The 70,994-nt window shown below is 48.2% G+C and overlaps 4 protein-coding genes and 2 pseudogenes across 4 annotated transcripts; 3 read left to right on the top strand and 3 right to left on the bottom strand.

Annotated features, from left to right (window-relative positions):
- The first annotated feature begins 29,827 nt into the window (after positions 1 to 29,827).
- Positions 29,828 to 30,573, top strand: LOC136474731 (uncharacterized). Its single transcript, XM_066472290.1, has 2 exons — positions 29,828 to 30,030; positions 30,221 to 30,573. The coding sequence occupies exons 1-2, from the start codon at positions 29,923 to 29,925 to the stop codon at positions 30,446 to 30,448; spliced, it is 336 nt and encodes a 111-aa protein (XP_066328387.1). The 5' UTR covers positions 29,828 to 29,922; the 3' UTR covers positions 30,449 to 30,573.
- Positions 30,574 to 38,845: 8,272 nt separating this feature from the next.
- LOC136474730 (protein NRT1/ PTR FAMILY 5.8-like) lies at positions 38,846 to 40,888 on the top strand (annotated as a pseudogene).
- A 112-nt stretch (positions 40,889 to 41,000) lies between these two features.
- LOC136474729 (uncharacterized) lies at positions 41,001 to 41,767 on the bottom strand (annotated as a pseudogene).
- Positions 41,768 to 46,325: 4,558 nt separating this feature from the next.
- Positions 46,326 to 47,806, bottom strand: LOC136474728 (metalloendoproteinase 2-MMP-like). The gene has a single exon (XM_066472289.1). It carries the CDS (start codon positions 47,558 to 47,560, stop codon positions 46,469 to 46,471), a length of 1,092 nt encoding a protein of 363 aa, XP_066328386.1. The 5' UTR covers positions 47,561 to 47,806; the 3' UTR covers positions 46,326 to 46,468.
- A 2,988-nt stretch (positions 47,807 to 50,794) lies between these two features.
- On the top strand, positions 50,795 to 52,543 carry LOC136474727 (protein JINGUBANG-like). Its single transcript, XM_066472287.1, has one exon. It carries the CDS (start codon positions 50,982 to 50,984, stop codon positions 52,440 to 52,442), a length of 1,461 nt encoding a protein of 486 aa, XP_066328384.1. The 5' UTR covers positions 50,795 to 50,981; the 3' UTR covers positions 52,443 to 52,543.
- A 4,758-nt stretch (positions 52,544 to 57,301) lies between these two features.
- On the bottom strand, positions 57,302 to 70,299 carry LOC136470547 (uncharacterized). Its single transcript, XM_066468356.1, has 3 exons — positions 70,176 to 70,299; positions 57,931 to 58,325; positions 57,302 to 57,844 (listed from the first exon to the last, which is right to left on the bottom strand). The coding sequence occupies exons 1-3, from the start codon at positions 70,297 to 70,299 to the stop codon at positions 57,302 to 57,304; spliced, it is 1,062 nt and encodes a 353-aa protein (XP_066324453.1).
- Between the last annotated feature and the right edge of the window lie 695 nt (positions 70,300 to 70,994).

The raw sequence follows: 70,994 nt of genomic DNA, 5'->3' as shown, positions 1-70,994 counted from the left end.
TACAAGCATCAACTGTCAATATAATGATCTTGAGCCTTGATCTATAGGCACCACGTTACAATAATAAATAACAATTACCATGCTTCCTAGAAATTTTTTGCTGTTCTGACCTGTCATTAATTGTCTTGGAATAAACACATTATACCAAGAACAGGACATGAATGGTCGCAGCTAGTACGCACTAAAGGGGGAGAACCGCTACACATTCATGGACCAAAGAGAAGAAGTAACCATATTATTGTTTGAACTTTGAAAGGTTGTTATGGCTTAGAACATAACACACACTGCACCTATAACCAAGCTTTACTTCCCTTCAATACCAACAAAGAAAATACCTAACAGAGACATGCATGTGGGGATATAGCACATGAATCCTTTGGCCCCCGCGTCGCTCTCCCTAAGGGCCTCGGGCGGCGCCGTCGCACTCGCCTCCGGGCCCCTCCCTCCGATCTCCCCGGCTCGGCCGCCGCCGGAGCTCGACGCCGGAGTTCTGGTGGAGGGCAAGGACGGCAGTGGCCGGGTGTTTCTCTCTGTTGGTGTTTCGAACAAGCACCGGCAAGTAAATTTATATTGATGCGTGTTAGGGCCGGATGGTGCGCTAAAGGACATAAGATTTATACTGGTTCGGGCTGAATGTCCCTACGTCCAGTCTGTTGTAGCTCGTGTTATTAGCACCGAAAATGGTTCGTAGTAGGGGGTACAAACGGTCGAGAGAGGGACTGGTCCCAAGTCTCTGATGGAAGGATTGAAAGGATGCCAAGAGCCTGGTAGCAGCTTGGTTGTGTGTGATGTGTGTTGTGTTGCCAAAAGTCGGTCCCTTTGTTGGAGGAAGTACCTCCCCTTTTATAGATGAAGGGGACGATTTTACAAGTGGGAGGGAAAGGGTGCATATGCTACCAAGCCTTGTTGTTCACGTCTACCCAGCCTTGTTGTCCATTCCGGCGGATACCAGATAATGGTAAGCGCCTACAATACTGTCGATGCCACTGTAGAATGTCAGGATGGCTACAGAGTACTGTCCGGCGCAGGGTATAGACTCTAGTATAGTGGTTTTGACTTATGAGCCTTGCCCAGCCTTGCTCCACACGCCTTCTGGTTCTTATGAATCCTCGTCGGAGGGACGTGGGGTTGGAGTCTGAAGTAGCGCTGTGGGCAAGGCCTTCTGATCAGAGAGGGCGTCCAGAGGCCGAAGCGAGTGCTCCGATCTGGTGGGCTCGAGGGATCGAGGAGCAGGCGCCGCTCCCTTGAGACCATAGCGCGGTGACAGCACATCCATCATTGGTGAAGGGCGTGAGCCCTTTCCTGGACCGTAGTGGTTGTCGTATGCCTACGTCGGGTTCCGTGTCTGAGGACTGAAGGCGGCGCCTATAACTCTATAGGGCGAAGAGCACGCGCCCGCAACACTATTCAAGCTCTGCCACGCCTGGAAGGGTCTAAAGCACCCATCCCATCGTTCCCTGGCAGTACTTTTCCTACCAGGGCACAGGGTATGGTCCTCGAAGCCGCGGTTGACCCAAACGTCTTGTCCTACCCTGTACCTATCATCATGAGGGAGCGGGGAGAGGTTGTTAGGCGAGACAAAACCAGTCTTCAGACATCGGGTGAGGCGAGGTCCATCCTCGGACATCGGGCGAGACTGAGCCCAGCCCTCGGGGGTCGGGCGAGGCAGAGTCTAGCCCTTAGCCCTCGGGCGAGGTGGAGCTGGCCCAAGGACGTCGGGCAAGGCGGAGTCTAGCCCTTAGCCCTCGGGTGAGGCAGAGATGGCCCAAGGGCGTCGGGCGAGGCGGAGCTGGCCCATGGGCGTTAGGCGAGACAGAGTCTAGCCCTTAGCCCTCGGGCGAGGTGGAGTTGGCCCAAGGGCGTCGAGCGAGGCAGAACCAAACTCCCGTCATTCGGGCAAGAAACGTAGCGGCGCCCTTGTCCGTTTGGGAGTTTTTAACGTTTGATGGTTGTCGGTTCCACCTTCTGGGGTACCTCGGTATTAGGTCCCCGATAGTAGTCCCCGAGCCCCCGGGTGATTAAGACAGAATCGCTTGGGGGTGTTTTTGATTTCGTTGGAGTTAATTTGCCAGAGGGTGCACGCGAGCGCACCCGATGGGTGTAGCCCCTGAGCCCCCGGGTGATTCGAGTAGAGTCGCCCGGGGGGTGTTTTCGATTTTGTTGGAGTTAATTTGCCAGAGGGTGCGCACGAGCGCACCCGATGGGTGTAGCCCCCGAGCCCCCGGGTGATTCGAGTAGAGTTGCCCGGGGGTAGTATCGGACCCTTCGCGGGTAAGGCTGAAAGACTTGGTTTTTCGTCAACTGGATATTTTTAAGGGAATCATGGTATTCCGTTCGTGGGAATTTTATTTAGTGTCGGCCTGGCTGAGACCCAACTACAGATCGAGGCCCTAATGATGCTTGTGTCCTTGAGTCCCGATAGTTTGTGGGGCCTATCCCTCATTGGGACGACCCTTTGGCTCTGGGACCCTAGGTGGGTCGAAGGGAAAAGCTCTGTGACCCGTGTCCCCTCGATGGAGAGAGAGTCCTGGTCCGCCTGGGGAAGGCGAACCGTTCGGCGCGATTTTTTTTAGGAAGGGATAGGGATCATGTGTGCGTATACTGCGAGGTGACATGGCGGTGCGTGTGGCAGGCTCGGAGATCGAGGCGGACAGTTGCCCTTCTCGCATTCGTCGCCCCTATAAAACCACGGGGTTTGCCCCTAGGGTTCCGTATTTTGCCTCCTCGCCTTCGTGTCCTCAGCCTCCACCGTCAATCGCCTACGCCTCTTGCACCCGTACTGCTTTCGCCGTCAAACTCACTGTTGCCTTCTTTCCCGTGCTGCTCTTGCCATCGCAATGGACCTAGGGTACAAATCCAACATCTCTCCGCAGCGCTTAGAGGGCCTCGTCCGCCGAGGCCTCCTTCGCCCGTTGATCGCCACCGAGGAGTTGCAGCTGCCTGGTGAAGAGGAGGAACTGGAGCCACCCGAAGGGTACGTCGTTTCTTTCGCCCACTTCCATGAGCGAGGATTTGCCACGCCCACCCATCAGTTCCTTCGGGAACTGATGGACTACTACCAGGTGGAGCTTCAACATCTTACCCCCAACGGGATCCAGCACATTACGGCGTTTGTTGCCCTGTGTGAGGGGTTCTTAGGGATCAGTCCCCACTTTGACCTATGGTGGTATCTCTTCACCATCAATCTCGTGAAGAGTTGGGTCAGGAAGCAAGATCTACACGCGCCAGTGGGGTACGCCAGTATCCACCTCCGCAACACCCGGGCGGGGGCGTATCCGCTAATGCGTCTGGCCACCTCCAACAAGGGATGGCATTCATAGTGGTTCTATGTCAAAAATGATGTCACTGCTCCCTTTCCAGCCTTCACTAGGCGCTAAATCTTAGCGGCCCCAGAGTCGTGGGGGTGGGGCGTTCAGGCCAAGGACAAGAAGCATCTCAACGGCCTTCTCGCTGCCCTCCGAACTATGAAGGAGAGGGGCGTGAAGGGGTCGGGGATTATTGGTGCCTACCACGCGAGGAGGGTTGCGCTGCTGATGGCGCACGCACTTCCCCTGTATCAGATAGTGCCTGAAGCGTCGTTCGAAGGGATGGCGCTCACCGACGAAGCGCTCCCTCCTTCCGAGGTGGCGCAGTGCATTAAGGAGGCGATGGAGCCCACAAAGGATTCCGTTGGCGCCATCCTTGACTTTGTGTACCCAGTGTCGGGGCATCCCCCAATGCGGCTGGAGCTGGGGTTCGTTGACTTTGTAACTTTTCTTTTCCCTTGCTCCTCTTTTTGCTTGAAATTTTAGATCCCCTAATGCTAACAGTGGGATAGTGGGATCAACCGGGAGGACTATTCTTCAAGGACAGCCCGGCTCCACTGCCGAAGGACCCAACCCGAGCGGCAGCAAATTGTGCCCTGGCTAGTTGGGACAAGAAGATGAGGGAGGTCATGAAGAAGAAGGCGATACGAAAGCAGCAAGCTCACGATCGAGGAGAGGAGACTAGTAGTGATGACGACGACGACGATGACGACGACGATGATGAGGTGCCAATGTGGATTGGGATGACATGGTGAATGAGGACTTGCTGTCCATGCAGGGACCCCTTCCATTCCGCATGGAGGGAAGTGAGTCCATGGGGACAGTGGAGCCAGGCCTGCCTCTAGGTCTGGTAGGAGCCGGAGGATCCGCCGTCACCCGTGGGGTGCCGGCAGAGGATCGGTGGATGGGAGGGGATGGATCCGAGGCCATCCCCGAGGTACTAGAGGAGGGGGCGGTTCCAACACCATGCCCCATGAGCTGATGCAGGGGGACGGCTCTGGCGCCGCGCCCCATGAGCCGATGGAGGGGAGCGGCTCTAGCGCCGCGCCCCCAGAGACAAGAGAGACGAGCCTCCCTACCTCGGAGTAGGGGGTAGGCTTGAAATGGTCCCGCCCACATGAGTTGGAGCAGGGGTCCAGGGGTTCATCCCTGAAACGTACCCGTCGACCGAAAGCGTCAGAGTACGTCACCAATTCCCCTTGTTTTCTTCCTTTGTTTTTCTGTTCCGACCTTATGCCTTTTTTTTGTTTTGCAGATTCTTGCAATGGGGCCACCCTTTGGGGCCGGCACCCAAGAAGAGCCTTGCCCTTCAGGAGGGATGGATGGCGCTACTTGATGTCGCCCCTATTTTGGGCAGGAGCGGTGCTGACGTTGGGGCCTCGTTGGCTGGTCCGGCGGCGTCCACGGTGGCGCCCGTGCCCTTGGTGGTTGTCGAGTACGCGGCCACGACTACAACGAGCCGGGAGTAGCCAGAGGCAATCGCGATGGCATCCGAAGGGGTGGTGCTTTCCATGCCCCTGGTGACCCAAGTGATGGCGCCTGTTGTGGGCCGGGCGGAGTTGGATGCAATCGCGGTGGCGTCCGACGAAGCAGCGCAGTTCGCGCCACCGGAGGCCTAGACGGAGGTGGCCGCGACCGCGATAAGCCCAGCGGGGTCGGACACTGCCATAGTGGCATCCAAGGGGGTGGCGCAATCCGCACCACCTGCGATCCAGGCCGTGGTGCCCGGGGTAGGCCGGATGGAGGAGGACACGGCCGAAAGGTCTCTAAGCATCATGGTGGTGGTGGGAAGGACCAGAAGGGAGCCACCTTTGGCCTTGTTGTCAGGAGGCAGCTGCTCCCCCATACGGGGCGAGCCACCAATCCCATGGATGGCCACTCAGGACCCAGCATCGATTCTTTTTTCGCTTGACGATGCTGCCGAGAGCTTGGAGCGGGAGAATCTTGACGTTGGGTTCTCAGCGATGATGGGTGCCCTAAGGGAGGCTAGTGGTGCCTTTCACGAAATCCACGTTCCTTCTAGCCGGGTATCTGCTTGATCTTCTTGCTTGTTTTCTTCCTTCTTCACATATTTTTGTGTTTTCGTGTCTTCTGATTTTGGTCCTCCTTTTAGAATATTGTTGCTCGTAGCCAGGACAAGTCCCGGTTCCTTCATGAGCAAAAGGCAAAATGGGACCGCCTTACCGAGGAGGCCAGACTACGAGGAGATGTGGGCGCGCAACTCGCTGCCGCCCAGTAGTGGGAGGCCGAGGCACGCCAGGACGTGGAGGAGGCTCATGGGATGTTTAAGGACCTATCAGCGAGGGTGAAGCTGGACGAGGAGGATGCTACTAGGCTTCGAAAGGAATGGGACGAGCTGCTACAAAAGGACGCCGCGGCTAGTGAGTAGGCCAGTGAGCTTCTGGTGGAGCCGGAGGTGGAGCGAGACCTCAAACTGAAGGCTGAGGAGAGGTCCACGGCGTTGCAGCAGAGGGTGGACCGGGACACCGAGATGATCACCTAGTTGTGCAAGGAGCGGGACGAGCTACGCTGGACCAAGGAGGGACTTCACTCGGAGCACAGTGTAGCTCGTGAGGATCGCGACCGAGCCATCCGAGAGCGCGACGAGGCGCGTGGGGTGGCCGACTCCCTTCGGGTGGATCTTGGAGTTGTGGTGAACCGAAGGTTGGAGGTTGAGAGCGTTGTTGCTAGGCTGGAGAAGGAGCTTACCGAAGTGCGAGGGATCCTCCGGGTCGAGAGCAACGAGCATGACCTTCTGCAAGCTAGTGTCGGTGTGGTCATCGACACCCTGAGGGTGGCAAAGCCAGAAGGATCCAGCTCACTTGCAGCTCATGCCGCAGGAATCATGGTGTACGTAGGCCAACTTGAGGAGGACGCCTTTCATGCTGGGATCACCCAAGCCTTTGCTGTTGTCTGTTCCCATTATGATCAGGAGATTAACCTAGAGGTAATGAGCCATTGCTTCGCGCCTATCTATGATGACGATGAGCTAGATGAGATGGAAAAGGCAGTGACTCCCCCTATGCGGAACCTAGTGGACAAGCTGAAACAAGAGGTTCTCCCTTCATGAAAGTAGTTAGCTTGATAAACACTTATTTGTAATATGTGAACAAGTGTTAGTACTTGTGTGTCCTGGAGACGGTTTTGTAATTTTCATTTCGTTTGTTTGATTTTACCTTCTTCTCTCTATAATGTTTTTTTTGAAAAAAGAAAGGAGGTACCCACACCTTTATCAGCCCCCGAGTGAGATCCGACCCCTTGCGGTTGCTGGGGTCAGATGTGACTGGAGACCAGAGCGAGGGAGGCGAACTTTTGTTTTGTATTTAATCGTACCCCTTGCCTAGGACCTTGATGATCGTTGTGTGACCATGTGTTCGGTCTTATTGCTGGTCTAGCCTTCCTCGAGCCCCCATGCATGGTGGGGATTTGGTTAAGGGTTGGTTCATTCATGGTCATCGTCGAGCTTCCTAACGGGGATGTTTGGATGAAATCCGATTCTGTTTGCTTCGCGGCAGGGTCGGCGAAGGCCTTGGGTGGCGTTCCGTTACTCCTTGGCCTGCCTTCCAATAGATTCCCCCTTAATGCGGTTTCTATGGGCTCGGCTAGAGGCTGGATTGAACAAGAAAGTTGAGATGACCCTATTTGCCTTAATGTGGGTCGGGCAAAGGCCGTTGAGGCTCATCTGTGTTTTCTCCCCTGGCTCTTGTTTGACGTGATGCGAACATGGACCCTTCGCCGGTCAGCCTCGGTCTCTCAATCTTGGATTAAGCGGCTTGAACCCCCGAGCCCTTTAGGGTCTGCTAGGGGTCGGCCGTGTTTTTGTGTGCTACCCCATCCTCGGTTTCTACGACCGGAGGGGCTAAGTTAATGACACTTGCCTTGATGGCTCAAGTGTCACGCTCAATGAGCTCGCTAACAGGTATATTCGTGTGGAATCTGGATCCATCATTTGCTGATGGGGTCGGCAGAGCCCTCATGTGGCATTCCACTAGTTCTTAACCCACCTCCGGGCAGATGCCTGAGCCATTTGCTGGGCTCAGGTGGCCCGTTGGCCTCTCCTCAATGGAGATTCTGTGGATCTGACTCGAGGTTAGAATCAAACGAGAAATGTCAAAATGTCCCTGTCCGTTTCTGAACGGGGTCGGGCGAGGCCACTAGGGCTCATTTTAGTTTTTCTCTCCTGGCTCTGTTTGACACGAGGTGGCCTCAAGCCCTTCATGGGCCGGCCTTTAAACCCGGTCAGGCGTCGCTCATATTGAATGAGGTGGCTACCACTTCGTGACGCGACACGAAGCATCGAGATGCAAGAATTTACATATGCAGCGTTTGGATGTATGGATTTAGCATATAGTTTAATCGAAATGAAAGCGGGGGTTGGTAACATTACCTTGGTAGTATGAGTCGTGGGAAGCTCCTACCAGACATGTCCATGCCAGGTTCGGGTCTAACATTGGCGACGAGGTCGGTGTAACCTGCATAAGTATTGCTATTTTTGTTTTCATCTCTTAGCGGCAATCTGAGCCGTTCGATTGATTTTTAAGCGATCTGTCAGCTTCCCCCCTAAAAGGGGGCTCTGCAGACGGACCCCTCCAAACTCCTTTCGAGAAGGTGGGAGCTAAGGCTAGTAATGTGAGGAACCATGAATGCGATTATGCTGGTGGACAAAAAACACCGTAGCCATCAGGACATAGGGTCTGGAGGTTCGTCCAGTTGTATTCACCATTTTATTCCCACACGCCATGCTTCCAGTTTCTCAAAGGTAAGGAGGGGTTGGGCTAAGAGGGTGTTTAAACAAACAGGCACCCTCGGCAGCCCCCGAGCGATGTCCATGCCCCTACCGTTGCTGGGGTCGGAGGCTCGGTAAAGAATTTAACACTCAAAGTAAGTAAATAGGGGTGCTTATCTTTCAATTGGTCATTCGTTCGTTGTTTTGCCTGGGCCACCCGATCGACCTAGGAGGCCTATTGGGCTCCCCCTGGGGGGAGGTTCCATCATTGGGTCATTCCGTGGTCCTGCCTAGGGAAACGAAGAGTTGCCTACAGGTAAGCGTGCCCTGGTTCTTGTGCCCAGGGCGCATTAGTGGCGGGCCATGCTCGGGTGACGGTCTAACTTACTAGGCGACGTCCTATCATTTCTGGCGCGTCCTCTTAGATTTCTGTCAGCATTGATTTTGCATTTGTATTGAATAGGAGAAGGCAGAGAGTTTTTTGTCCGTCAGCATTGATTTCGCATTTGTATTGAATAGGAGAAGGCAGAGAGTTTTTCGTCCAAACCTTTCACCTTTCCTTAGCTGCTAAGCCCCCTCTTTAAATAGGGGGGGAAGAGCTCTCGTCCCACCTCTCCGCCAACCTCAGAGCCACCACCTCTTCTCCTTGCTTTTCACCGAATGCATCGGCTCTTAAGTAAGAGAGGGTAATGCGAGGGAGAGAAGAGCTCACAGATCTACTTGTGAATCCAAAGCGTGATGTTGAGCTGGAGGTTATCCAACGTAGATGAGATGGCATGGTTTGCCTGTGCTAAGGAGAGGTCACTGCTGCCAAAGGAGGAAGGGCATCGGAGGGTGCTGAGCATTGTTGATTTTGCCATCATTGGTTGCGGCCTTCCTTCAGCGGGAGGCGCTTGCTGCCCTAATGCTGTTGTCAGGGTTGTGGCCGATGACGATGGCGTAGTCCCTGGGCGTCCCGACGGAGGCATCGTTGTCAGGGTTGCGGTCGATGACGATGGCGTAGTTCTTGGGTGTCCCGGCGGAGGTGCCATTGTCGGGGTTGTGGTCGATGACGATGGCGTAGTCCCTGGGAGTCCCGGTGGAGGCGCTATTGTCGCCGGCATGGTGCTCGTCGTTGCAGATGATGGTGCCTTTGAGGATCCTATGAAGCGCTAGGACGTCACCGACGAGGAGCAGTGTGCGGCGGTGAAAGGTCCTTGTTTAGTTTTGGTAATTGAGTGACAACCTAGGTGGACTAATTGTATTTATGTGAGATACACAGGTGATTAGTCCACAGGTACATGTGTGTGAGCAACATATGCCATGAAGGTGAAAATGGCTTGGAGATGTTGCAAAGCTCACACATGTGATGATGAAGGAGCTTATTGCACATGAGACATGACATTAAGTCATGTGATCAAGGTGGAGAAGATCAAAACAAGACTTGGCTTGATGGACCGGTTGCAAGTGTGAAGGGCAAGTCGAAGGCTTTGGAGTGATGGACCGCGTGGCGGTGAAGCTTGAGCAAGACTTGGCGTCGATGGACGATGGCAACAGTGAAGAGCAAGTAAAGTCAAGATCGATGAACCAATATGATCATGTGATGATATGAAGTGGATCATATCATTGTTGATCGTGTTGGTGCATGTGTTGCATCGACATTGGAGGAGATGGAATGGAATGCGCAAGGCAAAGGTATAACCAAGGGCATTTCATTTCACCGGTCATAGGTGTGTAGAGAAGTTTATGACCAGGTTTAGGATAGATGGCCGTACTATCAAGAGGGGCAAACTTGTTTGCATATCGGTCATCTAGTTCCACTCGAGTGATCTAACTTTGCATTGTCGCTAGGATCGAGTGGCGTGGCAAGTTGAGTGGCTAACATCCTTTGGGAAATGATTGTGAAAATGCTAACACACATACACATGGTGGTGTACACTTGGTGGTGTTGGCACATTTACAAAGGCGGTGGTGTTTGCAGGGGTGAGATGGGTTTGGGTCCCTCTCTCCCTCCCGCCGAGCTTGCTCGCCAGGATTCGGCGCTTTCGGGAAAATGGAATACCTATTTTCTATTGCGCCGGATGCAAATTCTTGTGGTTAGCACACTTGAGCAAGGGTGAAGAGAATGGAGAAGATGCTGGCGTCGGTCAACTGACCGGACGCTGGATCTGAATGCACCGGACGCTGGCAGGCTACGTCTGGTCAGGCTGACATACGGTGACGCGGTAACTGGAGTGTGACCGGACGCTGGCTGCGTCCGATCGTGTTCGACCGGACGCATCCAGTCATGCTCGGGAGCTTACTGGAAACGACCGGACACTGGGGGTTCAGCATCCGGTCAGTTGAAGCTGGAGCATTTGGTCAGGTCAAGTGACCGTTGGAATTGGGACACGTGGTCGTCTACGAGCGACCGGACGCTGAGGTCAAGCGTCCGGTCAACTCGACCGGAGCGTCCGGTCAGCCCGACCGTTGCCCAGTGAAGGGGTAACGGCTAGTTTAGCCCTTGGGGCTATAAATAGAAGTGGCCCTTGGCCATGGCTGGTGCTGAGCACCTTGGGGGACTTTGTGTCCATGCTTGAGAGTGCTTGGGAGCCCTCCATCACACATATACTTGATAGTGATCATTCGATTGTGTGAGTGAGCGATTCTAGTGCGATTGCATCGTGAGGTTGCATTGAGTGGCACTAGGTGATCGAGTTGCAAGCCGGTGGTGCTTGTTACTCTTAGAGGTTGCCACCTCCTAGACGGCTTGGTGGTGGTCTCCGTCGAAGCCCGCAAGAAGCTTGTGCGGCGCTCTGGAGAAGTGCTTGTGAGGGGCATTGTGGTCGCCCCACGGGAGCCGCAAAGAGCAACTCTAGTAAAGCGTGTCATTGAGCTACCCTCACTCAAGGGGTAGGTTCTTGCGGCGCCCGACGTGCGGGCTTAGCGGGTGATGCTAATTAGCCGCCGAACCACCAAGTGAGCGGTCGACACAACGGGGACTAGCATGTTGGCAAACACGTGAACCTCGGGAGAAAAATCATCGTGTCAACCTTGTTCTTCCCGTTGGTTTGCATCCCCATTACACAAGCTTGCAATTACTTTTATACATATTAAGCTTGTGTAGTTGCTCTTGTAATTAGATAGCTTGTGTAGCTTGCTAATTACCTTCTTGCTTGTGTAGCATAGAAGTAGCTCCCTTGCGTGGCTAATTTGGTTTTAGTAACCTTGTTAGTCACATTGCTTAGTTTGTGTAACTAAGTATTTGCGCTCTCTAATTAGGCATTGGTTGCCTTGTTATTGAGCATTGCTAGTGAGCTTAGTTAGCTTTGTGCTTTTGCTTACTAGCATGTGTAGGAGCTCCCTTGTTGTTCAAAGTACTAGTAGCATAGGTTTGTGTGACCTTGCTCCTAGAATTGTTTAGGAGAGCTCTAGCTAGCCCGGCACCTTAGTTGCATAATTGTTATCTTTGCAAGGTGCTAGTGAACATATATAGTGGGGTATAGTCTTGGCTAGACCGATAGTTTTAATTCCGCATTTGTATCGGTTAGCCGACATGATTAATTTTAGAAAAGACTATTCACCCCCCTCTAGTCCGCCATCTCGACCCTTCAGGCGGCCATAGTAGACGAACTGGGCCGTGTACGTGCCTCGACGCTGCCGATGGAGAGCTTGGCGTGGCTACCACAGTAGTACTTGTAGCAAAGCTAAGCAGAGATTTGTAAGTGGCGAACTTGTGCAAAAATGAATGAATTTTCCATCTTTGGTTGTGGCAAATAGCTTTTTAGCTTCCTCTTTTTGTGGAAGAGGTTTCGATGCCCTCCGACCCTTCCCATGGCTCAAGTTGCAAAAAACTAGGAGTGCAGGTGAATTAGTTCTGATTACGCTGGTGAGCAAAGAGCTCATAGCCACTGGGGTGTGGGTCTCCCACAGTCCTACCAGTTGTACTCAGAACTTGTTCCTAAAATCTTAGTCCTTAGGACTTGTTATGAGAAGAACGGAGAACTTAGAGAAAGTTTGCTAAGATAACATAGAAAGTGTTTGCAAGATAAGCGTACTTGTATTATTTGTATCACCCCCGAGTGAGGTCTGGCCCCTCATGATTTGTAGGGGTCGGATGTCACTAAAGATTGGGGATTTGTAAAGACAAAAACTAATAAGAAAAACATGTGTTTATTTAAGGGTAAAAACGACGTAGCTGCTCAATGTTCTAGACGTTGGTGAAGACCTCGCCATTGATGGTTTTCAACTTGTAGGCGCCTAGGCGGAGTACCTCCGTGACAACGTACGACCCCTCCCAAGGCGGGGAGAGCTTGTGGCGGTCCTTATTGCTCTGCACGAGGCGGAGGACAAGGTCCCCGACGTTGAAGGCTTGGTCCCGCACCCATCGGTTGTGGTACCATCGTAACGCCTACTGGTACTTAGCCGAATGGAGGAGGGCGATGTCACAAGCTTCGTCTAGCTGGTCCATGGCATCCTGGTGGGATGCCTCGGCCCCCTATTCATCGTAAGCTCTGATTCTTAGTGCCCCATAGTCAAGGTTTGTTGGGAGAACAGCCTCAGAACCATAGACCATGAAGAAAGGTGTGTAGCCGGTGGCCCAGCTAGGAGTTGTCCTTAGGCTCCAGAGCACCGCTGGGAGCTCGGCGAGCCAGCATGCGCCAAACTTGTTCAATCAATTGAAGATCCTAGGTTTAAGGCCTTGCAGAAGCATGCCATTTGCACGCTCCACCTGCTCGTTCGTTCGAGGGTGCGCGACGGCTGCCCAATCGATCCAGATGTGTTGTTCATTATAGAATCAAATGAATTTCCTACCGGTGAACTGCGTGTCATTGTCTATGATGATGGAGTTTGGTACTCCAAAGCGATGGATGATGTCGAGGAAGAACAGCACAGCTTGCTCGGATTTGATCATGGAGATCAGTCGAGCTTCGATCCATTTCATAAACTTGTCTATGGTGACAAGTAGGTGGGTGAAGCCCCCGGGTGCCTTTTTGAGTGGCCTAACCAGGTCGAGCCCCCAGACCATGAAGGGCCATGTGATGGGGATCATCTAGAGCACCTGGGCCAGGAGGTGAATCTACCGAGCGTAGTACTGACACCCTTCGTAGGTGTGTACAATTTGCTCGGTGTCGGCTACTGCGGTGGGCCAGTAGAAGCCCTGTCAGAATGTGTTTCCAACCAAGGTCCTCGGCGCGGCATGGTGACCGCAGACCCCACCGTGGATGTCGCTCAGCAGAAGTCTTCCCTGTTCGCTGGGGATGCAGAGCTGCAGGATCCTGATATGGCTCCGTTTGTAGAGTTTGCCTTCTACAAGACCGAGGCCTTGTGTTGATCACTAGCAAAGACACCCGTCGGCACTGGCTCTTGGATGGATGCTGCTTTCACAAGCATGTTGGCTGCTTCATTGAGGCGCCTTGGGATGTGATTGAGTTTGAGGCCATCAAATCTATCCTCCAGCTGTTAGACTTCTTGGCAGTACGTCGCCATCTTGGCGCCGTGGTAGCTTGACTCCTTCTTGACCTGGTCGATGACCAGCTAGGAGTCGCCCCTGATGTCGAGGCATCTGATGCCTAGCTCGATGGCGATTCGTAGGCCATTGATGAGTGCTTCGTATTTGGCGATATTGTTTGATGAGGGGAAATGGAGCCAAACCATGTACCTCATGTGGACCCTAAGGGGTGATACAAAGACTAATCCCATGCCACCCCCCTTTTTCATCAGCGATCCATCGAAGTACATCGTCTAGTACTCTTGATCGACGACTGCTGCTGGCATCTAGACCTCGGTCCATTCCACGATGAAGTCAGACAGCACCTGGGATTTGATTGCCATTCCGGGGGCATAAGTAATGCCTTGATCCATCAGCTCGAGTGCCCACTTTGTGGTCCTTCCTGTGGCATCCTGGCTATGGACGACCTCGCCGAGGGGGAACGATGTTACGACTGTCACAGGGTGTGACTCAAAGTAGTGGCGTAGCTTTCTCTTGGTGATGAGGACGGTGTAGAGGAGTTTCTGGATTTGGGAGTAGCGGGTTTTGGAGTCAGATAGTACCTCGCTGATGAAATATACAGAGCACTACACCTTGAAGGCGTGCCCCTCTTCTTCCAGCTCTACTACTAAGGCGGCGCTGACCACCTGCGTGGTGGCCGCTATGTACAATAGGAGAGATTCTCCGTTGCTCGGAGGAATCAGGACCGGGGGTTTTGTTAGAAGTAGTTTGACCATGTCAAGCGCCTCCTGGGCCTCGGCTGTCCACTCGAAGCGGTCGGCTTTATTCAAAAGTCGATAAAGGGGGAGTCCTCGTTCGCCGAGGCGCGAAATGAATCGACTAAGGGTAGTGAGGCACCCTATGATCCATTGTACCCCCTATATGTTCTGGATCGGGCCCATCCTTGTGATGGCTAAGATTTTCTCCGGGTTGGCTTTGATGCCGTGCTCGGAGACAATGAAGCCGAGCAGCATGCCCCTCGGGACCCCAAAAACACACTTTTCGGGATTGAGTTTGATGCCATTTGCTCAAAGTCTCACAAAGGTTTGTTCAAGATCGGCAACAAGGTGTTCAACTCATTTGGACTTAACTACGATGTCATCAACGTAGGCCTCAACGGTCCGCCCGATGAGGTCCCTGAAGTAGTTGAGCATACAGCGCTGGTAAGTTGCCCTAGCGTTCTTCAGACCGAACAACATTGAAATGTAGCAGAACGATCCGAAGGGGGTGATAAAAGACGTCGCGAGCTGGTCGGACTCTTTCATCATGATCTGGTGGTAGCCGGAGTATGCGTCAAGGAAGCAGAGGGTTTCGCACCCTGAGGTAGAATCAACTATTTGGTCTATGCATGGCAAAGGAAACGAGTCCTTTGGGAACGCCTTGTTGAGGCTCGTGTAGTCAACACACATCCTCCATTTCTCGCTCTTCTTTTGCACAAGAACAGGATTTGCTAACCACTCTGGGTGGTGTACTTCCCTGATGAACCCAGCTGCCAATAGTTTTGCTATCTCTTCACCGATGGCCCTGCGCTTTTCCTCATTGAAGCGGCGCAGGCATTGTTTCACCGGCTTGGAGCCTAGGTGGATTTTTAAGGTATGCTCGGTGACCTCCCTCGGGATGCCTAACATATCCAAGGGTTTCCACACAAAGATGTCTTTGTTATCGCGGAGGAAGTCGACGAGCGCTCTTTCCTATTCGGAGGAGAGCACGATTCTGATGCGGACCTTTTTGCCCTCAGAGCTGCTGGGGTCCACGAGGACCTCTTTGGACCCTTCCATTGATTCGAATGACCCGGTTGATTTCTTGGCGTCAGGTGTTTTTTCGGTAACCTCCACCCTGAGGGTGGCGAGTTCCTTAGAGGCGACGACTGCGGCGATGTGGCCGTAGCATTCGACTTCGCACTCGTAAGCATGCTGAAAGGAGGTGCCGATGGTGATGACCCTGTGGGGACCCAGCATCTTTAGCTTAAGGTATGTATAGTTGGGGACGGCCATAAACTTCGCGTAGCATGGACGTCCCAGGATGGCGTGGAAGGTTCTAAGGAACCCTACCACGTCGAAGGTGAGGGTCTCAGTCCTGTAATTGGACTGATCCCCAAAAGTGATGGGTAGATCGATCTACCCTAGTGGTACGGCCTGTCTACGAGGCACTACGCCATGGAAAGGCACCCAGATGGGGCGGAGGTTCGTTCGATCGATGCCCATCTCGTCAAGCATCTTGGCATACATGATGTTGAGGCCGCTACCTCCATCCATTAGTACTTTGGTGAGTCGCTTTGGGCCGACAATCTGATCGACAACAAGTGGGTACCTTCCCGAGTGTGGGACAACATCCGGATGGTCGGTCTGGTCGAAGGTTATGGCGGATTTTGACCATCGGAGGAAGGCAGACGTGGTCGGTCCGGCCATATAGACCTCACGGCGTGCGACCTTCTGGCGGCGCTTAGAGTCATAGGCCATTGATCCTCCAAAGATCATGAGGGCACCATTCGGAGTTGGAAAGGCATCGTCCTTCTCCTCGGTGTCGTCTATGGTGGGGGTAGGTTCCTTATCCTGCTCCCCTTTGTTGAGGCCTGCGGACAAGTATTTGCGTATGAGGCCACAATCCTTGTATAGATGCTTGGCCGGGAAAGCATGGTTTGGGCATGGCCCCTTGAGTATTGTCTCAAAGTGGTTCGGAGTGCCCTCCGTGGGCTTCCGGCCACCCTTGCGGTCGGCAGCGGGCACGAGCGAGTTGTCGCGCCGTTGAGGATGTGTCAGCCGAAGGCCTAGGGGCCTGGCAGGCCGGGGCTTGGGATCCGGTCCTCGCCGCTGTCGTAGCGTCCACCGCATCAAGGATGATGGCCACGGTAGGCTCCTTTCCTCATGTCGTTGTGGGTGCACCTGCGGGCGTCGATGGTGTTGTGCACGTCACAGTTGTGGCCGAGACATTGGTGTACCGAGACAGCGGTGTGCTGCCTGCCGCCTGGCGATGTCTGGTGAACGGACGCATCCTTGGTGGGGCGCACTAAGGGCATGCGCTAGCTGGCGTCGGGCTCATGTCGCTGAGACAACGAGCTTTCCGCCTGCTGCGCCGCCGCACGCTCAAGCAACGTGCGAATTTCTTAGTGGGCCCGGTGATCCTTGGACGCCGCGGCCTCTAGAAGGCCATGAAACAAGGCCGTCATAGCGGCGATGTTTTGGCTCACCTGAGCGAAGTGAGGGAGGGTCCTATCGTCGGTGAGGATCCTCTGATGTACAGTACGGGCCCACCGTCTTCGTGGCGTTCAATCTCACGATTGATGTCCGCGTACTCCCGGATGAGCCCTTGTCCGGCCTCATCGATCTTCAGCTTCTAGGCTCTTAGCTGCTCCATCCTCAAGTGAGATGGGGCCGCTACCTCCCCCCCCTGGTCCTGCCGTCAGGGTTGCTTGTTGGGGTAGCCTCCTCCCCGGAGACGCTTTCAACATGCGCCTCGGGGGTTTGCGCCATGAAGCATTCCCAAGAAGGGTGATGACTCCCCCTGCTGGAGTCAGAGCTAGAGGACGATCCTGGCTCCTCCGTGAGGAGCTTGTGGAGAGTCTCTGTATCATGTTCAATTGCCCCCACAAACTCGCTATCCGTGGGAGGCTGAGCCATGCGTAGTGCCAGAAGGTGGCTAGGGGTCACCACAGCGTTGCGGAGACCAAATGGAAACGCTGTCGGGGCGCTCTGCATGTGACATTCCAAAGAGAGGGTGATGTAGCGTGGGGCCTCCCTAGAAGACCGGGGTCCAAGGGAGATGCCGGGCTGGCCCTCAAGCCTCCAGTGGCTGAAGTTGACGGAAGGGAGAGACTGGACGGCCGTGTGGGCCAGCGCCAGCTCTCCTCCCAGTGTGATGATGAAATCTAGGTCACCGAAATGCACGTGTGCGCCCAGGACCCAGCGGATTTCATGGTTGGCCATCCGAGGCCTGATTTGGAATGCATAAAGTCCCCTACCTAGCACGCCAACTGTCGGTGTTTCAAACAAGCACCGGCAAGTACATTTATATTGATGCGCGTTAGGCCTAGATGGTGCGCCAAAGGACACAAGATTTATACTGGTTCGGGCTGAATGTCCCTATGTCCAGTCTGTTGCTGCTCGTGTTATTAGCACCGAAAATGGTTCATAGTAGGGGGTACAAACGGTCGAGAGAGGGACAGGTCCCAAGTCTCTGATGGAAGGGTCGAAAGGATGCCAAGAGCCTGGTAGTAGCTTAGATGTGTGTGTTGTGTGTTGTGTTGCCAAAAGTCGGTCCCTTTGTTGCAGGAAGTACCTCCCCTTTTATAGATGAAGGGGATGATTTTACAAGTGAGAGGGAAAGGGTGCGTATGCTACTGAGCCTTGTTGTTCATGTCTACCCAGCCTTGTTGTCCATTCCGGTGGATACCAGATAATGGTAAGCGCCTACAATACTGTCGATGCCACTATAGAATGCTAGGATGGCTACAGAGTACTACCCCACGCAGGGTATGGACTCTGGTATAGTGATTTTCACTTATGAGCCTTGCCCAACCTTGCTCCACACACCTTTTGGTTCTTATGAATCCCCGTCGGAGGGACGTGGGGTCAGAGTCTGAAGTAGTGCTGTGGGCAAGGCCTTCCAATCGGAGAGGGCATCCGGAGGCCGAAGCGAGTGCTTTGATCTGGTGGGCTCAAGGGATCGAGGAGCGGGCGCCTCTCCCTTGAGACCAAAGCACAGCGACAGCACATCCGTCATTGGTGAAGGGCGCGAGCCCTTTCCTAGACCATAGTGGTTGTCGTATGCCTACATTGGGTTCCATGTCTGAGGACTAAAGGCGGCGCCTATAACTATGTAGGGCGAAGAGCACGTGCCCGCAACACTATTTAGGCTCTACCACGCCTGGAAGGGTCTAAAGCACCCATCCCGTCGTTCCCTGGTAGTACTTTTCCTGTCGGGGCGCAGGGTATGGTCCTCGAAGCCGCGGTTGACCCAAACATCTTGTCCTACCCTGTACCTATCATCATGAGGGAGCAGGGAGAGGTTGTCAGGCGAGATGAAACCAGTCTTCGGACATTGGGCGAGGCGAGGTCCGTCCTCGGACGTTGGGCGAGGTGGAGCCTAGCTTTTATCCATTGGGCGAGACCGAGCCCAGCCCTCGGGGGTCGGGCGAGGCGGAGCTGGCCCAAGGGCATCGGGCGAGGCAGAGTCTGGCCCTTAGCCCTCGGGCGAGGCGGAGCTGGCCCAAGGGCGTCGGGTGAGGCAGAGCTAGCCCAAGGGCATCGGGCGAGGCGGAGTCTAGCCCTTAGCCCTCGGGTGAGGCGGAGCTGGCCCAAGGGCATCGGGCGAGGCGGAGCTGGCCCAAGGGCGTCGAGCGAGGCAGAGTCTAGCCCTTAGCCCTCGGGCGAGGCAGAGCTGGCGCAAGGGCATCGGGTGAGGCGGAGTCTTGCCCTTAGCCCTCGGGCGAGGCGGAATCGAACTCCTGTCATTCGAGCAAGAAACGCAGTGGCGCCCTTGTCCGTTCAGGAGTTTTTAACGTTCGATGGTTATCGGTTCCACCTTCTAGGCACCCCAGTATTAGGTCCCCAACACTCTCCTTCCTCCCTCTCCCTCTCCCTTTCCCGTTGGAGATCCTGCGCCATCGTCGTGCATCTCTTGGTGGTGGCTGGCGGCTCGGATCCTGCCTCTCTACGGGTGAATCTGAGTTCCCACCCGCTAGATCCAGCTCTGGCCTCCTCCGACGGGCCTCTGGCCCTCTCCTCTCCTATCGATTTCGATCGGGAGCAACCGGTCTTGGTGGGGCGCATTCTGGTTCGGGGCTCTGGTGGGCCGTGGCTGGCGCTCTCCCTAGCCCAGATCGGCTCTCACCTACCCGGATCTGCTCTCCCGCGAGGCTCCTCGGCATGCTCTTCTAGGGGGCTAGGCCGGCGGCTCTCCCAGTTGTGCCAGTAGCCTCCACCAGCGTCGGGGGCGGTGGCTCAGTCCGCGGCGCCCTTTGGGCCTAGTGGGTTTGGGAATGGGTTTCCAGGCCACTGCGTCCAGATCAGGCGTCCCCCTAGTCGGATCCGCTCTGCCCGCGCGTGGTGGATGGTGGCGGCTACGGCAGAGTGGTGGGGCAGCCTACGTGCTCCGGTCGTCCGGATCTATGACACATGGGGGTGGTAGTGGTGCAGCACTCGTCGACGGCACCGTGGTGGCGTGGCCGGCCCTGGCTTTGCAGGGCGTGCCCCGACAACGCCATGGTGGCGTCGGCCGGCGATGGCCTGGTGTTGGCATGCCCATGGTTCCTTGGTGGTGCGGCTGGCGGTGCCAAGCGGGGGTGGTTGTTGCATCTCCGCCATCCCTGATGCTGTCTCTGGCGGTCCCTGGGCCCGATCGTCTCCGGTGGAGACAAGGGCGACCTAACGGCGGCAGTTCAACGCGGAGGCTGTTGGAGGCTCCGTGTGGCGTGGTTGAGGCGAGACTGGCTTGGCGGGGGTTGGGACGTTGGTGGGCTGGGCGACTGGGGCTTCTTCTGATCTCGGCCCTCTTCTCCCTGTCAGCTGCCTTTCCCCTTCCTCGGGTTGGTTTTCCATGGCGGAGCTGGCCGGTTCTGCTTGCTTCTGGCCGGCTTTGCCGGTTCTGGCGGGAGGCGGAGTCTCGATGGGCTTCTCTCGGCACTTTCTCCTGACCGGAGTCCCTTGGGGCGGCGGTCGGGTGGGGTTGCTGCTGAGCCATCGCCACACCCTACCTCCCTAGTAGGGTTTGGTCTCCGGCGGCGATGATATGGAGGTTGCATGAGGTCAGGACGAAAGCTTGGACGTGCCCTCCTTGGAGGCATCCTTTTCTTCCTCTCCTCCTACGTGCTGGATTTTGCAGGTGAAAACCTTCCCTCAACGGGCTAGCTTGTCGATGCTCTTGGCGTCATTTCCTTCTTGAAGGCTTTGCTAGGCGACCCAGTTCCGCTGTGGAATGACGCTTCCCCAAGGTTGCCGAGGCTCGGTGCTCCAAGAGTGATGGTGCTCGGTGCTCTAAATTGTTTTTTCCTAGTTGAGGTTCTTCGACCAAGTTGTTGATAGTTGAGTACTTGATTTTAGTTGGGTCGATTCGACCAAGTTGTAAGTGGTGGCGTGAGTTGTGACAGTTGTGCCAAAGTTGTGTAGGATGAGTGGGGCACTCTCCTCAGTTGTATGGTTTTTCTGGTCTAGTTTCCATTCAAAAAACTGGGCTGACACTTGCCTTTTTTCTTTCTTCGTCTAATAGAAATCGCGGCAAAGCTTTTGCCGTCCTTTCTAAAAAAACATGCATGTGAACTGTCTAATTTGACTTACACTGGATATTTTTTAGTGTTCAATTAGACTTCCTTAACAACAGAGTATGCAGAGAATTATTGCTTTTTTCCCCACCTGGTTGACGACAAGCATACTAAGCTCTGTAGCCATCTCTCCGAACAATGAGTCTGCTATTGGTCCACAATTATCAGCATTTTGGATCAAGTCTCATATAAAATGGAGCATGCGGCACTTTCTGCAGAGCAAGTCCGAATTAGGACGTTGGACCATCCATCACAAAAAAAAACCTATGAATTCTAAATAAAGCTGAGGGCACTACAATAAATACCAAATCTATAAAATTGACAGGAATTTATGTGTAACGTATAGATGAACCAAACTCGAAACGAAGCATAAGAAATTTAAAGAGTTGTTCTAGGCATTGGACACATGTAGTTTTGAAGGTCATGAAATTCTCTTCCTTTGTACGTGGACATGAAGAGCATGCACTAAATATAATTATGCATATGCATGTGCAGAGGAATTTTTATGAAATAACAGAGTGAATTATGGCTTTATTGTAAATGGAGAACCTACATGAATAAAATATATTAAAGGGACCTGCATACCTCCCGATACTCAGACTGAAATTTAGACAGTTCGGATCGATTTGCAATTATGTTTGCCTCCACGCTTCGTGGCTTCTTTTTTAAGCAGAGAAGGGCTCAGCACATACAACCTTAATAATAATATAGCTGACACCTTTGAAGAAATTGTCACCTGAAAGTGATTGAGTTTCAGTAAACTGTGACATAGTCACACATGCCTATATATGGTGCAACAGGAAATGGTATTACCATATACAGCAAAACAATGTGTTCCTGCTTTCAGCTTATCTACTTCACAAGGTTTCACCAAGTAGTTTAGTAGTTTGGAGCATCATTAGAATAAGAACCGAGAACTTGTAGCCATTTGCGTTATCAAAATGGAGACACCAAGGAATTCAAACGAATGATCAGCTTAGATAAGGCATGTGCAACCTATTGTCACTATTTGGTACGCTTTTTTATATTGACCGAAGTCATGACCTTCTTTTGAAATTCAGTAGAGTTGTTGATTGTTAGACACAGACATATGCTTTTAGGATCAATGTATTGGAAGGTTTTTTTTTTCTCTGTATAGAAGAAAGAATACAAGATCGTTCAAGGAGACTTGGTGTATATAGCTATCATTACTACAAATACGTTCCATACTCAAACCAATAGTGATAGAATGTACCTTATCTAGCCACTTTCCTGAGGCATAAAGTACGTCCTGCACAAGGTCGTTTCTTTTCAGCAGCAAGAGTCTTGACAGGCACAATGTTGTAGGATAGTTTAGCAACTCCATGTAGATCCATATAGCATTTAAAATAATAAAACCAGAATGGTAAATAAAAAAATAACCATAAGAGTACAATTAACTTTGTTTGATAGCATTAGTTGGCACCAACACCATGACTATATTTGCTAGGGAAATACTGCAGGTATATGAGCAACTACTTTACCTCATCTATATAACCTCAAAGAGCTGAATAATTTATCGTCGTAGAAACTAACCTAATCAAGCCTGCGATTACGTCAATGAAGGTAAAAATCTGTTTTCAACTATAAAGAAGTTAACAGAAATAATTATTTAGGCTCAATAATAACTTCTTTCCGGTGCGAAGCTAAGGACACATTTGTAGGACATAACCATAGCATCTTTTTTTAAGCAAATCTAAGCAACTAAATAGCTAGTGTGAAGTTGTGTCATATAGTACTGCAATCTGACACTTAAAACCTACATGATCACAAGATCTTATGAACAGAATACATTGGGTTCATGTGCTTCAGTGTTCTCCTGCCTTGCCAACATGCCATCAATATATATAAAAAAGGACAGGATGAATGAGCAGGAAATAGAAATCAGCAATATTTGTAAAACGAAGTGTACATATGCTTTTGCAAGAGAATTAAAGTTTGAATCTGAGTTCCCCTTTTTTCACAGCAAGAAACTAAAGCTAATCCTTGTTCATTGTTGACAAAACAATAAAGTTCATCGTACGGATTCACACTTAGGGAATAAAGTTCCTCCCTTTAGCTCATAGGCTGAAAAATCGAAACAAAAGGAAAGAGGTGATATTAGCAGTGACCTAATCTCTCCGAAAGCAGAGGAACAGTGCAAACTAGAAGTCGTGTCGCCTATTTTTACTGTATTGCTTCATTGCGTCATCCACCTATGCTTATAAATATTATTTGGAAATGGAAAGTAACTAAGTAAATTGACAAACCAGCAAGGCAATTCGTAAAGAGTGATCAACAAAAATCAAGTTGCAATCCAGTAATGCAAGCTGCCACTCGAAGTAAAAACAACTAACTAAGGTGAGGTAGGTGGCTAAAATGTAGAGCAGATCTTTGGGAACTATGCTGTAACACATTGACTAAACAATCTGACACAAGTAAACTGATATAGAGAGGATGGAACTTGTCATAAAAATATAACTATAAAAGGGCTATGGCATATATAGATAAAGATTAAGCCATCTTTGCTTGTAGTTTATATTGTTTCAGTTTAACTATAAATAGCCTCTCAAAATGTGATACTTTACCTTGATCTAAGAAACGCATGACGGGAGGGGGGAGGGGGGAAGGGGGAGCAGCAGTATTAGTATGGGTTACCAGGAGATAATTTTTTTTAAAGAAAATCAAACAAGGGGAAGGGAGAGCAGCATAAAGATGCATTCCTGAAACATGATGTCTAGGTTGTGCACTGATATGTTAAAAGATGGCAAAGCAAGCCAGAATGGGCAGTTCCTGTACATAATTAAAGATATTAATGCATACATGTGCTAGCAGTACCATGGAAACACTGACTTGAGTGTCGTCCTCCAAAATAGGTATAATACAGTCCATATATAGCAGTTTCAGGATACGTAGGACCATCGATATGTATGAAAGAAGACAACATCTTAACATCAATGTTTGATTGTGTTTCAAAAAACCCAGTGTTCATGCAAAACAAGGATTGGAATATTATGAAACTGGCATGGGATGCCAGGCAAGCACTGGTATCTCACCCTAAAAAATACCAAACCGAACCCTATCAATCCTCATTGTATTAGAGTGCAAGTGGCATAAGCTGCTTCCTGTGAGGAAACTAAGTAAGATAAAAAGTAAGTCCTTATTGACCAGTCATACTAATTTCATTGGACCAAAATATGCAAGTCAGCATAATGACTATTTATTTTCTGAGCGCCCAGCAAGGATCAATCACAGGCAGCGCCAAAAAAATGTAAATGATAGATCATAATAAAATGCGGAGCACAGGAGGAGAGGCGAACCTGCGGGACGAAGCTGCGTCGGGGTGGCAGCCACGGCGGCGGCCACCAGCGGGGGCCAGCTCATAGACGTGCGCCACCGTCCAGCCCGTGCACCGGCCATCGTGGAGGTCTGCTCGCGCTGCTGACCTGCCCGTGCGACCGTGGGGACGACCGGCGACGGAGGGGCCAAACCCTAGGCCGCCTTTCGCGCCGCTGCGACCCGCTACCTTGTGTCGCGAGGAGGAAGGGGCGTGGCGGTGGTGGTGGAGGAGGAGGAGGAGGGAGGACGCCATCGCACGGAGGGCCGGCCACTGCCGAGGCCGCCTTGCGCCGTCGTCGATCGCGTCGCGACTCGGGAGCGAGGGAGGGAGCGTACAGGAGACTAGGGAGGGGATGAGAAGTTTCCTGAAGAAGAATCAGGAGCTGGAGTATATATTTGTTCCACCGGATTCGCATGACAAGTCGCAGAAGCTAGCAAAATAAACCCAGAGCGACGAGGAGCCGGCAGAAGCAAATTCCAACAGAAGCGGCTACAAGCAATCTAGACCACACGATGGAGGATCGGACGGCTGGAAACAATTCAGGTGACGTGGATGGCCTGAGCATCGGCTAAACTAACCTGCTTTGATATATAGAGATTCACATGACAAGTCGCAGAAGCTATATCAAAATGAACCCAGAGCGACGAGGAGCCGGCAGAAGCAGATTTCAACAGAAAGCGAAGCGGCTACAAGCAATCTGGGCCACACGATGGAGAATCGGACGGCTGAAAACAATTCGGGTGATGTGGATGACCTGAGCATTGGCTAAACTAACCTGCTTTGATATATAGGAATGAGCTGATATAGTAAGGACATCGACATGAGCTTTCCTCCGATCCAGTTTGGTGCACTCGCCATGCCTAACAGCTGCACCAGTTTTTTTATAGCATTTCTGTTTTTTTCGGAGTACATGCAAAAGCAATCGTCCTGTTCGCTGGTTGGTTTCTGGACTGATTTAAGCTGGTTGGTATTGGTTTGTTGTGAGAGAAAAATACTATTGACTGACTGGTTTGGGCTGGCTGACACCAACTAAAGAACGTACTGAATCTCTCCCGGGCCAAACTACTACATGGGCGCAATCCCGCCTACAACCCGAATTACGAGACGTCAAGGGGGCCAAGCGTGCGGTTCACGGTTGCGTCACGCGGAGTCGCGGAGGCCCGATGCGGGACGCCGCCACGCCTGTTCTGCCGAATTTTTTATATTTTAGCCCTTTTTTGAAAGTTTCTCACAAATAGACCCCTGGCGGAAAGAATTCAGAAAATGGACCCTTAGCTCGGCGTCATTGATGCTGACGCCGAGCTAGGCGCCAGCGTCTCTGGTGCCGAGCTCCTGGGCACGGTGGATGACATGCTAGGGAGCTCGACGCCAGTCACTCTGGCACCGAGCTCGGCGCCGTTATTACTGGCGCCAAGCCTCTGGTCAAAGAGGACGAGCCGTGGGCCCGCCCGCTGCGTCTCCGGTAGCTCTCTCTTTTCAATTCCATCTCTCTTGGTTACTTCTTCTTTATTACGCGTACTGGCAGCTAGTATAAAATACGAGTACACACGTGTCATGGTATCTATGTTAGTTGATCAGTAGGAAACTATTAAACTATTAAACGCGTACTGGCCCATACCCTGCACTGTGGCTCCCAACGCAACTGTTCATTTGTTCTCAACAGTGGCTCCCATACCCTGCACTGGTGCTTTTTTGAACTCTTTTTTAGTGAACGTTCATGGTAAGCTGGTGTCCCTCCAGCTACTTTGCTTTCAATATAAGCAGGGCCAAAGTGTTTTGTTCTAAAAAAAGGTCCGTCCATGCATCCAGGTTTTCTGTTTCTCCTCCACACTGCCACGCTCTCGTAGCTCACTGACAGGAACAGTGCTGCCCTGTGACAAAAGAGCAGTGAGAATGTCCCTCTCCTAGTCTCCTCTCCACCCGCTCGGCTTCGGCCGTTCTGATGGGAAAAGAAGAAGAAGAAGAAGTGCCATGTGACCTGGAGCCCTGGACTTTTGCTTTCTGCCAATGCCAGCAGCTGCATCACCACCATGGGCATGGCAGATGAACTGGCCCCCATCCGATTAGACCTCCCTATCCGTTTCCCCATGGGACGGCTCCACCCTGCGCATTTTATGCAAAACCACACTTGTCTCGTCACTTCATCTTAACCTCATTGTTGGTTGGTGCACGATCAGAACGAACATCTCGTATTATTTCTGCTAAACTTATTGTTCCTCTATTCTACACACAATTAGTATTTTCTACCACTACGTGGGCCGTGGACTGCGACCCTTGTATATCTGGCCATCAGTTGGTTGGCTAGTTGTTCACATCATCGGCATAAATAAACAAGAGACATAGGCCTCGTTCGCTTCACTGAAAAAATAAGTCGAAACATTGTTCCAGCTGATTCGTTGTGAGAGAAAAACACTGTTCCAGCTAAAAAAATAAGCTGAAAAGTATGGATTACAAGAGAAACGGACAGGGCCATACATATGCTGGCGCACATGCTGGCGCACGGGGTTGTATTATCCGCCAGCCGGCTAATTATTGACAACCAAAAAAAAGTCATAAAACCGATACGGATGAACATTTGAACAAATAGATCATCATCATTAGTAGTACAACTAACACCAGAGAGGTTGTGGGCAAGAAGACAGGAGGAGAGGAATAACTCCAACAACGGCCACGCACAACACAACAAACACCAAATACCAAGCACGGCAATAAAACCGCATGGTGTACTCCAACAGTTGGGAGCTTTGTTTGGCACGCACCTACCAAAAGGCCGGATGCGATCCATCGAAGACCTAAGGAAGGAGGCCTGGTGTCACCATCGACACACTTGCTCAGTCACAGGTCAGGTCGGCCGCGGATAGAATTTCTGCAACTACCAAAATATGTACTCCTACAGTGCAAGCAAGCATGCTTCACACTATACATATACAGTAGTATAATCACAGGGACGTTTAGTGGTATTGGAAAATACAGAGTGATGTGAAAGCCTTCGAATTAGTGATCGGTCATGCATGTTAATTCATTTGTTTGTCGCCTACCAACAACATGATGAGTAGTACTTGACACGAAGCCTTAGAAGAAAACACTTTGGCCCTGCTTATATTGAAAGCAAAGTAGCTGCGGGACACCAGCTTACCGTGAACGTTCAGTAAAAAAGAGTTCAAAAGAGCACCACAGTGCAGGGTATGGGAGCCACTGTTGAGAACAAATGAACAGTTGCGTTGGGAGCCACAGTGCAGGGTATGGGCCAGTACACGTTTAATAGTTTAATAGTTTTATACTGATCAACTACCATAGATACCATGACGCGTGTGTACTCGTATTTTATACTAGCTGCCAGTACGCGTAATAAAGAAGTAACCAAGAGAGATGGAATTGAAAAGAAAGAGCTACTGGAGACGGCAGCGGGCGGGCCCACGTCCTCTTTGACCAGAGGCTTGGCGCCAGTAATAACGGCTACTCTGGCGCCGAGCTCTCTGGCATGTCATCCACCGTGCTCAGGAGCTCGGCGCTAGAGACGCTGGCGCCTAGCTTGGCGCCAGCATCAATGGCGCCGAGCTAAGAGTCCATTTTCTGAATTCTTTCCGCCAGGAGTCTATTATGAGAAACTTTCAAAAAAAAAAAAAAAGACCAAAATATAAAAAGTTCGGCCTGTTCTGGAGTCCGGTCATGACCGTGCGTCTGTGTCAACTGTCAAGAGGTTTGCTGCATCTCATCATAAAAAAAAAGTTTTGCTGCAGGACTCAAAGTGGGGCGCGTAACCTGTGGGGTTTCAGGGTTTGTCCCTGCGTGGCAGCGAGCCAGCGACCCAGCCCCATCGAGGCATCGAGGCAACGGATCCGGGAGCCAAAATCGGAAGCAAAGAAAGGTGAGGCGGGATCTAGCGCGGGGGCAAGCCGGTGATCTCAGGTGGCTGCTCCTTGTTAGCGACGAACAGCTGCACATGTATCAGCTGTGCTAGTACCCCGAATGTCGGGCTAGCATGCCCCCGCCCGAGTCTATATTTCGCGCGCCCAGACGACGCCCGCACTGCCAAACTGCACGCACAGACCGCGCACGCTTTCTCTCTTTCGCACGTGCATTGCAACATGTGCAACATTCGATTTACTTTTGCAACATCTAGATAAAGCACTCGCAACATATGTCCGAAACAGCTAAAACACTTACAACATATATCTGAAACACTTGCAAACGCACCATAAAAAACTTAAAAGCACATGTGTAGCCACTGCAAACATATGCAAACATCAAGATGAAACACTTGCAATATACGTATAAAATCACTTGAAACTCTTGCATAACATCCCGATCTAGTTTTGCAACATCCAAATAAAACACTTGCAACATACGTCTGAAACAGATGAAACATTTAGAACATAAACATACGTGTATAGCCCATAGCGACATGTGTAACATCATGATCTGCTTTTGCAACATCCTTATAAAACACTTGCAATTGCAACATACCTCTAAAACATCTGGAACATTTGAAATATACACTTGCAACATGCATCGTATCTCGGTGCGGCCTCCTTTGCCATCTGCATCGGGGCACCGCAGCCGTAGCAGGAGGCGAGACCGGGGGGCTTTCACGTCAGGGCCCGACGCTTCTCCTTGCGCAGCGGCCTCAGTGGCTAGCTGGTGGCCGAGGGAGCGGTCACCATGCGTGGCCGTGGCGGTGCTCGCGTCGTCAGGCGAAGCGGGCCGCAGAGCATAAGTAGCGGCAGGAAAGTAATGGGGCGGCAGGAAGGAGTAGCGCGGGATAACCGTCGATGACGGAGCGTGCTGCAGAGTAGGAGTGGCAGGGCGGCCGACGGAGCAGGAGCAAGCAGGATCACCGTCAACGTGCGGAGCAGCCAAGGCGCTGGACGAGCTCTTCCCGGCCGTTGAAAAGGCACCGTCCAGGCAGCCGCGAAGACGCAAGGCCACCTAGGCCACAAAGTTGTGTCGATATTGGTTGTTTCCTTTTATGTAATATCGAAACAATGAGCTCTTTTGCTAGGATGGTCCAACTTTGGCTGTGTTAGGTCGACCTCTTTCGGAGCTCGATAGAAACGCGTTGTATGTTTTCTTTAAACTCTTCTCCTTAATACAATGATACGCAAATCTTTTGCGTATTCGAGAAAAGAAAAAAAACATGCAGAGCAGGTCCCTTATCTCCTTCTCCTTTCCTTATCCAACCGGCGCAACGGAAGACAGATGCGGATACCCTAATAAAAAACTAGCGGACGCAAAGTAGAGGTTTATGGAGCTCGTATGCAAACCCACAAAGCAACGTTCAGACTGACGAATGCCCTACTAGCATTTCCGCACATTTATAGGCAATGACGGCATTTTTTTTATTAATTCAACCAACGAGAATAAAAGTTTGCAGCAGCAGAGGGGATCGGACTCGTATCCAAGAGGGGTCAAAATGCCTTTGTGAGCCCAGGTAATGTAACCCAGGCCGCAAGAAGCAGCGGCGGCCCGGCGGTGAACGTAACCCACTGTGAGGACGTCTTCACGTCTGACGCCGGCGGCGGCACGTGTGCCCAGTTCCAGAATCCAGACTCCACGTCTCAGCCACCTCTTGGAGCTCCTCTCAGCCGTACACATCCCCCCAAGCGGGTAGGCACACGAATCACAATAGGCGGCCGCCTGGAGCGGCCTCGCATGCGTCCTCGGGTACGTGGCCAGGCGCTCCGGCGCCACGTCGAGGGAGGGGATCGACCTGCTCGGACGACCCCCTGCCTTTACGCGTCACGACTTCTTATAAGGGCTAAAGGGCAGACGGCGGCTCCAGATCAGAACAAACGGCCGTCTCTATCAGATTGCTTCGAGCTTGAGCATTGGAGCATCATCGTAGGCGAGATGAAGAGGTTGCTTGCTCATCGCCAGTTCGGTTGCCCTTCCAGGAGTTTGGTGGCCAGATCCCCTGCCCTGCCTGCACTTTGCAACAATGTTATTCCCGGCTACAGGGTGAGTTCACCAATCCTGTCACTGCTGCTACTCCCCAATGTTCTTTGAATTTTAAGCAAGCACAAGGCGTGAATCCTGATGTACAAATGTTTTAGACAACAGTTCATTCCAATCAAAATGATTGATCGAATGATTTTGGTATACTCCTAACCTATGTTCAGAATCTTCTGTTTTCCTGTGAAATTGACAGTATTATTCAGCCGAGAAACACGATGACACCACACTAGGTGAAATCGGGAATAAGGCAAGATCAACAGCCGAAGAGTTCCTGAGGGTGGCAAAGGAGAAGACTGACGATGTTACCGAGAGCGCAAAGGAAACGCTGCACGAGACGAAGGAAGCGGTGGTCGGGGAGTCGGATGACGAGAAGGAGAAGTTCAAAAGGAGGGTGGAGGAAGGGAGGTACCATCAGAAATAAGTGGCTTGTGTTCTCTTGACTGTGTATGCAGTCATGGCTTGTTACTATACTCATCATAGGCCTTGTAGTCTGTAAAAGTTCAGTCTTTGCATCCAGACATGTCGTGTCGTGTCCAATTTTCACCTCCAATAATGTGACCGTCAGCACTGGACAAGTTATCTCCTGTAGGATAAATAAGATTTGCTTTTGTGCTTCAATGATCTTTCGTACTACTACATGCCATCTCTCACTGAATAAAAGTTTTGCCTTTTAAAAAAGTGTTCCTTTTGTCACTTTGGAATGGTGAAGCAACTTGGGTATGATTATGAAGCCATTCTGTTGGAAATCCGATGTGTCATGTGTAAGGGATAGCAAAAATAGTCTAATCAGTGCAGATAGAAATGTTCATATTAGCTTTCAGCAGTTCACGGGAAAGGCAATCTCAATGCTCATACAGGAAAATGGGATTCGATTTGGTGAACTCCACATCAGAAAGTACCTCCAGGACGTTTAGTTAGTGTGCAGATGCGTCTAGTTTGCTAATCTTTTGTCTCATATGAAGTGCTTAAATGATTGAGCACTACTGCATTGTAAAATTTATATCACTAGCAGTTAATGGCTTATGATGATAAGATGTTGTTTAGGTTTCAATTGTCAAGCTGATCTCCACAAGCATTGTTATGAATAAAAGTAGAACCTTTCACATATTACATCAGGTGCTCTTTTGGCTTTCTGCCGCGTCCTGTTTTTGTTGGATTTCGTTTTGGTCATATTCATCAGATCCGGATGTATTGCATAGGAATAGAATAGGTGTTCGGAATTTACAGAGAGAAAGGGGTGATAGGTAGCAGACCATCAAAAGCCGTAGTGGTCGAAGCACCGGTCGGGGTCTCATTGGCGGACGCCATCTGCGCGCCGGCAGCGACGTTCGGTGGAGAGGGAGGAGTCGGCGCTGTGGCGTCCTCGGCGGCGGCGTGTGCGTCGGGGTGACGTTGCCGGCGTCGGTGGTGCTTCCCGTCGCTGGCAGCGCCTCTTCTCAAGATCGGGTTTAGGGTTAGGATGTCGGTGGGGTGACTGGCGGCGCGGTGAACCTCGTACTGCAAGCCCCGGCCCCCACCTTTTCTTTATAGCGCTGTGCGACGGGGGCCCACCAACCATGTAGGGTTGAGCGCCCCCGATCAGGGCGCGAGAACAAGGCCCAAAAGGCCGTTGGGCCTAACTGGTGGGAGATCAAACCTAACATTCTCTCCCTTGATCTCTCATCTATTCTTCGTTCCTTAATTTCATACTCAAAACTTTCAATTCATATTTTTCTTGCTTCCATCCTATTTCATCACAGATTAGTGCATAGAACTGTCCCATCGTCACAGCAATTAGTGTCGTTAGACTAACAGCCACAATACACTTCTCTGTTTTGAAATGTAAACTTTCTTTGGGCCCTTCGTATGTTCGGGAATCATAGGCTTTCCCTTAAACCCATGCTGGCTACGTGTTCTCTGAACACGTTGGGTGGTAAGCCCTTTGTGAGCGGATCCGCGAGCATTTTCTCTGTACTTATATGCTCAAGATTTATTCCATTTATTATATGATCCCGAACTTTATCTTTCACAACATAGTACTTTATGTCAATGTGTTTGGCAGCACCACTTGACCTATTGTTGTGAGCGTACTGTACCGCTGGATTGTTATCACAATACAATCTCAGTGGTTCATTTATATCATCAATCACTTTTAATCCGGGTATGAATTTTTTCAGCCAATCCACCTGCCCCGTTGCCTCATAGCATGCTACAAACTCGGCATATATTGTCAAGGATGTAGTTACGGTTTGTTTGGAGCTTTTCCACGATATAGCCCCTCCTGCGAGAGTAAATACATATCCTGACGTGGATTTTCTTTCATCTCCTGCATAATCAGAATCTGAATACCCCTCTATCTGCAGGGAGACAGATCTTCTATACGTAAGCATGAGGCCTTTCGTACCCTACAAATAACACAGGACTTTCTTCACTAATTTCCAATGTTCAATTCCTGGATTCTTTTGATATCTGCCAAGTAACCCGATAACAAAAGCTAAGTCAGGGCGTGTACACACTTGAACATATTGTAAACTTCCAACAGCTGAAGCATACGGTACCGCTTTCATTCGGTCAATTTCATATTGGTTCTTGGGACACCGATGTTCCCCAAATCTATCGCCCTTGACTATAGGAGCAGGTGAAGAACTGCACGCATGCATACTAAATTTCTTCAGGACCTTTTCTATGTATGCCTTTTGCGATAATCCTAGAACCCCTTTTCTCCTGTCTCGGTGAATCTCTATTCCCAAAACGAATGAGGCCTCACCGAGATCTTTCATATCAAAGTTTGAGGACAAAAATTTCTTCGTTTCCATTAGTAGATTGATATCACTACTAGCGAGCAAGATATTATCCACATACAAAATTAGGAATATGTACTTTCCATTCTTGAACTTTGCATAAACGCAATTGTCCTCAACATTTTTTTCAAACCCAAAACCTTTTATCGTTCTATCAAACTTCAAATACCACTGTCTTGAAGCTTGCTTCAATCCGTAGATTGATTTCTTTAGGCGGCATCCCATATTTTCCTTTCCTTTTACGACAAAACCTTTCGGTTGTGCCATATAAACATTTTCTTCCAAATCCCCATTTAGAAAAGTTGTCTTTACATCTATTTGATGTAACTCCAAATCATAGTGGGCTACAAGTGCCATTATAATTCTGAAGGAATCTTTACATGAGACTGGAGAAAACGTCTCATTGTAATCAATCCCTTCTCTTTGCGTGAAGCCTTTCGCCACAAGTCACGCTTTAAATCTTTCTATATTCCCTTGGGAGTCATATTTCATTTTGTAGACCCATTTACAGCCTACTGTTTTGGCTCCTTTAGGAATATTTTCTAAGTCCCAAACTTTATTGGTACTCATTGATTTCAATTCATCTTCCATGGCCTTAAGCCACTTTGATGAGTGGTCGCTTCTCATGGCTTCTTCAAATGAGGTGAGATCATCCCCCATCTGACATTCTTCTGTTTCATAAATTTCATAGTCATCAGTAATAGCTGATCTTCTTATTCTTTGAGACCTTCTAGGTGCCTCCGGCACTTGTTCCACATTTGGCTGTTGTTGTTCTTCCTCATGTGCAACATTTGGTTCTATAGGTTCTTCAAGGATAGGTTCCTCAAGGACAGGTTACTCATATTCATTCATTGTCGCCATGGGAGAACTTGCAACAGGTGTTGGCACTACAGTGTCCTGCACTGTCGGTGCAACAGCAGCAGGTAGCGTAAAGAATGGTTGTTCAACCATCGGAGTGGGTACATGTACCCGCTTCTCCTGTAGGCTGATTTCTCGTGCTACCACGCTCCCCCTAATCATGTTATCCTCCAGGAACACAGCGTGTCTTGTTTCTACAATCTTCGTATGTCTATCAGGACAATAGAAGCGATATCCTTTCGATCTTTCTGGATAACCAATAAAATGGCAGCTGACTGTCTTGGAGTCTAACTTTCCTATGTTTGGGTTAAACACTTTTGCCTCAGCTGGACAGCCCCACACACGCAAATGGTTAAGTGAGGGTTCCCTTCCTGTCCATAATTCATACGGTGTTTTAGGCACCAATTTACTTGGTACTCGATTAAGTATGTGAATGTCGGTTTTCAGTTCCTCCATCCATAAACTAATCGGTAATGTGGAGTAACTCATCATGCTTCTTACCATATCCATTAAGGTACGGTTACGTCTTTCAGCCACTCCATTCTACTGAGGCTCCCCCGGTGTAGAGTACTGAGCAACTATGCCATTTTCCTGTAGGAACCTTGCAAATGGTCCAGGAATTTGGCCATATGGAGTATGTCGCCCATAGTACTCTCCACCTCGGTCTGATCGTACTATCTTAATTTTCTTATTGTGCTGATTTTTAACTTCAGCTTTAAATATTTTGAATTTATCCAATGCTTCTGATCTTTCTTTAATTGAATAAATATTGCCATAACGAGAGTAGTCGTCTGTAAATGTTATAAACGAGTCATAACCATCCACACTTTTCACAGGAAAAGGACCACATATGTCTGTGTGGATTATTTCTAAAATTCCTGTGCTTCGTTTGACATCTTTCTTAATTTTCTTGACATACTTTCCTTTGATGCAATCAATACATTGTTCTAAATCTAAAAATTCTAAGTGCGGGAGAATTGATTCCTTAACCAATCGTTCCATTCTCCCCCTCGAAATATGGCCCAAGCGACAATGCTATAATTTCGAAGAGACAGTATCAATTCTCTTCCGCTTCTTAGTTATATCCGCAGATGGGGAATCATTCACATTCTCATCACATACATTATTCGCATTCTCAGCAAGAGATAATAAATAAAGCTTGTCTTGTCGAAAGGCAAGACCAACACATTTATTATTAACCAGTATCTTACACTTGCCATCACCAAAATGGCAATCAATTCCATCATCATCAAGTTTCGAAACACTTATCAAATTTCTACGCAAAGAGAAAATATAAAGTACTTCTTTAAGTCTAAGTACAAAACCATTATTCAATTCTAAAGAAAAAACTCCAATGGCTTCAACATTGGCTTGCACTCTATTTGCAACTTTAATCGTTCTTTCTCCTCTTTGCAAGGTTCTCGTCCCACTTAACCCTTGTAAGGAATTTGCAACATGAGTAGTTGCTCCTGAATCAACCCACCAAGTGGATTTGTCATAACATAAATACAGAGATTCATCTACAAATGTAATAAATTCATCACCTTTCTTTAGCAGAGATTTCAGGAAGTCTGGACAATCCCTCTTGTAGTGTCCCTTCTTGAAGCAGTGCTTGCACTCATCCTTTTCAGCTCCATCATACTGCTGATTCTCAGAATCCTGGGGTTTCTTTCCCTGTGAATTGGAGGAAGAGGCCTTATCCCACTTAGGTTTCCCTTGTGGTTTAGAATTCTTGCCATTAAAGTTCTTTCTTTTGTTATCCTTCATAAAATGAGCGGATTCACCTTGTGAGGACTTTATTCTCTCCTCTTCTTGAGCACACATTGAGATGAGTCTTTCTATGCCCCATCTTTCAGGCTGCATATTATAATTCACAGTAAAGGTGTCATATTCTTTTGGCAAAGAAGCAAAAATCAAATGAATCAGGAAATCCTCCTCCTTCAAATTCATTTCTTTTAGCTTAGATGCCGTAGTGTTCATCTTCAAAATGTGCTCTCTTATGCTACCACCAGTAAATTTCTCATTCACAAGCTTCTTAATCAGTGAACTTGCTGTGGCCTTGGTAAACCCAGTAAACTGACTCTTGATTTTCTCAAGATATTCTTTGGCAGTAGCACATTCAGGGATTGAGCCCCTTATCTGTTTTTCTATGGTGGCTTTGGCTACCAACAGGCACTTATGGTTGAAGAGAGTCCATTGCCTATGTTCAAGGTCATATTTTATTCTTATTTTAGCATGATCACGCTTTCGAGCAGCGAAATTAGCGTCAGATTCATTGTCACCTCTCACCAGGTCCTCTGGCTCAGTAGGATACGGTGAGGTGATGGCAAAATCGACCTCTCCCAACGCAAGTTCCAATTCATACTTTTCCCGCCACACACGGTGATTGGTTCCGTTGAGTGTCGGGATGTTGGCAATGTTCACAATGCATTTGCCTCCTGAAATCACACCAGAGTAAGTAAGAACATTTATACATAAAATTTCATGCTTTAACTCAACGTTGGTCAAATTAAAACTTATAATTCATCCATGCAAACATTTTACATCACCGTTGGGCAGAAGTAAAATTAATGCACAATTTCTTATGGATCAAAAATTATATATTGTTATTAACAACGTTGGTCAGAAAATAACAATATCATAATCGCATCAAAATTATCAGAAATTCATTTCTCTTAAAATTAAATTATCACGTTGGTTCAAATTTAATCAAAGAGAACAATAATTATCATGCACAGCGGAAACATTAATAATCTTTTCATATTATTATTTTCCAGAAGCACTAAAAAATTCACTATTTTCTGAGCAAAATATCGTTGGATAAAATTTGCACAGAAAAATTATATCAAAATCATTCAAATTCATCAAAAAATATGCATTAAAATTGCTCCTGGAAAATAATAAGAAAAAGAAAAAAAATTCTTCTTCTTTCATTTCAGCCCAGCGCGGCCCAGCTCGCCCAGCAGCGCGGCCCGGCCAGCAGCGCGCGCTGCAGCGGCCCAAGACGGCCCAGCGTCCGCGCGCTCGCGCTGTCCCACGCGTTGCCCCCGCGCCCAGGCCGCAACCTAGGCCTGGGCCGGAAATTCGGCCCTTGCGCGCTCTCCCACCTGGGCCGGCGACGGCCCGAGCAGATCTGTGCCGTTGGTTCTGATCGGACGATCGCGCGTTCGTTTCGCTCGGATTAAAACCCGACGCCGCGCGGGGGGCCTAAAACCCTAGCTCATTCGGCTCCTGCCCTTTCTCTCTCTTTGCTCTTTCTCTCTTCTCAGCCGCAGCGATGACCGCAGCCACCGAGCAGCAGCGAGCGAGGAAGGCAGAGCGGGCAGCCATGGCGAGCCTTGGCGCCGTCACCGGCCCCCTCGCCAGCGCGCGTGCTCCCCAATGGGTGAGCACGCCGCCGTCGAGCGGCCTGGCCGCGGCGCTTCCTTGGCCGAGCCCGGCGAGCCAGCGCCCCCGGCTCAGCTTCTTCTCCCGCGCCGGCGAAAGGTTCATCCGACGCACCCTAACCCTAGCCCCACTTTCCCCTTTCTAATTTGAGTTGTTCTTTTCGGGTTTATCCGAATGGGGAAACTAGGGTTAGGGTTAGGGTTCGTTCTTGCCGATTCGGTTTTCTTTGCTTTCGATTTCTTTCTTTTCGTTCATCCGAATGGAAAACTGGAGTTAGGGTTAGGGTTTCGACCCTTCTTTCTTTCTTCTTCCCCTTCTTCCCTCTTTCGGATTTGTGTCTAGGGTTCTCGGAATCCGACCCTCCCTTTTTCCCTTCTTCCGATTTGATTTTGGGGAATTAGGGTTAGGTCTTAGGGTTTTCTTTCTATTTTCTTTTCCCGATCCGCATCAGATCGGTCGGTTTCATTTCCCCGATCTGATTTCTTGTCGAACCGTGGCTCCGGTACCATTGTTGGATTTCGTTTTGGTCATATTCATCAGATCGGGATGTATTGCATAGGAATAGAATAGGTGTTCGGGATTTACAGAGAGACAGAGAGAAAGGGGTGATAGGTAGCAGACCATCAAAAGCCGTAGTGGTCGAAGCACCGGTCAGGGTCTCATTGGCGGACGCCATCTGCGCGCCGACAGCGACGTTCGGTGGAGAGGGAGGAGACGGCGCTGTGGCGTCCTCGGCGGCGGCGTGTGCGTCGGGGTGGCGTTGCCGGCGTCGGTGGTGCTTCCCGTCGCTGGCAGCGCCCCTTCTCAAGATCGGGTTTAGGGTTAGGATGTCGGTGGGGTGACTGGCGGCGCGGTGAACCTCGTACTGCGAGCCCCGGCCTCCACCTTTCCTTTATAGCGCTGTGCGACGGGGGCCCACTAACCATGTAGGGTTGGGCGCCCCCGATCAGAGCGCGAGAACAAGGCCCAAAAGGCCGTTGGGCCTAACTGGTGGGAGATCAAACCTAACAGTTTTCACTATCTTGCCATCATTGTATTAGAATGGCTACATAGTTCTTTTTCCGATTGAAATTCCAGTATTATGTTCAGTCTTACCATGTTGTGCTAGTTTCCTGTTCATATCGGCAGGAGTACATGATCATTAGCAATGGTGTGTAACTCTAGGCACTACAGTGAAGTCGGTATGGTGCTTTGTCTTTGACGTATCATTTCTGAAATTCATCTAACTTGAAATATTCCTACTCATCAAAGAAATTTTCCACATAAGATCTGCCATATTCATTTCTTTTTAATAAAAACAAACATCTGAAAAGAAAGTTTCTCGTTCATGTGTGAAAATTTCAGTGTAAATATGTAACATGCAAACTACTGGAGATCAATTTGAATCAGCTTAACTTTTTTATAAGCTGCATTAGCTAGAGAGAGCCCGCTAATAGCTTTTTATAACCGGGGTGGTTGAATAGTTTAAAATGGGCTATAAACTATACTATAAGCTGGACTATATGGATCAGCTAGAGCTTTTTTAGCAGCTAGCAGCTTATTTTAGGTGATCCAAACTGGGCATTCCATAATATTCCTGGATTCGTTTTCTTCTAACGGCACTAATTCTGGACTTATATACTCATAAGTCGTCAATCATAAAATAAATCTGTTGATTTGTGGAGGTTGCACTAGTAGTCCTCACGCTTTCCTCCCCATTGTGGAGTTACCACTAATAAAAGAAGGGGCAAGAATATTAGGTCTCGTCTGTCTTTGTTCAGAATATCCCATATATATTTAAACTTTTGAAGGAGCTGAGTGAGGCTTCTCGGTGTTCACTGTTTCTCATGGATTCAGAAGTGAAGTCGGCAGCATTGAGCAAGCCATGTGTTCTCATTATAGGTAACCATGCTCCATGTCATTGTACTATTGTTTTTTCCCTGCAAGATATGATCTGTGCATCATTTTTCAGTTCATTACATTTTGTGTTGCAGTGGTGGCTGGTGTGGAGAGATTTGTTTACAAGGGGGTAGCCTCAAATATTGTGACTTTCCTCACTGATGTTGTAAAGATGAGCACATCCTCCGCTGCGAAGAGTGTTAGCACATGGAATGGAGTCACGTCCATGCTTCCACTGGCTAGTGCCATTCTTGCTGATTCTTTCTGGGATCGTTATTCTACAATAACTGTTTCATCGTTGCTTTACATAGTGGTAAGTTTTTTCTCTCTGTTCCAGGATGCTACACTACTACAAGCACTCCCTTAAAACAAGTTTACTTCAGAGATTCTACACCCGTAGTTTATGTTATTGTTTTTTTTTTGGTGAGAATTGCAGTTCACCTACCCTTTTTCTATCGTTTTTCTTGTTTCTTGATCAGGGGTAGGTTTAACCTCATGGGCAGTGCTGCACTCATGGATGCCATCTTCTTTGCTGTTTTTGCCACTGTACTTGATCTCAGTTGGGCAGGGTGGATACAACCCTTCGTTGCAAGCATTTGGAGCTGACCAACTACTGAGTGAAGATGACATGGAATCTCTGCCAGCTGAACAAAAGAACCGGGTGAAGAGCCTGTTCTTCCAGTGGTGGTATTTTGGTATATGCAGTGGTAGCCTCTTGGGGAACTCCATCATGTCATACATCCAAGACATGTTTGGTTGGGGTCTCGGATTTGCCATTCCTTGCGGCGTCATGGTCTTATCTGTCGTCGCATTCTGTTGCGGAACTCCTCTGTATATGTGCAACGAACAGAATACTGGCAACAGGCCTTCAGATAGCCTTTTCATAGTACTGAAAGAAATTGTTACATGTCTCATTACTCGGAAGGTCCGTTTACCGGCTAGAGATGATGATCATGACATTTCGGAGCTAGAGTAAGATTTTACTATAGTAGTCCGTACCTCAATTTCTTTTGTAATAGTATATATGTTAATATGTTGAAATACAGATTAGAAGAGAAGGCGCTTAAAGATGAGTTCACTGATATGAAGGAGGCAAAAGATGACCATGACACTGCACCTAGAGTCACCAATGCCATCCTGAGGCTTCTGCCGATCTAGACAACGCTGCTGATCTTCGCCGTCATCTTTCAGCAGCCAATGACGTTCTTCACCGAGCAAGGGACACTGATGAACCACAAGGTCGGCAGCTTCGTGATTCCTCCAGCAATGCTCCAGAGCTCGACGACGATGTCGGTGATACTGCTCATGCCGCTGTACGACAAGATATTCGTTCCTCTGATGCGCGTGTTCACCCGGGAGGAGAAGGGGATTACCGTGCTCCAGCGGATCGGCATCGGTATGGTCCTCTCAGTCGCAGCCATGGTCACCGCCTCCATTGTCGAATCGAAGCGGCTCCATTTCGTCAGCGAAGGAGACGGCGCCACTCATCAGCTGAGCATATTCTGGCTGCTCCCGCAGTACATTCTACTGGGAGTAGCTGATGTGTTCACGGTCGTCGGAATGCAGGAGTTCTTCTACACGCAGGTCCCCAGCACCATGAGGACCATCGGCATCGCGCTCTACCTCAGCGTCTTTGGCTTCGGGAACTTCCTCGGTGCCTTTCTGATCGAGGTCCTCGAGACGATGACTGCAAGGACGGGAGAGGGACACGGCTGGTTCTCTGATGATCCACGGCAAGAACACCTGGATAAGTACTACTGGTTCCTGGCTTTTATCGGCACCGTCAGCTTTGTGTTCTTCACGTATCTGTGCAAGTACTACAATGAACCGGAGGCACCTGGGACTGGGAGATAGGCGCAGAGAGTCGCTAGTTGCCGGCATGTGTGCAAACGGTTAACAATGTCATCGCCAGTTTGAAACTTTACCTTAGCATCCAATAAACTGATTTCTCGCGTATCTGTGCAAGTACTCATTGGAGCACCATCCCTATCTTTTAGACATCAGGAGGCGAACTTTAGTTACCAATCAACAATATACACATGCCGGCAAAACAGAGCACGAGATTTGAAGACAATAAACGAATCATCAATAACTGAAATCCAAACATTAATCTACACGAAGGAGCTGACACTACATCCAACAATATACACATGGACGACACAAGGAAGGAAGGAACGAACAAACACAAATCGCCTAATAACCAAATAGGCTTCCGTCGAAACAGAGACTAGCTAACTTAGTACCCGGCGATCCCGGAGCCCTCATGGGCGCCCTGTTTCTTGCCGCCCTTCTTCTGGCACTTGTCCTTGATCCACTGGAACCCGCTGGCCGTGCCCTCCTTCACCTTCCTGAGCCCCGTCGCCGCGGCCGCCTTGGTCTTCTCCACCCCGCCCTGCTTCTTGCCGCCGCCGCCATCCTGCCGACTGCGCGCGCGCGGGCTCGGGTCGCCGCCGTAGTCCCACTGGTCCGCCCACGACGTGCCGAACGAGTTGCTGCGCTGCATGGTCCCGATCGATCGGCTGAACCGGCGACACCGATGCAAAGAAGACGATTCCCTCGAGGAAGAATGAAAGGAACCGTGCGGTGTGCTGCTGCTTTCGTGGGGTTGAGGCAAGGAGCCTGGGATGCCAAGGGAATGTGGCTTTTATAGGAGCACACGCTTACCTGTGCCGAAGAACGCATCAATGACCAGATCACCGGAAGCATCGCCGCCCATGCGCGCCACGCCTGTGGAATTGAAAAGGGGGCGGACGGAGGAGTCGCGTGTCCGGATATGTCCGGAACGCGGTGGTTGGTTGGTCCGTTCGTGCTCGGAGGCAGCTGCGCGCCAGTTTTGACCAGCCTTCAGGGGTGGGGTCGTGGGGAGCTTCTGTCCCTGGCGATACTTATAACCGACTAGTGGGTCCGTTCCCAGGACTGGTCCACATGTCGGAGTGCAAAACGGCGACCGGCGGGATTGTGTCGTGCCTGAATCAGAATGGTTTCCAGAAGTGAAGAAGTCGCATGCCGGAACAGGTCGCCTAATCGGATTATTACTACTATAAGATCTTTGTCGGCCACGTCTAATTTGACCTGTTAAGGCCCCGTTTAGATGCAAGCCAAAAACCAAAAATTTTCAAGATTTTCCGTCACATTAAATCTTGCGGCACATGCATGGAGCATTAAATGTAGGTAAAAAAAATAACTAATTGTACAGTTTGCCTGTAATTGGCGAGACGAATCTTTTAAGCCTAAATAGTCCATAATTGGACAATTTATACCAAATACAAACGAAAGTGCTACAATGGTCAAAAGCCAAAAATTTTCGAAACTAAACGCGGCCTAAATAGTGGCTTGCTTGATTCCACTGCTTGCTGCGAGTTCCGACACGAGTAATCATATACTACTTTTAGCGGCCAATTTGGTGAACCAAGCCAAGCATCGTCAAAAGCAACGCGTTAGTGGTTCCACAGCAAATTACGTCGGAGCTTACGTGGAGATAATGCACAGTGACGATTTTTGCTCCGTGATTAAAATATCTGTACGGTGGGTTCCTCTTTCGTCGGTGCTTATAACTACTCCATAGCGTGTTTGTGAATTGGTATACAAGACATTGACTCTAATTAATCCGTTCATGGATGGGGATGACAACGGGTGAGAAACCCGGTGGCGGAGGGCAGAAGAACACACCCGCCCCCATCAGGGTTAGAACACCCCGTCACCCACACCTGTCACCTGTGTCGGGTCTCAAATTCACCCAGACCCGCCACGCGCGTGGGTAACGGGTACCCATCGGGTGACCCATCCCCACTTAACAATAGAATTTACACACCGTGATTCAACAAGACAACAACACAAGTTCACAAAGCTAACATCATCAGAAAATTCAGAATGATCATGCAAGTATGCAAGCAAGCGTTACAACTTACATGTCCTCGACCGCAGCTAATGATCAACTAAGAGTTCATGACACAATAATTAACTAAGAGTTCATGACACTAAATTAATTGAAATGCTAGAATTGCATGTTGCTGGACACATTTGGAGCTCATGATGCATCCTTCACTTCCTTGCTCATAACAGGGCCATGTCAAAGTAGAAGTTTCTGCATAAGATGGGATAGTTAGTATACAATGTAATTGAATATCTGAAGATGAAAAGGTTAACACATTACACATCACCTGCATCCCTTCCTGCATCTCTTGAAGACAACTCCAAAAGGTCTTTGGCTTGTCGACATTGGTAGCATCTGAAAGTAGATTTACAACAATTGTTAGAAAACAAGATTAGAAAATATTGAAATGAAATGTACAGAACATAATATATACATATATACTTGCGACGCATCCAATCTTGTGAACACATAAGTGCCTCCAAGATCTCCGGAGTAAGCCGGCTACGGTGCTCACTAAAAACCCGTCCACTGGTGCTAAAAGCAGACTCTGATGCGACTATGCTGACTGGAATAGCAAATATGTCACGTGCTATCTTACTCAATGTAGGATACCGTGTCCCAGCCACCTTCCACCAATCTAGAATGTTGAAGTTACCGGCCTCTATTGGAACATACTCATCATCCAAGTACATGTCAAGCTCAGTTCTGAATTTGGCTGCCATTGGCCTTCTACTTGCAACACGAGCGCTAATAGTAGACAGGAAGCCTGAATTGGCAAGTGAAGGAACTAGTTAGTTCAACTTCAATCGACGAGGTATACTAATTTCAAAACAGTTAGTGCAACTTTGCATACAAGCTGAGTAAATATTTTTATACAAATTAACCAACAGTTAGCACAATAAGGCACATACAATCCTTTTTAATCTTCAATAAAGTTAATACTAGTACCGCAAATCCGCAAGAGATACAGAAAAGTAGGGGATTCAAAGAGCTCACCGTGCACAAGATGAAGTGGGCGTCTCTGGTGAGGAGCCACCGGCCCCGATCTGGATCTGTAGCGCCGGCGGCGGTGACCTTGGAGATGGCGACGAGCTGCCCTCCGCCGTCGCGCTGGACCCATCCCCGGTGACCCCACCTTCTTATGCGTGCTCAGGGCTCGAGCGCCTTCCATCCACGGGAGGTGAAGCCATCCTTGCCTCCATGGCCTGCCGGCGCAGGGAGCAGCGGGCCAGCAGCGCCGTGGCTTGCGCAGGGAGCAACGGCGGCATGGCCGGCGCAGGTCCAGGGACCAGGGGAACGAGGGCGGAAGCGGAGAGAGGCTGAGTCGATGAGAGAGCCAGAAGCCCAGAAGGGTGGCGGCGGCCGGCTGAATGAGGAATTGGATTGAAACGCTAGGGTTTTACGGCTCTATATATTGTATAATGAGCGGATGGTCCTACATGTCATACTCAAATGGGGGACCCATTGGGTAACGGGTTTAGGGTATACAAGAACGCACCCACACCTGCTTCACCCGATGGGTGAGGTAATCACCCAGTAACATACCCGTGGGGGGGTAAAATCCCCCAAACCCGCACCCTAATAGGGTTTTTACCCGTGGGTAAACGGGTGGCGGGTACCCATTGACATCCCTATTCATGGACGAAATGGGATACGAATGATCTGACGGAGGATAGAAGCTCCTGACGACTCTTGGACCAAGGCAAGCTCCGGCGCCGCCATACGAACTCCGGGCTGTACCCGGAAAGAATGCCGCTCCACGTGTCCACGACTTGTTGTAATATATCCTTCTGTGATCTATAGTATTATATTATTCTGTAAGTGGACTCCATCACGACCCAGGAATTTAGGAGGGTCTCAGGCTTACACATAAATATGCAAGAGAGTTCACTCCACCCGATCAGATGCCAAGACATCGATCTAGACCATGTGCTAGCCTCCTTTGCAGGGACAAGAGAATCCTTCCTGTGCCGCTACTTGGGACAGCAGCTCCATACGAGATCCCTGCAGAAGGTCCATGTGCAACTGCTCATTAAACGCATAGGGCAGAGGCTACCTGGTTGGAAAGGTAGAATGCTCAATAGAGCGGGCAGACTTACTTTGGTCACCTTAGTGCTATCCTCGATGGCTACCTATCACCTCACCATGTTCCCTCTAGCAAATGGGCAAGAAAGCAAATTGATAAAATCAGAAGATCATTCATGTGGAAAAGGTGATGAGAACGCCAACGGAGGGCACCGCTTGGTAAATTGGTTGACAGTCTGCATGCCAAAAGATTTGGGAAGGTTGGGGGTGCCAAACTTGGAAAATTTTGGAAGGGCCTTGCGCCTATGTTGGTTGTGGCAGGAGTGGATTCATGACTCAAAACCATGGATAGGGACGACACTGCCGTGCAATGACCTAGATCGTTTCCTATTCAACGCCTCAACAACGATAACAATTGGGAATGGTAACAAGGCACGTTTTTGGCATCACAATTGGCTAGACAGTGAAACTCCAATATACCTAGCACCCCATCATTCCAAGCTAGTGAGCTGGAAGAATAGGACGGTTTGCCAGGAACTACCAAAATGGTAATTGGATCCGCTCCCTCAGCACGTAAATCACAACATCCGTTCAGATACAAGAATTCGTCGTCCTCAGGTTCAGGATTCAGGAAGTGCAGCTCACGCCCGATGTGCAAGACTCCATAGTTTGAAGATGGACAGCTAATGGAAACTATTCCACACGTTCGGCATATAACATATTCACACTGCAAGTTCCAGGTTGATCTCATTTGGAAAGCAAGGTCGGAAAAAAATGCAAGATACATGTCTGGGTACTAATGCACGACAAAATCCTCACGACAGATAACTTACAAAAGAGAGGGTGGCCACATCATGAGCATTGCGTCTTGTGCAATGGACCTTTGAAAACAGGATTGCATCTATCTTTGCTATGCCCCTTTACTAAAGTCCCCTTTGGCACGGCTCATCCAAAACGGCTTTACCGGTGAAGTCAAAGCCGGTGAAGCTAGAAAAACTGGCTTTTTTCGGCTTCTAGTTTATTTTAACCCCGGCTTATAAAACGGCTTCACGCTACAGTGCCTCGATTTACACAAAATAGATGAAGCCGAAGCCGGCATAAGCCGTGCCAAAAAGGCCCTAAATCTGTCTGGAGCTAGGTGTTATCTCGGGGAAACTTTGATGTGCAACTGCCCCAAACAAGACCCCCAGTGCCTAGCCACTTTGTGGGAGGATATGGGGAGCAAGGTGCCAAAACAAAAATGCCGAACATTTAATGGATTGCTCATTTACGTTGTGTGGAACATGTGAAAAGAAAGGAATAGGAGAATTTTTTAAAATAAGCACAAAACGTCGGAACAGGTCACCTATCTTACTAAGGAAGATATTGTTCAGATATGTAGTGCTGTGTGTGTTGGCTCTATGACCGGTGTTTTAGTTGGTCCTATGACTGAGTTTTTTTTTTGCACCATGGGTGCATGTACATAAAACTTTTTTTTCTTAATTGAGCGGTAGAACTTCTGTCTTTATTTTTTTTTAAAAAAATTATGTCATAGTAATCATAGTATGTACACAGGAATCTATTCAAGAATCAACTAATCGAGCAAGAAATCGATGTGACGACGGACGTGGCATCCCCAAAAATGACATGCACTAGAGGTCTACAGCACTATGACTAGGAGCAGGCCAACTGCCGCAACTACTCCGACGAAGACTCTATCCGGTCGGCATCCCGCGCCGGCGCTACTGTCCATCTCGCGGCTGCTCGTCGCCGGCGACGTCGGCGTGAAGTTTGGGTTGCTCCCGTACAGGCTCTGTATCCCCTGGACGTCGTCGGTCTCCAGCTCCACCTTCCTCATCCCCGTCCGGATCGTCGGGTACATGATGGCGTCGGGCACCGAGGAGTGGCCGAGCCCCAGGAGGTGGCCGATCTCGTGCACCGCCACGGACTCCAGGTCCACCGCCCCGGTAGTTGACGAGCGCGACACGTCGCTGCCGGCCACCCACGCCTCCGCGGCGTCGAGGTGGAACCGGCCGTCCGTGGGCGAGAAGGCGTGCGCGAGCGTGCCCAGGGGCCCGTCGAACGGCTCGCCGTCGCCGTGCGATCCAGCGTAGAAGCCGATGGTGATGTCGGCGTCGGACTCCGACGCGGTCTCCGCGAACCGCAGGTTGGTGGCGGCGGCCCACCGGGAGAAGGCGCGCGCGAAGACGTCGCTCAGCGTGGACCGGTCGATGGACGTCTCCGACGTCGCGGTGATCGCGTACCTGAGGTCCCGACGGAACGGCGGCCACGTCGGCTCGCCGGGGAAGTAGGCGTACAGGTGCCTGCCGTGGTCGTCCGCCGAGGAGCTCCTCGCCATGGTGGACGTGCCGTTGATGACGTCGGCCACGCCGCAGCGAGGGGCGACCATCTGCGAGACGGTGGACGGGTCCAGCGCGCCGGTGGCGTTGAGCCCGAAGTTGCGCTGGTACGTCGCGATGGCCGCCTCCAGGTCCTGGTCGAACGCGTCGCTGAACGGGGACGACGACGGCGGCGGCGGGAGGTAGCCGAAGTGGCTGAGGTAGTCCTTGAGCCCGGCCAGGCCCTGCCGCTCCTCGCCCATGTGACAGCCAGAGAGGTTCTGGAACGCAGCCCACGGGTTCGGGAACGATGGCGCCCCAGGCGGCAAGCCGGACGGGAAGGCCGACGCCGGCAACGCGACCGCGAACGCCATCACCGCCACGACGGCGGCAGCTTGCGATACACCCATCATCAGAAACCAGAGGAAGTTTTCCGGGCCGGCCGCGCAGAGAGAGAACACGCAGCAAGCCGAGCTGTCACGTAAGCTTTAAGGCTCGCTACCCGATATGTCACGGGCAGCGTGGTCAGCATGCCGGCAGGTACGCGCAGCCGGGTCCGGGTGGCTCTGTTCGAGTCGGGACGTCGCAGCTCTGTGCGTGTGGTTTGGTGAGTTCCCTTTGGTCAAGAACTCAAGGGCGGCGAGAGAGGATGTGGCCTTGTGTCCGTTGCGAGTTGCTGTCGTACCACGGCTGTGATCGGCGTGAAGTGACGGGTTCAGAATTGAAAAAACTGCGTTTTGCGTTTGAACATTGCTCACCGTCACCGGCCAGAGAAGCTTCCGCTTGACTGGTTTCCGGCGAGCTGCTCGATTGGTTCAAGAACGGAGAAGAGTCGTGGGCTACCAAGCCCGGCTCTGGGTAACATTTCTTTTAAGCGTAACCAAAAGCGAGAGGAACAAGAGTACAGAGAACCACACGCCTCTGAATATCTGAAAGTCTGAATCAATACAAGGGGAGGTATGCCACGCTCAACAAAAGCAGTCCTTCGACCTCCCAAAAGAAATGCGATTAGAAGCACATCCGACCGCCTGATTCAGCTGAACCGTATGGAGTATGGACGCGTGAGAAAAAAGAATAACTCTTCCGTACTTGATTTGTGCACAAACGACATTTCCTGAATTCCCAATGCTGCGACTTTTCAACGCGAAGGATGATGGCGAAGCCAGTGGTGGACATAACGGAGAGGGGTCGTAGGCTGCTCAAGAAGCCAAGCCCGGTGTCCGCGTAACATTTTACTAGTATATATGTAGCGGGGTGTGAGTTTTAGTATATGAATGAAGGACGTCATTACTTACAACTGCAACCAAAAGCAATAGGAACAAGAGGCGAGAGAACAAACGTCTCTGAATTCTGACGGTCTGAATCAGCAACTTGCCAATCAGGACGGATCAGCATCAGCATAAGCCAAATTTCAGCGAAACGAACAATATGTAATTGTCTTCTAGTTCTGACGGTCTCAATCAGCAATTCTTCAACACCCCAAAAGAAATGCAGTTACAACTTACAACTAGCACCGCCTGATTCAGCTTGAGCCCTATGGACGCATGAGAAAAGAACAACTCTTCTGTACTTTTTTCTTTTTGTGCAAAGGACATTTCTTGAATTCCGATGTCTGCGACTTTTTTAAGTTCTCAATGTCTGCGACTTTTCAACGCGAGCTGCACATATCCTATTGTAACGGTTAGCGAAATGATCAAAGCAACTGACTCGTGTCTGTTTCAGACTCTCAGCTTTCAGCAGTTGGAGAATATCTGGCCGTCGTTCGGCAGGCCTCACCAGTTGGAGAATATCCAGGAGGGGCTCAGAGTTCAGACTACGTCAGACTTCGGGTTTACATTGCACTATTGCAGCAACAAAGCAGGAATTGCCAATTTAGAATGGCGTCGGCATACAGTTCTTCTGGCCCAACATTTATTGGGCCTTCTGGGATGATATCATGCTGGGCCTCCTTTGTTAAGGCCTGCCTCCTTTGCTGGGCCTAAAAGACATGGGCACTAGGCCGACACGTGACACATATCAGCCTGTTCGCTTGTTGGTTTCAGCCAACCTAAACCAGCCAACTAATAGTGTTTTCCTCTCACAATAAACCAGCACCAGCCAGTCCAAACCAGCCTAGAAACCAACCCGCGAACAGGCCGCATGACACATCAGCTGCAGCTGGATCTGTCAATTAGCAGATGACTAGCTCAAGAAAAAGAAAAGAAAAGAAAAGCAGGTGACTGTTCTTGAGCAGCGGGCGCACCCGCGAAATGGCGATTAGAATATGTCACTCTCCAGCCTCATACAAATGCTAACGACAAGCCTATTGACCGAGCAAGTGGTCTGACTTTATGGGCTAGAATCTCACAGCTCCACTACAATAAAAAAAGCCATCTCCAGTCGACAAGACGCTTCGACCTGCTTTGCGGCCATCGCCTGAAACTCTGAATGAATTTTCACGAGCATAAGACACACGAGAAACCAAAGTTTTTTGCTTGGCTTACATTACATGTGGAGAAAACCTATCTTTACTCGTAAGCATCATCTAGAAGCTGCAAGGGAACAGGGTACTTATCACCTTATCAGCTTGAGCCCCACACAATAATGCATAGGGACTTCCAATTCGAGTTGGAAGATAGATGGTCCAAGGCCGTCCTCCTCTAGCCTGTCTAGAAGTAGATGTGGTCACAGTTACAACGACAAAGCTGGCTTGTCCTGTACTCATGCTAAACTATCCGCTTGTCTCGTCATCCTCCCGAGCTGATTTGGTTTCCGGCGATCCATTGAACACCGGACGCGAGTCCACCACTCGCGTTGCTGTTGTCCTGTTGATGCAATCGGCATATATATATCCTTCGCTTAATTACACCGTCCTTGACGAAGAATATAATCAATTAATAGCCTTGCATACCACCATGTGTTTCCAAAAGCCTGAATTGTTGTCATCGCTGCTTGTGATCACAGCAAACACAGTACATCTTGTGACAAATCCCTCTCGGTTTCACTGAGAGCAGATAGCGCAACGGAAGAATAATGTGTGTATGAGGAGCATCGCAGGGAGATCGGAGACAGCAACTCGGGAACAGTAACCGGGATGGACTTTGTGAGACAGTGTGGGACAGTACTGTGATTCGTTTTTTTTTAAATGTCCAATGATTCATTCCATGATGCCTACTGGCTACTGGCTGTGGTTCCAGTCGGGTGCAGTGTACAGGTGGATATCGCAATCGCGAAAACCACGTTGGTACTACGCTGTTCTTTACCATATTTCAGGTTTTCATTTTTTTTTTCAGTTGTGCAAGACAGCAAGAGAAGAATGACAGTCCTCCTATATCGATCTTCGTCTAAGGTTCCTTTTTGGAGCTAGTATGCATACCCCCATGCCGGAAGAGATCGATGGCAACGAGATGGAGGAGCCATGGGGGCCATACTATCGTTACAAGATCACCATTGTGTAGAAGAGAATTAATGCATGTTGCTTGCAAGTAGGCAAAAAGTGAATCTGCTAGGGCTCCGGAAATGGTATGTAGGGCAACGCAACGCAAATGCTGGTGGTAGTTAACATCGGTTATCCATTGATCCCCGCACGCGGCACTTGGAGTCTTCGACGCTATTCTGTCTTTGACGACAACGCGTGGAAAAGAACACAGACCGCTTTAGAATTTGAACTGAACAGCTGAACTATCCACGGAAGGATCAAGGAAGCTTATGATTTTACTTTTGACCGGTGGTAGCTAGATTCTAGTTATCTGATACAGACACTTTACCAATGCGAGATTTTGCTGTCACGATCTGGATCACTCTCGTCTGTCGCTTCTCCCTTTAAGCGGGGCAAGTTGGTTGCTGTGCCGCGCGATGGGGCCGCCGGCGCCGGGCCATGTTCTTCTTCAGGTCCAAGTTGCAGTTGCAGGTGTGCGAATAAAGGAAATCTTATGCAGCTTTCTGGATCAGAGCCACTACTGCGCTTACAATGAAACAAAGCCGCTGCCTTTTTGGCTCATTAGATTCTTCATCAGTTCCATGAATTCCGCCAGTGAGCAAGAGCTAAGCCAAATCCGGCACGAGCCTGCAGAAGCTATGCTCTCTCAGGCCGTGTCGCTCTCGTCGCATCCAAGCCTTCCTTCCCTGCCATCGTTAGGTCCCCGCGACCTAAACGTCAGCCCTTGCCACCACCAGTGCGTGGCCACCCTCAGAGACCACTCCTCCTACGTCTCAGCTCTCGCCCTCGACGGTCACTCGCTGTACAGCGCCTCGTCGGACGGCCGCATCAGGGTGTGGCCATTGGGCGACGCGAGCGGAAGGCAGGAACAGCAACGGGATGACGACGACGGTTGCAGGGCCACGGTCGTTGCCGCGTGCGACAGCTCCGTGAAGTGTCTTCTCGCCACGGGCAGCAACGGTCTCCTCCTCAGCTCCCACCAAGACGGCAAGATCATGGCGTGGCGGACCGGCGGAAGGAAGGACGGGACCCCGCGCCTCGTTCTGCGCGCCGTCCTGCCAACCTGCGTGGACCGGCTGCGGACGTTCCTGCTCCCGTGGAGCTACGTGCAGGTCCGGCGGCACCGGTGGCGCACCTGGGTGCACCACGTGGACGCGGTCACCGCGCTCGCGGTGTCCCCGGACGGCGCGCTCCTGTACTCGGCGTCGTGGGACCGGAGCCTCAAGGTGTGGCGGCTTCCGGGGTTCCGGTGCGTGGAGTCCATCGCGCCCGCGCACGACGACGCCATCAACGCGCTGGCCGTGTCTCCCGACGGGCACGTGTACACGGGCTCCGCCGACAAGAAGATCAAGGCGTGGAGGCGCCACCCGGAGCGGAGGAACAAGCACGTGCTCGTGCAGACGATGGAGCGCCACAGGTCGGCGGTGAACGCGCTCGCTCTAGGAGCCGACGGGAAGGTGCTCTACTCCGGCGCGTGCGACCGGTCGGTGGTGGTGTGGGAGCGGGCCGACGGCGGCGCCGGGAGCATGGAGGCCACTGGCACGCTCAGAGGGCACTCCAAGGCGATCCTGTGCCTGGCGGCGGGCGGGGACGTGGTGTGCAGCGGCTCCGCGGACAGGACGGTGAGGGTGTGGAGGAGGGGAGCGGAGAATACGGGGTACACTCGCCTGGCCGTCCTGGAAGGCCACGGCGCGCCTGTGAAGAGCCTAACTTTGGTGTACGGACGTGACAGCGGCTTGTTCAGCGGTTGGGGCGACCCAGAGGAGGGATCGTCCGGTGGTGGTGGTGGCGGCGGCGGCCATTGTACTATTGTTTGCAGTGGCGCGTTGGACGGCGAGGTGAAGATTTGGAGCGTATTGTTTCCAGTTCTCTTGTAGACAGTATACTGCTGCATGAGCATGAATCATGATGCCGAATGGCTGCGTGTTTAAACATTGAAGTTAGCGTTAGGGGATTTGCTACACCTGTTCATTGGAAAAAAAACGACATCTATTTTAAAACATTGAGTTGCATACACATGCTGGCTCAACAAAAAAACTTAAACTAGCAGTGGAAGGTGAATAATTCAGCCTGTTCGCTTGTTGGTTTCAACCAGCCCAAACCAGCCAGCCAACAGTATTTTTCTCTCACAATAAACCAGCACCAGCCAGTCCAAACCAGCCCAGAAACCAACCAGCGAACAGGCCGAAGATATATAAGTGAATTGCCCACGTGGCTGCCTCTCCATCAACTGAAGCTTTTGAGTTGTTCAATATGATATTAAAGCTAGAGGTTTAGAATTCCAATCCTGGTAGGCACGATTAAATAAAATATTTGTTGACCGCTCATATTCCACGTGTGAGGCCTAAGGGAGTCTCAACGTGAGGGGGAGTGTTGTAGTATAAGTGAATTACCACCTCTCTCTAAACAAAGAAGTCTTAACAGATTTTACTAAGAGTAGCAGTACATAATAAATTAGAGACATAACTGATTTATTGTCCCCTATGTGACCCAAAACCTCACAACCATAATGAATTAGATATTAGAGCCTTAATTGTTTTATTGCCCGATTCGTGATCCAATTTCACGACACACACTAATACGAGTTAGAATAGAACGTCTAAATACGGTACATAGTCTGATTCCAAAACGTATTCGAATAACTTACGTATATATTTGATAACTAATTAAATAAATATTTATTTGGTACAGTATATACATGTTAGTATTTTTCATATAAATTTGGTTAAATGTGAAATTGTTTGACTTCTCGAAAAATAAGAGTTGTATTTTTTTGGACGGACAGAGTAAGTCAAATTGCTCTAATTTTGAGCAAGTTTATAAAAAAATACACCAATATCAACAGATCAAATTAGCTTCATTAAATCTAGCATGAAACACACTCCAGTAATACATTTTTTTGATATTGTATATGCTAATCAATATATTTTTCAATAAGAAGATATTACTTGAAAACTGATTGCTGGTTACTAATAGGCCTAGCGATAGTGTCGACACCTTACACGAGTGATGCAGCCATGAAAGCTTGATGGCTTACATGTGCAATGCTGCCTCAAGCTTCGATGTCAACCGGTCTAAAGTTCATATTTTACTAGCATTTTAAATATATATACACATACATAAGCTATATGTTTCTAAAGTATAGGATGTAATATTTATTTATGTTTGTAGTTTTGAAGGTTTGACCAGATTCTTTTATGAGGCGCACATCATATCAAGATTCAAATTCAAAATCTTCAATCAATAGTTTAGCTAATATTTTTTTAACTATTATAATACAAACTTGCTACGACTAGATTTGTAATCAAATATACTATCAAATTATCATAAGTTTTTTTTAAAAAAAAACTATACAAAATAAAATAAATAATTGATCAGAGTGTAATTTGGAGACTGTCCCATATGAAGTTGTGCCTTGTCAACGAAAACACGGTAGTATTATTTTTGTGAAACCATACATATCTAATTGTATCACTCTCAAATTCAAACTCCATATATATAAAACTATTTTGTAGTCGAAGTTTGCAATTAACTTAAAACAACTCCAAGACGTCACTTATTGTGACTGAATGGTGGTGGGATATTTTGCAAGAAGCTTGGTCAGCTAATGGTGATATCATTGATCGTTTTTTTTTTTTTTGAGAAACATATCATGGATCGTGCTTGATGTGCATTTCGGACTCACGCAAGCACCAGCCAAAGCCTGGCCCAACTCTTCTGACTCTGGCAACAGGTTCCTGCCTTCCTGGTCCTACCGGCTGGCTGGCCTCAAACGGAGCACACTGTGTGCTACCAACGCCGCAGGGGTCTCTCCTGGCCCATGATTTTCTTTCCGAGCGGGATGTTGCTTGCGGAAAAATACAGATCTGGCTGCAGTCTTGACAACCCCCCTACCTCGCCAATTGCCATGCTACAGCACAGTCATACAGATGGTCCAGCTATATCACTACATTGCAATCTCTGCATGCATGTGAGCTCATTTCAGTCTCAATCAGGAGACAAATGGAGATTCACTTAATGGTGACAGTGCGGCCCTGGAAGAACACTCTTTGCCTATCAGGACATTACAAGCTGGCATATCATTTTTTTCACATCAAATGTCACTCATACCTGGATGCTTGATGATACTTGCGCGTTTAAATGCAGAGGCATTCTGTTTTGGCGACTTTGCGTTGTGTTCTTCCACAGAGATAGCAGATATGCATTTTCGTCCAGGATATTTTTTTTTTTAAAAAAACATATCACCCAGGAAGATTTTACCATCTCAAATACCCAGCATGCCAATCCCCATGTGCATGCATATCCAGTGGCCTACAGAGTAGCCTGAAATCCTATGGAGTTTGATTCGTCTGTTGCTGCCATTGCCAGCTACCACTGCGCTGTGCAAGCTCATTGGAGCGTTTGTTTTATCCCATTTGCCTGCATGGGATTGGCAGATTGTCCGGCTGGTCTATAAGCCGTTTGTGCTGATTATTATGGTTGATTTGTTGAGAGAGAAAAATATTGTACCATGCTTGATAAAACCGGCTTATAATGACAGCCGAACAGAGCTATCTGGCCAGCCGTGGGTCACACTGATGGTCAATCATTTGCCCTGTTTGCTTGACTGATAAACCATGACTGAAAGTATTGTTGACTAATTTATTATAAGAGAGAAATATTGTTCGTTGGCTGAAAAAATACGGCTTATAGGCAAGCGATCAGTAGGATTCACGATAGATTGTGATATGCCGTTCAGCCAATTTTGGTTGTAATCTGACAAATTCTACAGACAAGCAGTGGGCCCTTGCATCCTATATGCAGCTAAGCATACCTGCTGTGTGTTTATCAGATTTATCTGTGCTGCATTATGCTTGCAAAATATCATCCTCAGCTTAGGGCCTGGATACAAGAGCTAATCACTGGCTAGTTAAAAATTAGTTCAAATTAGCTCTAGTGCATTCAAACATGAGGACTAATAGGTGGGCTAATTTTTTAGACAAGTCTTAACATGTTTCTGAAACACTTGCAATATGTGCAACATCCCGCCAATCTACTTTTACAACATCAAGATGAAACAACTACAACATACATCTAAAATGTTCTGAAACACTGGAAATATACATATGCAACATAGGAGAAGGGAAGGCCGGGGCAGCAGCCGAGAAATTGGGCTTCGAATTGCACCATGGCAAGCGCCGCAGATCTGCGTCGGGATCCGACAGCCAGAACATGCCCGGTGACTCGCGGGAGTTGTAGACGAGTACCTCTGCGGAGCTGCCCCGAACCTCGTGGAGCACGACCTTGTCAAGGTTGTTGACGCCCTTGCAGTGCCTGACGGGCACGGCCTCCTGCTTCTCCTTGCCCGCCGATGACGGCGACGCCGAGGCCGATAGGTTGTCTTTCTGCTTCCGTCGGACCGAGCCGCAGCGAGCACCGCACGCCGAGGCCGAGCGGAACGGAGCAGTGGAGGTGGAGGGAGGGAGAGGAAGTGGAGAGAGGCAGGTAGACAGATGGGCTGCCTCTAGGGGGATTTTCGGACAGCGCACCTATGCGTGCGTGTTTTTTTAGAGAGAGCGGATGAGTGAATGAGGACGAGCCGCATCCGGACAGGACGAACGCCCGTGAGACAGTATTATCGAATATTTAGCCCAACTAGTAACTAGTTCTAACTCATCCAAACTAATCCTTATCTGAGGGCACATTGTGGATTTCTATTGCATAGCTGGGACACCTGTAGGCTGCAAGGAAAATTGAGCGCCCACTTTTCCTTCTCTAGGAGTTTAACTGTTAACCGCCCTTTTGTAAGTCATGTTCGTTTGTAATGTTGAACATGGTGTCAGTGAAAGAAGTAGAGCGCGCAGTTCAGATACAGTTGCTTTAGACATTTGAGCGTGAGCAGACATTTAGCCTTTTACCCCTTTCCTTCCACAGAAAAGGACAAGTAAAATTAGTTTTGTTTTGGAAGGGAAGAAAGGCATAGGGCGCGTTTGCGACCCTGTACCTGGCTGGCCTGGCCAGCCCAACTGGCCCAGGCCTGGGCAGGCCTGCTCCAAGTGGTGCAACAGCTCTTGTTTGCGCCTGTGTACCCAGTGAGCCCGGCTCAGGCGAGGTTGTGTTTGTCATCGAAGAGGCAGCCGGGCTGAGAGGCTAACCGCCACCAACTGCCACACCGAGATAGTGTTTGTCATTTGGCTGTGGTCGACCAGGCCCATAACAACAAACAGAAATGGACATGAATGAAAGGAGAATGAGGTTGCTCTTCCATAACCGTTACAACAACATATCAAAGTTTCAGCATGCAATAGTTAGCCTCAGACATGCTAGTTTAACAATTCATGGCATTACTGGCTACATGGGATAATCAAAGTCAGTAAAGAAGAACAGCAGCATCCGCTAGTCAAGTTTTGAAGCCAACAAACGAAGAAGTTCACAAAAATAGATAAGAGACAGCAAAATGATATATAGCTAGCCAATGCATCGATCTATTGTGTCATCATTGGCCAAAATACAACATTTAACAGTTCTTGCACATGGACAGCCTGCACCAAATTACTGCCTATTGTCAGCCACCCTTCCAGACATACATCTACTAAAGGTTATGTGTCAAAAGATCAACCTACACTGCATAAAAGCTCTATAGCAAATAAAATCCTAGCTGTAGTCAAAAGATGAGAGAGTGGGTGAGGGGGGTGGAGGAACTATACATCTCAATAGTCAACCCCCTCCTGTCCATGCAGACCATCATGTAGTGCAGCTACATGAAGTAGTTTTTGGCTAAGAAGGTCTGCAGCCAAATGGTCCTATGGGCATCAGTCATGTTCACAAAGCCCCTACCTTGGGCCTTGTTGTCCAGGAGAAAGGTGTAGGCAACAATAAGGGCCTTCTCAGAGAAGCCAGGCATCTCCATCACAGCAAGGTACAGATTAGCATCAACATGGGCAGGTCCAGTCTCCCTAAGAGCATTAGCCACATTGTTGATAGCATCAGACATGTTGGTCAACATGAGTATCTCCTCCTCAGAGAAATTCCCTCTCTTCCTCTTCCCACCAACACCTGAGCAGGGCACTTCTGTGGCCTTGCTACCCTCTGCAGGTGTAGTGGGAGCTTTATCACTAGTGAATGGGGTCAATGGAGGACCATCAACCTTGGCAGCAGCACTGTCAGCCTGGTTCTGCCCTAAGGCTTCCCCAGACCCAAGTGCAAACCTACCAGTGGCTAAAGCATTGCCAAATATGGCCTCTATCTCAGTGTAGAACCTAATAGGGGTGTTTAGGTACTTAACATCTTTAGGATGGTCCTGCAGTTTGGTGCACATGGAGGTTTAGACTTGTAATTGTACAAATACAAGGTATGTAGGACAATGAAATAGAACCAAATTGCTACCTTGGTGTGGCCAAGGTAGTGCTCATGGTCAAGCATGATAGCATGGGTGATGTCATCCCATAGAGCACCACTAAGGTCCTTGAGTTTGGACACCTTAGCCCATTTCTGCCTCCATTTTCTCAAGTGGTTGTACACTTGAGTAGGGCCAACAACCTCCCCACACCAGTCCTTAAGGGCTTTGGCTACATGATTCACATCCTTATCCTTGAAGACCTTGTCAGGCCTGCTGCCATCAGTGACCAGAGCAGCCATTCTCCTAAGAACAAAACCAGAGGTGTTGTTGGACCACCTCATAGCCCTAACACCACCACCACCAGCAGGATCAACTGCTACTAGAGCAGCACCAGCACCAATACCAGCTGCCACAGGAGCAACAACACTAGCACTAGCACCAACTACAACAGGAGTGAAAGTGCATCTAGCCCTTTAGTGGGTTTTGGATGATTGAATGACAACGTGATTAAAGGACTAACCCGTTTGCTAAGTGTAGACAGGAAATTGATTATCTCACAGATACTTGATGAAATTGTATAAAGCCAAAAATGATGTATTGTTGTATAAACAATCTAGTTCAAGCATAAGACAACAATGCAAATGGAATTCATGTGAAGGCTTATTTATTGTGGGATTTCAATGATCTATGTGAAAGCAAGCACGATAAAAGTTAATTAATGAGACATGAGGGATTGCATATGGAATGGTCTCATATTTGAAGCTTGCTAAATTGAAAAGAAAAAGACAACAATACAAATGAATGGATGATTCAACACAAGATGTGACTTGATGGCTTGAGATGGTGAAGATAGCAAGGAAAGGCTTTGAGGTACTAAGCAAGGGTGAAGGGCAAGCGACGGCTTGGCGGCCGAAGAACCTAGCTAGGGTGAAGAAGGAAGTACTTGCATTTAGTTGAGGTACTAATCAAGCTGCGATAGTCATATTGATGTGGAGGATCAAACCTATATTAGACAAAGCGTTGGAAGTGACTTGATGCATTTGGAGTTATTCATATTTGATGAATGGAATCAAGTCACGTGCTCAAGATGGCTATGCTCAAGTGAAAAGATCAATATCAACATGATTGGCACCCTCACTTGATGAAGATTGGAAAACACGGCTTCGGTTCAAAGAGATCAACTCAAAAGGTTTAATTTCCTTGTACTTTTAAATTTGAGTTAATAGGAATGCCGTACTATTAAGAGGGATGCAAGTTTAGGTGGTCTGAGGAAGATAGAGTGCTCAAGCATAATAACTAAATCAATAATGAGACACTCTAGCACTTCACGAGCACATAGAATAATTTTCTGTGACTGTCGGTGTCGGAAGTCCCGACGTAAGCCGGAACTCCCGACAGTCGGAAGTCATGACTCTTGCCGGAAGTGCTGACTCTCAGTCACAGCCTGCGCGGTGACTGTGGACGTCGGAAGTCCCAACGTGTGTCGGAACTCCCGACAGTCGGAAGTCCCGACGTGTGTCGGAAGTCCCGACAGTCAGAAGTCCCGGCCTCAGCGGTGTTGGCTGTTTGTTTAACTGTGCCCGTCGGAAGTCCCGACGTACGTCGGAAGTGATGACCGTCGGAAGTCCCGACGTACGTCGGAAGTGATGACCGTCGGAAGTCCCGACGTTTGTCAGAAGTTCCGACACTGACTTGCACACACGGACTTCTGACCTGTTGTGAACAGTGTTTTCTTCATACGTCGGAAGTCCCGAGATCTGCGTCGGAACTTCCGACGTAGATCTGAACGGTTTGATTTTCACTTGGGGTATAAATACCCCTCTCCTCACTTCTAACCGTTGCCCACTCATTTCATTGCGACAAACACTCGGCCAAACAGCCCCCAAGCATTCTAGGCTCCCCTCTCTTCACTCCCTTACTTCCAACTTCGATTCCCAAAGGGTTTGAGTGATTGGAGAGTGGATTGAGTGAGAAAAACACTTGGAGCAAGCTTGAGCACTTGATTTCTTCGTCAAGCCGGTTTGATTTGCATTTGTTACTCTTGGGGATTTTCCCCTAGCCGGCTAGCGTCGCCCAAGAGCTTCCATCTTGTGGAAGAGCCTTGGGAAGTTTGTATTACCCTTGTTTTCTAGTGAAGAAACTCAAGTGACCTTTGTGGTATCCTTGAGTGAGGCAAGGAGGTGGAAGAGACTCCGACCAAAGTGGTCACCTCAACAACGAGGACGTAGGAGCTCCTTTGTGGGGCTGCCGAACCTCGGGATAAATTCTTGTCTCCCGCGTGCTTGTTGTTGTTGTGATTTGCTCGAAATTACTTGTATTTGGTTGTCTCCCTCTCTCTAGCTATTTCTTAGGGTTTGGGATTCGATCTACGGATTGGTGGCTTATCAACGTCAAGAGAGTGACCCAACACCTTACCTTACCACTAGGAAGTGGGTTTGTAAGTTATCGGCATCACAAAGTTCATTTTAGCACTTGTAGTTCATTTCCCGCAGGGGTCGGAAGTGCTGACAGTTTGCGTTGGAAGTTCTGACTCAAACTGTTGGGACTTCTGACACGTCGGAAGTTCTGACCCAATTGTCGGGACTTCCGACACGTCGGAAGTTCTGACCCAAACGTCGGGACTTCCGACATTAACAGACTAGTGCATTTTGATTCAACTCTTTGGTTGCCGCTGTTTGGCTCCCTAGGTTTATCTAGTATCTTTTATACACTTTGTGGCTAACTTGTGAGGGGTTGTATTACTTTGATTTGGAGTTTCTATTTTGGAAACTCCTATTACTAATCGTTTCCGCATTTAAAGGTGTTGATTTTTTAGAAACGCCTATTCACCCCCCTCTAGGCGACATCCTAGGTCCTTCCAATTGGTATCAGAGCGAGGTTCTCACCCAAAGCTTCACCGCCGTGAGAAAAGGATGTCGACGCCTATCGAGTTGGAGCCAATGCTTCTCCAAAATGATGGTTCAAACTTTCTACCTTGGTCAATTCATGTACTCAATGCTTTTAGAGATATTAGTCCTCTTGTTGAGCATATTGTGTTTGCAAGCATACCTCTTCCTATAGTTGATTGGAGCAACTATAAGAATTTATCAAAAGAGGAAGAGATATGCGTGCAACTCAATGCTCAAGCTATTAATATCATTTTGAGTACATTGAGTGCAGAGGTTCAAGATGAGGCAATATTCAATGGACAACCACCTCCGGAGAGTGCTCATCTCATTTGGAACAAACTCATTGAGTTATATGGAAAATCCAAATGTGATGATGCACTTGAGGTCGATTCAATGGAAAATATGTCCATTATGTCTTCATGCAGCGAAGAAGCCTCACAAGATCTCAAGAGCGCCGAGCCGGAGCAAGAGGTGCAAGCCGAGGTGACTGCGCTGTCTACAAGCGCATGCCGGACGTGCCCGGTATCCCTACCAGACACGTTCGGTATGGCTGAGGCAGCCGGACAGCAGGCAGTCTATGATGATGAGGCTCAAGCCCGGTGGCGGCCAAGTGATGAGTCAACCTCAGTATCTCATGATACTCATCACTTGTGTCTCATGGCCAAGAAAAGCAAGAAGAAGGCTAGCAAGAAAGATCAAGCCAAGGAGATAGCACGAGTAGATGATCAAGAAGAGAGTGATATTGAAATTGAAGATAGCTACACTCTTGATCATCTAAGCAACAAAGACAAGCTCATTCTCATGAAGCTAGTTGAGAAGAATGATGAGCTAGAGGAAGAGAATGAGAAACAAGAGCAATCTCTTCAAAATCAAGAAAAGTTTCTCATCTCCAAATTGCAAGAGCTAAAGGGCATAAATGAGAGGTATGAAAAATTATCAATTGAGCATGCTTTAGTTACTAACTCCTCTTCTAGTGTTTCACAACTAGAGAAGGAAAACTTTGAGCTCAAGGCAAAATTAGATAAACTCTCAAGCAAATATAATGTGCTACAAGCAAACTATGTTCATCTCAAGTGCTCTCATGAAGAATTAGTAGAATCAAGCATCATGCTTGAGGTGGCTCATGAGGTTGTGATTACAACGGTAAAATTATCTCAACCTCCTACTCACACACTCACTTGTACACAATCTCAATTGAATATTTCTTGTGCTAATGAGTGTGCTTCTCAAGCAAGCCAATCTTCGATTGAGCAAAAATTTATAGAAAACATAGAGCTCAAAGAAGAGGTGAAAAGATTAAAGAAAGATGTGATTCGATTGAAGGGTAAGGAGAAAGCACAACCTTCTCAAGATAACCGTGATAACATGGTGAAGAAGCTTGAGAAGGGTTCAAACCTTGCTTCCTCCAAAACCCAACAAAAGAATCACATTTCAAGCAAGGCCAACACAACCAAGAGCAAGAAATATGAAAAAAGGATGTGCTATGGTTGTGGATTGTATGGACATGAGTGGGCTACGTGTCCACATAAGAATTGGGCCGACAAGGTTGAAGCCGCCACTCAAAAGGTTTCAATCAAGGAGGCCAAGCAAGTGAAGAGTGATGGACAAAGCGCTTGTCTCATGAGCAAGAAATTGGGGCATCCTACCAAGAAATGCCCTATATATCAAGAGTCAAGAAAGGAAGCCCAAGTTGCAACAAGAAGATGCTATGGATGCAATGAGATGGGCCACAAGGTTGATGGATGTCCATACAAGCAAAACAAGCATAGAGCAAACAAAGGTCGCATATGCTATGCTTGTGGAAGAAAGGGGCATCTAAGCTATGATTGCCCAAAAGGTAACATCCCTAAGCCGAACACATTTGTTTATAATAATATGCTTAGGAAGACCTCAAATGGAGTTAGCACTAGCAAGGTGATGTGTTCACCACAAACTAGTACTAAGGCCATTTGGGTGCCTAAGCACTTGTTGACTAACCCAAAAGGACCCAACAAGAGTTGGGTACCAAAATGTGCTTAGGTTGATAATGTAGGTACTTGGTGGTGAGATGAAAGCTTCGGGGTGGTTGAGCAAACAATTTGACAATATTCACTCAATCTATCAATCAATTCTTATCATAATCTCATATATGGTTGACCCGAAGATAAATCAATGACCATATCATTTACTTCATCTCTACCATTAATAACAAGTACCTAAAAAAAAAAACCTTATAGGATAGCCACTTTGTGTTTAGTGCTCAATGGCTCACAAATAAGCATATTTGTGAAATAATTGGAAGTGGCTAATTAGTTTCATTTAATAATTATCATGTTTGCCATGTGATGCTTTTAATGGCTCTCTAGTAGAGCAATGCATTTGTTCAGATGCAGGCATACAAGAAGTACTAGAGCTAAAACGAAGAATCACAAGCAGCGCTTCAATTGTTTCTGTCCTGCACCTACCGGACGTGTCCGGTATGTCTACCGGACGTGTCCGGTATGTCTACCGGACGTGTCCGGTATGGCAGGAACCAGAGCACTAATTGGGATGCAATTGAGGTTTGATCCATATGATTTCATATATCCTTAATTTGCTCAGAAGCTTGTGATCTATCAAACCTAAGTGGGTTGTGAGTATGTCTCAACGAAATTTAAATATGGCAAATTACTTTGTGTTGGTCAAAATAGAAAATTGACTCCCAAATTCTTAAAAGAATAAAGTGCTTGTTGAAAGTCATTCAAATTACTTGTGGTACTTATTTAGGGGGAGCTCAGTTTCTATTTTGCACCATTGTGGACTAATAAATTTATCTAGCATTATTTGTAGTCCTTTAGATGAAAATTGATTTCATATATGGTATGATTATTTGACAAGTGAGGTCAACATGATGTTGTCATGCCATGTATTATCTCAATGGTGATATTGTGGGCTCAAGGCAAAGGTATGTAGTTACATACGTGCATTGTAAGTGCATCTAAGGCCCTTTATATGCTAGTGTGTGCATTTGTGTGATATAGGATAGATGTTTTACAAAATCCCTAACTAGCATGTGTAGGTGGTGTGGTTTTTGAAAATCATGTGGTTTTTGGGTCTTTGTGACCTAGTCATGTCATATTGTGATTGTTGCTACCCTTGGTTGATTATTTGCCTAATCACATGTGACATGGTTCTCTCAAGTCTACAAATATCCCTATGTCCCACTAAAATCTCTCTCAAGTTTTGAAAAACATAAATTTGACAAATATTCAAAAAAGAGAAAATCAATTCTTGGCTAATTTATGTCCCCTAAGTGAGAATCCTAAGCCTATTTCAATTGATGCAAATATTATGCCTAGGAAGGTTTGTTATGGTACCCTATTGGTTAGTATTGCAAAAATATTCTGCTATTCATACTAAGGCTATGCCTAAGTATGTTGCGTCTAACATGAGAGGACCCAAACTAGTTTGGGGTACCATCGAAAAGTGGATGATCATTTGTAGGTACCATGGCATTGGAGACTTGATTCAATGAAATTATTATTGTTCATCTTATGTTGAGTCAAGTATTAAAACCTAGTGCAATTCTATCCCAATGCCAAGTCAAAATTGATTGAAGTCCATATGCTATCAACATACAAGTGTCATATTCAAGTTGTGGGAATTTATTGATGTATTTGAAGGCCTGCAAATAAGTGGAGTTGCAGCTTGCAAAGATGATCATAAGCTATCAAGGTATATCTCTTGTTGATCAAAGTTTATTTGGGTGCATATGAGTTAATTGAATTGGATATATATATGCATATGTTGCTTGCTATGAGATGTTTGAATGGATTAAATGCTTAAGTAATCAAGTTTGAAGTTGGTTTGATTGGATATGTTCATAAGATTTCTTCTAGTAAGTGGTTTGAATGGACATATATCTTGTGAGAGTATTCAAACAAGTTGATTTCAAGTTTGGTTCAATTTGGAGAAAAATAGCTCAATTATTGAAATCTGTCTAATATTGAAAATCTGAGCTAGCAGTGATCATTAACATGTTTGAGCAACCAAATCTATTTGTATTGGCTTGAAACTTGGTCTGCATGCTCTACACTTATGGTATTAGTTGCTGTGCAAATTTCATAAGATTTGGATAAGTGATACTTCGGATTTGGAGTAGATCTTGTCAGCTATAGTGCAGCAGTTTTCAGCATGTAGCAGTGTGGAAAAATATGAAATCTGGTAGCAATATAGAAGTCAAAAGAAGCTAAAATTTTTACAGCTACTAGAAGGCTTAGTGTGTCACATCTTCACCAAATTTTGTGGTTTTTGGATATGTACTTTGGGAGATATGATTTATTCTTTGAAGAGTACAGAATCTGCCAGGAAAGTGACAATTATTGGATTGATCAAAAGTCACTTAGATTCAAAGGTCCTCAAATTAGAATCATATCTATAAGTGATTGAGGTACCTATATTTTGGTTTTGGTTTGAGATAGAAGCATGACAAATGATGAGTACAAGACAATTTGTTTGAAGAGTATATCTGGTACACATTTGGTACTCAAGCTAGAGATCAAGACCAAGATCAAGATGAAGATGAAGTTTAAGTTCTAGTGATAATTGGAGATCTTTTGATAGAAAGAAAAGAACTTAAACAAGTAGAAAGAAAATGACTTAAAGAAGGATTCAAAGTTATTCATCAAATTAAGTCCAACAATATGGATCAATCAAACAAAATCCTTCAAGTGGATCAAGTGATTTTCTTTCAAGTTATTTCAAGTGAGCATCAAGGATGGTTCTTTGGAGAGAGGTCACTTCACCCTAGGCTTGGATGGCTAAAATCGAAGTGGTAATCTAAAGGAATATTTGAGGTACTTGGTTGAAGAAAATCAAGAGATTGGTCTAGAAAGCAAGCAACACCCAAAAGAGAACAAGTCATGAAATTTCAAGTGGTATTACAAGTGGTGCATCTTTTAGTTCTCTCAAGCAAGCAATGATCAAAGAAGAAGCAAGCCAACCACAACAAGAAGAGTGCACTTGATCATTAGTGATTCTCAATTCATAAGGGTGAAGAATAGGAATTTAAAGAATTGGTATCTATTGGTCTTCACCAAGCTTATAATTGGACTTCATGGTGCTATTGGAGAAATGAATTGAAATCTATATGACTATCTTCCTCTCCAATATAGCAAAGGTATCATTGTATTGTGCATGATCATTTTTCATCCCTTACTAGTATGCGGTTAGTGCATATAGTACATGCTTATAGGATCATGCATTACAAATGAAAATTTTTTAGATTCATAGACTACCACTGTTGCTTGAATGGTTATATAATCTAGTGGTTAGTGTATGAGTTTGTTCATGAGCTAGTAAACCCATGTACTTGATCTATTTTAAATTGCAAACAAGTGTCAAGTACAACCTCTTTAAGATGACAAAGGGGGAGAGGTTAATACAAAGAGGGAGAGATTAGTACAAAGTTTGTACCTTAAACACCCTTTATGCTTTGTGTGACCCTTTTTGGCGATAGATGACAAAGGGGGAGAGATATGATTAAATCTTAAGGAGGAGAGAGAGATGAAAGCTTAAGGGGGAGAGATATGGGAGAGATATGCTTAAAGCTTCAGGATAGTCTCATTTGCTTATCTTTGTACCTGAAGATATGTACTGCAGGCTGTCGTTTCTTGTTTTTGAGCTTCATTGATGTATCTTGGATTTGAGATAGATTGTATCATGTGAGAGATGAGACTTACTTATGCTTTATCTATATATCTCTTGAGACATGATCTTTATCTCTATATATCAGTGGTTTCTGGACCTGAGAAAATTTGTAATGAGTGCTATGTGTGAATTACATGTGTCATATTTATTTTCATAAGGACTATGCATGCTAGAATGAAAATATTTGATGTGATGCCTTTATATTTATTCTTGTATGATATATCTTGTCATATGCATCACAGTTTCTCTTTGTCACACACACATGCACCCCACGGATGCAATGATTTAGGGGGAGTCTCCTATTTGTTTTAATATGTGCAATTGACATTTGAGGTCAGTTTGTGAATTCTAATCATAAGCACATATTAAGGGGGAGCCTCTCATAAATCATTGAACCCAAAAGTTTAAATGTTTATATCATTTTGTAAGCTTTAATCAAGTTGTCATCAATCACCAAAAAGGGGGAGATTGAAAGTGCATCTAGCCCTTTAGTGGGTTTTGGATGATTGAATGACAACGTGATTAAAGGACTAACCCGTTTGCTAAGTGTAGACAGGAAATTGATTATCTCACAGATACTTGATGAAATTGTATAAAGCCAAAAATGATGTATTGTTGTATAAACAATCTAGTTCAAGCATAAGACAACAATGCAAATGGAATTCATGTGAAGGCTTATTTATTGTGGGATTTCAATGATCTATGTGAAAGCAAGCACGATAAAAGTTAATTAATGAGACATGAGGGATTGCATATGGAATGGTCTCATATTTGAAGCTTGCTAAATTGAAAAGAAAAAGACAACAATACAAATGAATGGATGATTCAACACAAGATGTGACTTGATGGCTTGAGATGGTGAAGATAGCAAGGAAAGGCTTTGAGGTACTAAGCAAGGGTGAAGGGCAAGCGACGGCTTGGCGGCCGAAGAACCTAGCTAGGGTGAAGAAGGAAGTACTTGCATTTAGTTGAGGTACTAATCAAGCTGCGATAGTCATATTGATGTGGAGGATCAAACCTATATTAGACAAAGCGTTGGAAGTGACTTGATGCATTTGGAGTTATTCATATTTGATGAATGGAATCAAGTCACGTGCTCAAGATGGCTATGCTCAAGTGAAAAGATCAATATCAACATGATTGGCACCCTCACTTGATGAAGATTGGAAAACACGGCTTCGGTTCAAAGAGATCAACTCAAAAGGTTTAATTTCCTTGTACTTTTAAATTTGAGTTAATAGGAATGCCGTACTATTAAGAGGGATGCAAGTTTAGGTGGTCTGAGGAAGATAGAGTGCTCAAGCATAATAACTAAATCAATAATGAGACACTCTAGCACTTCACGAGCACATAGAATAATTTTCTGTGACTGTCGGTGTCGGAAGTCCCGACGTAAGCCGGAACTCCCGACAGTCGGAAGTCATGACTCTTGCCGGAAGTGCTGACTCTCAGTCACAGCCTGCGCGGTGACTGTGGACGTCGGAAGTCCCAACGTGTGTCGGAACTCCCGACAGTCGGAAGTCCCGACGTGTGTCGGAAGTCCCGACAGTCAGAAGTCCCGGCCTCAGCGGTGTTGGCTGTTTGTTTAACTGTGCCCGTCGGAAGTCCCGACGTACGTCGGAAGTGATGACCGTCGGAAGTCCCGACGTACGTCGGAAGTGATGACCGTCGGAAGTCCCGACGTTTGTCAGAAGTTCCGACACTGACTTGCACACACGGACTTCTGACCTGTTGTGAACAGTGTTTTCTTCATACGTCGGAAGTCCCGAGATCTGCGTCGGAACTTCCGACGTAGATCTGAACGGTTTGATTTTCACTTGGGGTATAAATACCCCTCTCCTCACTTCTAACCGTTGCCCACTCATTTCATTGCGACAAACACTCGGCCAAACAGCCCCCAAGCATTCTAGGCTCCCCTCTCTTCACTCCCTTACTTCCAACTTCGATTCCCAAAGGGTTTGAGTGATTGGAGAGTGGATTGAGTGAGAAAAACACTTGGAGCAAGCTTGAGCACTTGATTTCTTCGTCAAGCCGGTTTGATTTGCATTTGTTACTCTTGGGGATTTTCCCCTAGCCGGCTAGCGTCGCCCAAGAGCTTCCATCTTGTGGAAGAGCCTTGGGAAGTTTGTATTACCCTTGTTTTCTAGTGAAGAAACTCAAGTGACCTTTGTGGTATCCTTGAGTGAGGCAAGGAGGTGGAAGAGACTCCGACCAAAGTGGTCACCTCAACAACGAGGACGTAGGAGCTCCTTTGTGGGGCTGCCGAACCTCGGGATAAATTCTTGTCTCCCGCGTGCTTGTTGTTGTTGTGATTTGCTCGAAATTACTTGTATTTGGTTGTCTCCCTCTCTCTAGCTATTTCTTAGGGTTTGGGATTCGATCTACGGATTGGTGGCTTATCAACGTCAAGAGAGTGACCCAACACCTTACCTTACCACTAGGAAGTGGGTTTGTAAGTTATCGGCATCACAAAGTTCATTTTAGCACTTGTAGTTCATTTCCCGCAGGGGTCGGAAGTGCTGACAGTTTGCGTTGGAAGTTCTGACTCAAACTGTTGGGACTTCTGACACGTCGGAAGTTCTGACCCAATTGTCGGGACTTCCGACACGTCGGAAGTTCTGACCCAAACGTCGGGACTTCCGACATTAACAGACTAGTGCATTTTGATTCAACTCTTTGGTTGCCGCTGTTTGGCTCCCTAGGTTTATCTAGTATCTTTTATACACTTTGTGGCTAACTTGTGAGGGGTTGTATTACTTTGATTTGGAGTTTCTATTTTGGAAACTCCTATTACTAATCGTTTCCGCATTTAAAGGTGTTGATTTTTTAGAAACGCCTATTCACCCCCCTCTAGGCGACATCCTAGGTCCTTCCAAGGAGCAGCAGTCCCACCACTTATGAGCTCCTCAAGGACATCAGAAGCTGCCACAAACCCTCCCTGACCAGCACCTAGGACTGAAGCCATTCTAGTACTGGTGTGCATGAATAAGAATAGATAACAGCATGACACAGTTAGATAAACATAATGCAACAATCACAGAAAGAATAGAATAAAACAAGAAACCAAATACTGGATCAATAAACCACGGAATTAAGTGACAAATCAGTGGTCTCAGCCTTGTCCATCTAATTATTACATCATCATCACACAAACATGAGTTCCATAGCAGGGTACACAAACTGAATTCAAGAACAAATTACATGGCACATCAAATCCTATTATTTCCCCTTCTAGCCCACATAGCATCACAGATGGCATCCCTCATTATAGCCATGTCAATGGAGTCTTGGTCCAGATGTCTAGGAGGCAAGTCAAGTGGTTCAGGTGGGGAGCCAGTAAAACCATCCTCATGAGGCACTACTTCATCAATGCCAAAGCCTAGGATCCAGTTGTGTAAATTGGCACAGGCAACTACAAGCTTGACTTGTGTCCTGTACTTGTGGAAGGGCTTATTGTCTAAGATCCTAAACCTGAGCTTCAGTGCACCTATAGCCCTCTCAACAGTCACTCTTAGTGATGAGTGCCTTAGGTTGAAGAGCTCCCTGACATTGGTGGGTCTGTTCCTGCTCCATACTCAGACAAATGGTACCTGACTCCCCTGTAAGGTGGTAGGAAGCTAGGCTTGCATGCATACCCAACATCTACCAAGTAGAATTTACCTACAATTGGACATCTACTGTGAGAATGTGTGGCATTGGTTAGGCAATGGAATTTTCATTGTGTTTTGTGCAATTACCTTCTGGCACAGTGAACCCATCTTCCCTAGTAATGGCATCTGTCAAGACAGTTGCATCATGGGCAGAACCCTCCCATCCAGCAAAGACATAAGTGAATAGAAGATCATAATTCACAGCTACCATGACATTTTGAGTGGGGTCCTTTTTCCTACCCCTGAAAACTTGTTGGATGCGCCTTGGCACCCTAGCCAGGAAATGTGTGCCATCTATGAAGCCAATGCAGTCCTAAAATATATGTGTAAGTTATTAGACCATGTGCTATTCAATTTATGAATCGAAGGTAAACATTTACCTTGAAATATGGATTCCATCTGTGGCTTCCAAGGATCTTTGGGTGAGTGGAAGTGCTAGGTGCCTTGATCATTTCATTCCTAAGCTCACCAACAACATACAAAATCTGGTGGAAGTGTTTGTGCACTGTTTGAATGGACCTCCTAAAGGAATGGTGGACAACTCTGAACCTTTAGTTGTGCCCTACAACATGCAAGAACATGGATACCTACTCCTCTACTGAGACCCCATCCCTATCAGTGACCAAGCTCCTCTCTCTAAACGTTTTGACTAACTCAAAAAAGGAGCTCTCTTCATCCTAATCATGGATATACACTCTGTATCAGTGGAGTGGTAAATCATGTGCATTGTCCTTAGTCTGTGCTGCTCATTTATATCCCTAATAAGTGCAAGTGCTGCAGGGTCAGGCTGGGGTGTATCAGGTTCAAGGTTTTTTCTTTTTAGCCTAGTGGATACAAAGGAAACCATAACAACAGTCAAAGCAGTGGCCTGCCTACACAGCATCTCACGACTCAATGAGGGATCTA

Source organism: Miscanthus floridulus, chromosome 8 (assembly GCF_019320115.1).
Source record: "Miscanthus floridulus cultivar M001 chromosome 8, ASM1932011v1, whole genome shotgun sequence".
Classification (NCBI taxonomy): Eukaryota; Viridiplantae; Streptophyta; class Magnoliopsida; order Poales; family Poaceae; genus Miscanthus; species Miscanthus floridulus.
Note: the sequence above shows the minus strand (reverse complement) of the source record. Positions and strands in the feature narration are given on the sequence as shown.

Coding starts and splice junctions, on each gene's coding strand:
- LOC136474728 (XM_066472289.1), bottom strand. CDS start 47,560: ATGATGGGTGTATCGCAAGCTGCCGCCGTCGTGGCGGTGATGGCGTTC.
- LOC136474727 (XM_066472287.1), top strand. CDS start 50,982: ATGGGGCCGCCGGCGCCGGGCCATGTTCTTCTTCAGGTCCAAGTTGCA.
- LOC136470547 (XM_066468356.1), bottom strand. CDS start 70,299: ATGGTAGCTGTGAATTATGATCTTCTATTCACTTATGTCTTTGCTGGA. Junction 58,326..70,175: donor TGGGTTCACTGTGCCAGAAG/GTAATTGCACAA, acceptor CTCCTGTTGTAG/TTGGTGCTAGTGCTAGTGTT. Junction 57,845..57,930: donor ACTACCTTGGCCACACCAAG/GTAGCAATTTGG, acceptor ACCAAACTGCAG/GACCATCCTAAAGATGTTAA.
- LOC136474731 (XM_066472290.1), top strand. CDS start 29,923: ATGAAGAGGTTGCTTGCTCATCGCCAGTTCGGTTGCCCTTCCAGGAGT. Junction 30,031..30,220: donor ATGTTATTCCCGGCTACAGG/GTGAGTTCACCA, acceptor TGAAATTGACAG/TATTATTCAGCCGAGAAACA.